Raw genomic sequence first — 70276 nt, 5'->3', positions numbered from 1 at the left:
ATCTTCAAGCTGGGATCACACTCCCCCCCGCTTTCAAATTTTACAATGATTGAGTTACCTTCCCTTAAGTAATGGTCATAATCTCTTAGTACCTTTGTTCTTTTTTTCTCCTCACCTGAGGACATTTCTTCATTGGTTTTAGAGAGAGAGGAAGGAGGGGAGGGAGAAAGAGAAACACTGATGTCATTGCCTTCTTGAACACATGCCCCAACTGGGGATCTAACCGCTATCTGGGTATGTGCCCTGTCCAGGAATTGAACCTGCAGTCCTTTGGTCTACAGGATAATGCTCCAACTAGCTGAGCTACACTGGCCAGGGCTGCCTCTGTTCTTTTTCTGAGATATAAAACCCCCCTCATAGATTTGCCTGGAGGGCCACCTGCAGAATTCCGTGTGGAATCTGAGATAGGAGCAGAGTATCTGATGAAATAGAAAAGGCCCAGTAAAACTGGACAGAGAGTATCCAGAACGCTTCCCGTGGCTAGTTCCTCCCCGGGTTTGCAGTTAGAGATAACTATGTCACTTCCCTGTCAAGAAGCTTTATGGACAGGTGAGCTTTAGCTACATTTTCTTTTCTCTGTACTGACTTGATACAGATCAGTAGAAGGCTCTTGAAAGTTACATTTTTAAGAAGGCAGATGAGAAAAACAGCAATAACTCCTCAGTCTCTAAATTATTCCTTGGAGAGGTGATTCCCACCAACCAGGAGCACCCACTTAGGACTTTACAGGAACAAGAAATAAACTTCTACCATGAGCTATTATGAAGTTTAGGGCTTGCTTGTTATAGCTGCTAGTGTTACTAATACACTCTGCTGGGGTATGGAGGACACAGGGACTGTTCGGTTTGAGTGGGACCTACCTGAAACCTAGAAACTTTAGCCGCTATTCCAGGGCTCCTCCCATTATGAGGATGTTGCAGGGTAGGGAGGAAAAGAAAACACTGTATAATACAAAACATGGCTGCCCCAGTCCTTGCTTCTGTAGCTGGTCATGAGGTCTAAATTAATAGTCACTGTGACCTCCTGTTACCAAAACCCAGGTTCATGTGCCCGATGCTTTGAAAGGCCAAAACTCAAAACATCAGTTTGGAATAAGGGAAAGTTTATTGATTGAGAAAGCGCCAACTGAGAAGATGGGAGAGTTAATGGTGCTGCAGATCCGTCTTGCTCTCTGGATTAGGTTGAGGGTTTTTGAGGGGCTAGTGGAACAGGCATTCGGAAGTGCCGGTAAGGTGAGTTTTATTTAATTGGAGAACCTTGGAACTTGGCTATTTATAATAAAGGTGCATCAGTACTGCCTCTTCCAGAACAAGACCCTTGGCTTCTGAAAGGGTTCCTGTGTTAAAGTTCGAGTTATGTCCTGGTTCTTTGGTTCCTTGGGGGAGCAGGAAACTTTTGTTCTAGTGCAAGTGGAGGTCAAAGTTCTCTCCTCTGCACCCACTTTGGCTCATGACTCTAGGTTTTTTCTGTAGTCTCTGAAAAGCAACTCAGTGTCTCCTTAGGCGGGACCATTTGGAGTCGGTTCTGCAGGTACATTTCTTCCTCATGCCGTTCCACTTGCCCTCTGCCTTGTTCCCGCACCTTAGCACAACGGAGTTGTTTTGTGGTGGGATGAGCAACACCTTTGTTTCCAGAGCATCTGAGTCTGCGGGGTTCTGGCTTCCCTGGACTGCTATTGTTTTCATTATGTGGGAATATTAGACAGAGGAACACTCAGGGGTGCCCCAGGGAATGCTCTGGGCTCCAGGCAGAGCTCTGCCTGTCGCCACTATGCAAATTTCCCTTTGGTCACGGAGGTCATTCACTTAAGCCGGTACAGTGACCACTTTATAAAAATAGGTTAAAAATACCTACCCCTTTAGTGCTTACCTTTCTCCTCATGTTTCCCATCTTTGTGTGTGCGTGCGTATGTTTGGGGTCTATATGGATTCTTCTGAAATTTTCACTTAAGCAATCATTTTTAACTTCCATGAACTTTTCTTATTATTTGTTTTTAAAATTTGTTTTTACTTTACCCTTTCCTCAGTTAATGAATACAATATATCCTCCAACTTTTTGGGGAAAAAAAAAAAAAAAAAGAGAGACTTAGAATTCAATTAAGAGCCTTGCCTTTTTCACTCAATTATCTCTGTTTCCTCTGAAGTCAGTACTCTTACTACATAAGAGTAATTCGTGATACCTGTTGTAACAAACAACCCTCCAATTCTTAGTGGCTTAACCCAGCAGGACTTGTGTTCTTTTGTTTTCTCTTTACAAAAAGGCCAGTGCATAGCTTCCTGGTCAGGAGGCTCACGTGGGCAGCTCTCCTGTGAGAGAAACAGGCTTCCCATTGCAACCCTTGGGGGGTATGCACCCCCTCCCTACAGGGATATCCCCCCAGGCTTATCAGGTGTGAACTCTTGTGGGTATGCACCCTCTTGCTGGATACCATTTTCTCCAAGAACCTCCAAAGGGATGACCTATCTCTTGGGTAACTGCTTACACCTGGAAGCCTGGGCCTCCAACTAAGCCCCTGCCATCTGGTCGGCCCTGGCTCCTGGGCAATTGTCACGACGCCAGCTGGAGACTGTCACTAGAGGGACAGTGGTCACTGCGATGTTTTCCAGGGACCCACCCTCTTTGGGTCCACCCCCGCTCACTTTATGTGGGTCCCCTCATGTCTTGCAGGGGACGATACTTGGGAGATCTCCACCTCCATGCAGGGGACCTTCTACTCCAAGAATACCAATGGGGTGCCTTCCCAGCTAGATAAGTGCTTACACAGGGAGCCCTGAACTCTGACACAATTTCCCTACCAGCTGGGTAACCTGTTTCCTAGGCAACCATCACCATGCCCATTAGAGATCCTCAACAAACCTACAGGGGGACTGCAGTCCTGCAAAGGCTTGCTGGGGGCCAATTCTCACAGGGCACACACACACACACACACACACACACACACACAGGGGCAAAAGAGGAGAGCCACGTGTTGGAGATTTGGTGTTTGGGCCAAGCCTGGACGTCTTCTATGTTTCTGCTCACATCCCGCTGCTCAGAACTAGCAGTCCTCTGGCTCCATCTAGATGGAAGGGAACTGGGAAAGGTCATTTTCTTGTACTCTCCAGAGGATACTGAAATGGTTTGATAAATCTATGGCACTGCCTTTGCCACAGCTGTTTTCTTCAAACACATCCACAGTCAGCAGGCAACAACAAATGTCTGCTGGTAACTCGGTCGTCTAATCATGTTTACGAATAAAAAATGTTGACTATTACCTGTAACCGGCCAGCATTTCCTCTGCCAGAAGTGGCCGCTTCCCTGGTGGGAACCGACTGAGGCTCTCTGTCTGTGGGTGTGTGTGGGGACTAGCAGGCCTGGCTCCAAGATAAGCTGGTTGGCAAGGCCTCCTCTGAAAGCCATGGCTCCTGTTCCATTAACAGTTTCATTCCTCTGAAAGGTGTTTCTCCCGCTTCCTATCGGAGACTTTCCCCTCAAACACGTTCATACACGCGGAGGTCAGAAAGCACGCTCTGACTCGGCAGCCAGTGAGCACACAGTTCCTCAATCAACTGCCTTGTGCTAAGTCCTTTCTAAGATTCTGACCACATCCCTTCGGCCCCGAGGTACTCTGCAAAATGGAGCAGCCTCACCTGCTGCATCAGCCCCTACCTGTACTGAGCTCTGTCCCTCTCCACTCTGATTTCTATTCCATTTGAGCCGTAACCGTCTGTGATCCTTCAGAAATGTGTACACGCTTGTGTTGCTGATATCTTCCTTCCAGCGTTTAGCAATCATGTTAATTTCTTCTCTTTGACGTTTCTTTGCCAATATTTAGATCCCAATAGTTTGCTGCTTCTTTATGGAGTGAGAGGAGGTAAGTGAATTTCTTCAATCTGTCATCTAAATGTGATACATTTTCCTCTTAGTAATAAGTGATTTTTCATGCCAATATAGCTATTTTCTGTATTTTAAAATAATCTAAAACCAATTTTAAAATATGCAAAATATTCCATTTTGTAGACTGCTGTAATTTACCAGCTAACCCTCTGGTTGAACATGTGGCTGTTTTGCTATTTTTAAAAAATAATTGTTTATTTTTCAGTTGCCATTGACACACAATATATTAGTTTCAGATGTACAACATAGTGTTTAGACATTTATATAATTTACCAAGGGATCACCCTGAAAAATCTAGTGCCCATCTGACACCATACGTAGTTATTACAATGTTATTGATTATATTGCTTATGCTATATTTTCCGTCCTCATGGCTGTTTTGAGAGCACCAGTGGGTACTTCCTGATCCCTTTCCCTTTTCGCCCACACTCCCAACCCCATTCCCTTCTGGCAGCCATCAAAATGTTCTCTGTGTTTCTGAGTTTTTGTTTTTCCTTTATTTTGGTTCTTCGATTTCACGTGTAAGTGAAATCACACGGTCCTTGTCCTTCTCTGTCAGGTTTCACTCAGCCCAACACCCTCTAGATTCGTCCAAGTTGTAGCCGATGGAAAGATCTCATCTTGCTACGGCCGCGTAATATTCCTTTGTATACGCACCACTTCTTCATCCGTCCATCTGTTGGTGGACACTTAGGTTGCTTCCATGTCTTAGCTATGGTAAATAATGCTGCAATGAACATATGGATGCCTATGTCTTTTCAAATTAGTGTTTGGGGTCTCTTCAGATAAATACCCGTAATAATTTATTATTTTTAAAACAAAATGTACTCCATGTTTAATCTTTACAAGACTTCAACACCTAGACCATATTTTATAGTTGCTAGGTCCTTTTTGTCTCTTGTTATAGCCTTTGTTTTAAAATCTATTTTGTCTGGGTTAAGTACCTCAGCTTTTAAAAAACATTTCCATTTTCATGAAATATCTTTTTCCATCTCTTTACTTTCAGTCTGTGTGTGGCTTTCAATCGGAAGTGAGTCTCTTGTAGACAGCATATATATGGGCCATGTCTTCTTATCCATGCAGCTACACTATACCTTTTGATTGGAGCGTTTAACCCATTTATATTGAAACTAATTATTGATAGATGCGTAATTATTACCATTTTATTGTTCATATTTTTTATCTTTTTCTTTCTTCTTAACGAACTTGCTTTAGACTCATGGACCTGGACAACAGTGTGGTGATTGCTGGGGGGCGGAGGAGGTAAAGGGGACTAAATGGTAATGGGAAAAAATGAAGAATAAATTTTAAAAAAAGAACTCCCTTTAACATTTCTTGTAATACTGGCTTTGCAGTAATGACCTCCTTTAGCTTTTTCTTGTCTGAGATCACTATTGTTTTTGACAATTATAAACAAGTTAAATGCACATTCTTGTACCTGGGATGTTAAATGTCTGATGATTTTCTTAGATCAAATTCCTTGAAGTGGAATTGCTGACTCAAAGAGTGTGTGCTTTTCTTTAGGACTTAATATATGTCTAGCAAATTGCCCTCTAGAAATATCATACTGTCTTATAAACCCATCAGCAGTAAGCATTATTAGTTTTAAAAATCTTCATCAATTTATTTGTGCCGGGAGCACTTACTAACTAGCTAACTTGGTTTTCTCAACTGTAAAACATGATCTAGGTGTTGAAGTCTTGTAAAGATTAAACATGTACCTCATACATGTCTATCACAAACCAAAATAGGAGTACCTTTTGTTTTAAAAATGATAAATTATTTAAAAGATAGAAGAACCAGCTGGCTGTCTCTCAGGGTCATTATGAATATTAAATGAGATTATATGTATTAAAATACATAGAAGTTGTATATATATAATATGATAGTATTAAGTATTACTGTTCTCTCTCTTTCTAACCCAGGTCTCTTAAATGCAAGACTATTTGAAAACCAAGGCCGTAGCTAGGATATAGGGAAAGCAACTAATCATGCGGATAACATCTGAGCTTGGAGGCAGGTGGTAGGAAGGACCAATTACCAATGAAGATCAAAGAGACCAGCAAAGGGTTGGTCTTGGGGAATTTACTTCCCTTTGGCCAGGGATTCAGAGTTGCATTTGATTACAGATTTATCTGAGCATCTGTATGCACGCAATTTCTCTGCAAGACCACTGTCCTCTCCTCCCTGTACCCCATCCCTGTGATTGAGTGATTTTCTGCTCATCCCCACACCCACCGAGTGTTTATAGGAACAGGACCTAGGTACAGAGAGGACACTTTTCTGGTTCACTCAAGAGCAACGGAGATTTTGATAACAAGTTGGCAGGAAGGAAGGAACAGAGTTTTAAAAAGGGTTAAGAGAAAAGAACTAGCATAATATACATTATGAATATTTAAAGGGATGATCTTGGATACAGAAAGGTGAATATAAAATAATGGAAAGTTAGGTCCAGAAATTATAAAGAGAAGTTGGGTTGAACAGGCAGAATAATTGTCCAGCTGTGTCTCTGCCTTGATCTTCTCTGTATATGGAGGATCTTTGGGATGAAATATTCGCTACATGAAGCATTTTCCATTAAGAGCCTTTTTTTCTTCTTTCTCTTTTCTTCCTTTCCCCTCTGCTATTCTTGTCCGGAAGTACACCCTAGTCAGTGAAACGAAGCCATTATTTTACATCACATTCGGGTCTAAAATACATTTGATTAGGAAGAAGTGTTAGCAGACGCACTCACGCAGTGCCTGCGTCCTGCTTTGTTTCCTCCGTCTGTGCCCTGAAATCAGCTCTGGGCGTCTTCCACATGCCGCCGAGGAAGCAGCTGAGCCAGACACGTGTCCTAGCACGGCTGTCCTTTCTGAGCTTACATCCATTAGGTTATGCGTTCTTCTGGGGGGAAGAGATGTTCAATAACCAGGGCTTAAAAAAAACACACACAGATAAAAGGGTTTTGTTTTGTTTTGTTTTCATTTACATAAAAGAATCCCAGAGTGAGGCAGTCTAGAGCAGGATGGTTTTTGACAAGATAGAAGTTTATCTTTTTTAAAAATAAAAGCCTAAATGTAGGTTGTTCAAGGCATTTGCAGAATCTGCATAATGACCAGGACTCAGAACAACTAACTTCCTCCCTCCCTCCCTCCCTCCCTCCCTCTTTCCCTCCCTCCCTCCCTCCCTTCCTCTCTTCCTTCCTTTCCCTTTGCCCCCATCCATTTCTGTCTATGGCTGGCACACTCAGGCTGTGTTTGACCTAGCTGTATGTGTCTCCGAGATCACTAACTTATTTATCTGTGTTTAGCATATCTTATGAATGCTGCCAATGTCTCAGAAGCTACTTGCCTCTACACTTAGTTCCTTTACCCTCTTTCTTTTCTTTCTTGTTCTCAATAACAGATTTTAACTTTCTCATAGTGTTAGCTATGTAACAGATATAAATGCCAGATATGCACCGTATGTAAATAATATGGCATATGCACGTGACAATGTCTTTTAATTCCTTCTCTCTTGGTTTTTCATTACATTGAAATGTTTGAGGTCTAGACCCATGGTCCTGTGCGAGCGTCTTTCTTTAATCTTTATCTTCTTAATCTTTACTTTCCTCAGACCTGGGACACTTTGAGGAAGAAATAATGGAATTCATCTGACTTAGACAAGCCTTTGCTATTAGTGAAAATACCATAATAGGGGCTTCTTCTTAATTATTTTAATTATTTTCTTTCATAATTATAGCTTCATTAAGCCTAGAGGTAGTGGCTTTTATGAGACAGGCAGGAGCCAACTCCTGGGTATGTAATTGCTTGCCCTGTTTTATTATTTCGTTGTAACAGCTCTCCAAGCAATTTGTTTCTCTGACTATGTTCTTGGAATCTTGTTTTATTTCTAGAATCACTGAACCTAGAATCATTCAAAGAATACGGCTTTATTCACTGAATCAGATTTTTAAATGAATTGCATTTAAAGAGATATGCTTGCTCCTTTAATTCAATCTTCTATTCACACATTCTGGAGGAGGTTCTGCCTATACTGCTGATCATTCTAGCGCAGGGGAGCATGTTGTCTACAACAATGCCTGGTAATGATAAATAATAAATGCTTATTACTATTGTTGTTGTTGTTATTATTATAATACTTTCATTCAACTTGCCTTGGATTTTTTTCTTCTCTTTCTCTGTTTTCCTGACTCCTTCACAACTTTTCCTTTGACCATATTTAAACTTGCTTACAAACTCTAGGTTCTGAGAGTCATTTGGGAAGCCTGAAATTCTCAATTTCTGTGAAATTCCCATTGTCTTTCAAATACTCGAATTTTTTGAGACTGCAAATGTACATGCTAACAGAAACCCTCATTTGTTGTTCTTTTGTCTGCTCAACACTCCTGTGAAGAGGGAAATTTTGAAAGAGTTCTTCTCTTTCCTCCAATCCTAGTTTTTTAGTGTTTCTCTACCCAACTGTTTTCCCCGATACAACCGAACAGCGTCGTTAAGAGCTCTGGAGCCAGACTGCCTGGGTTGGTCTCTTGGCTCATCTAATTTCTTACTGATCCTGTGACCTTGGGCAGAACTCTCTAACCCATCTGCGCGTTCTTATCTGCGGAATGGAGGCTATAATAAGAGCATCCGCAGCCCAGGGTCTTTGTCAGGATGCAGTTGTTAAACATTTCGATGCTCAGCACAGCGTCTGAGAAACAGTCTCTCTGATAGGCGTTAGCGGGACACACCATGGTCTGCCCAGCAGCTGTGTGAATCCCTGCTGCTCCCGCTCCGTGATGAGAAGTAATGGAGTGGAGCCCATTAAACACATGAGCTTTTCAGTCGGTCCATGTTAGATGGAACCCAGATGGTGCCTGTGTTGTGCAACCTTGGGCAAGTGATTTGGCCTCGCCAAGCCTCAGCACCCTAATTTGTTAAATGAGATGAATATCAACTACCTATGAGGATTATGCAGCTTTACTTCAGGGGCGATAATATATAAAAACACCCAGATTGCGTCTGCACACAACAAGGACTCATAACATGTTACCTGTTAGAAAAAACGAGGTCGCCCATTCCTTGCATCTCTTTAGGCCGTTCATGTTTAAGCTTCTTTTGGGAATTTCTTCAATTTGCGTATGAAGCCTCTTGTTTTATTTTCATGAGATGCTTTCTTTCACGACTGTTGACTTTCCCGAAACCTTTCCTCACGGCTTCGGTCTGAACTTTTCCTTTAGTAAGAGAGAACTCAGTTATAATCCAGCACACAGCTTTGCGCACGGCCCAGAAAGATTTTAAATGAAGGTGTAAGTGAGGCTTTCTCAGATCCTCACTGCTCTTAGTAACATAGTCAAGAATAAACATACCCGACAGGTCAAATAATGGGACTCATTACCAGCCTCACGTTTGGGATCTCAGGGCGTGTCTGTGAGAGAAAGTGTGTGTGTGTGTGTGTGTGCACATGCGTGCGCGAGCACATGCGTGCGCATGTTCATTGGCCTCTCCCCTTTCGAACTTCATTTTCCCACTTGGAGGCACCTTGATCTGGGAGTGACAGCAACCAGACACCCCGGTTCTCCCTCTGACCTTCCCCTGAATGGCTCCCCTTTGGCCGCCTGCCCCAAATGTCTCCATTGTCCCAGTTAACCACACCCAGAGCCCAGGGCCCCACTACTGCACCCCAGCCATCCTGTTGGCCACACACCCAATGTCACCCACATAATGTTGTTAACGTTACACAGTCAGTGTGCATTCCGTTTTCTTCTTTTCCTCAACTTTTTTTTTTTTTTTTTAGCTTTGCATCCTTGCCCTGTCTAGCCCTCCTCTTTAGAAACTTCTCATTCTTGGCTTCCACTGAGATTTCTTCAAAACCAACACCAGAGAAGGGGCCGTGGTGGCTGGGGGTGGGACAAGCTGTCCTTTGGGCCATTTCTACCGCTCTTCCTCTGCTTGTCATTATTTGAAGTCTTTGCCTTATACGTCCACTGCCCTCTTGAAATCTATAGCTTAAAACCCTACGTTCACATCTTAAGGTGATTCAACAAGCTATTCACGGGCTTTTCTCTGGTTCCGCTCCCCTGGCATTTATTTCTGAGCTCAGGCTGTCTGTTGAGGAGCCTGCAAGAGTCCAGCTCTTACACCACTTGGGCCGAGCACTGAACGCCTTTGATTTACAAGACGGTTCTTTCTCAGCCCCTTTTCTGTCCGCATTTCCAAGCCGCATGGTCTCTCTTCCTCTCTTGGATCATTTCTTGTTTCTTTCACTTACTCATCCTTCGCTGGACACCCTGACTTTTGTCCGTCTGCACCTTTTTCTGTTGCTGTTCTCAGTAGACATTTACTACGGATGGGAGGAAGGAAGATGGAGTCTGAGCTTAATGATCGTAATTCACTTAGTTTCCTGCTCAAGTTAGTGAAGGAGAGTGAGACCAAGGCCCAGCTGATGGCACTCGACACACATTACACGACTATGTCAACCTAAAAAAGTACAAACACTGCAGATCCAACAAAGCCTCTCTTGTTACTTCCCTCTCCTGCTTTATGTCTCAGAAATAACCATTATTATCAATCTGATACGCATTTTTCCAGTCCTTTCTCTCTCTATATGTCTGCATCTCTTACTAAAATAAGCTACATGGGAATGGATAGCAGGTACCCAATTACTACTGGTTGCATAAGTGAATGTGTATATGTGTGTGTGTACATATTCACATATGTTTTTATATAAATCACATGCTTTGCACGTTATTACTTGGCAGCCTTCTTGTTTTGCCTAACAGCCTATCTTGGAAATATTTTTATAGCACCACAAAATTGCTCTATTTCATTCAATAGTACTCCTGCATAATATGTATGTTTGGGGTATTTATTTGTTTATTCTTTTACTAATGGATATTTACATATTTCATATATTTTCCATCTACAAATAATGCTATAACATAAACTTTAGCAAAATTTTCTACCTACTTGTATATTAATTTTTCTGGAATTGTTTCTTTGAAGGGAATTGTTGAGCAAAACGTTCTGTGCATTTTTAATAATTGTGACCAAATTGCCCTCAGCAAAGACTATTGCAGTTCATATTGTAGCAATGGATGAGAAGCTATATTTCCCCACACGTGTACCCAATGTCTGATATTACTGATTCCTTTAATTTTGCCGATCTGATGGATGAAGTGGTGTTTGTTTATTGAAATATTCACATTTCACTGATCATTAGTTAGATTAAGCATCTTTCAATATATTTATTGGCCTTCTCCACCATCTGTCCTTTATACATTTTTTCATTCTTTTTAAAAAAAATTTATTTATTTAGTTTTAAAGAGAGGGGAGGGAGGGAAAAAGATAAGAAGAGTAATATCAATGTGTGAGAGAAACATCCCCAGGTTGCCTCTTGCATGCCCCCAACTGGGGACCTGGCCTGCAACCCAAGCATGTGCCCTGACGTGGAATTGAACCGGTCACCTTTCAGTTCATAGGCCGACACTCAATCCACTGAGCCACACCAGCCAGGGCACATTCTCTTATTCCTTTTCTCCTATTTCAGAGAAAGAAATTCCCCTCATGATGCCCAAGAATTAATTCCTTATCCTTCCTTGTTTCTTAATCTCTAGCACCTTCAATGTCCCTAATTTCACAGATTTCTTCCAAACATAACCAGATTGCAATTATCTTGGGACAGAAGACTTGACTCAACCCCACCATTCCCTCAAACTCCTCCCTTGTTCTCACTACTCAAATGAGGGCGCCCATCTGCTCCTCTGACCGCCTCTGATCACTGACACCAGCGAATTTACTCAGTCCTAACTTCACTGAGTCCCCTTAAGTCCTAGTGCCATCTCTTCTTAGGTGCTGACTTCCTTTAGCTCCTGGATGCCATCCCATATCTCTTCTTACCTCTAGGACTACCTTCTTTCTTCCTCAAGGTTGGTTTTTTTTTTTTTTTTTCCCTTTGCCAAAAAAGTGTGGATTTTCGGCGATTCCTGTTTTTGGAACTTTGTTCTTTTCCTTCCTTGTAACTCTGGGAATCTCATCCATTCCAAATGTTTCAGTGATTTTCTTTATGGAAGAGACTCCCAAATCAGCATCACTAGTGCTGATGTTGCATTAAAAATCCATCTTTCATCAGTGGCACTTCTCCCACTGAATCAGCCCACTGTGACATTGTGCTCCTGGATGCCAAACTGATCCTTATAATTTTACTAATTTTTGTGGGTAACAAAAGGGAGAAAATCTTATTTTCTAAGTAGCAGAATTCTCCTTAGATAGAGAGTTATTCTGTCTACCGAACACTTTGATGAGTTACTTTTGGTGACGAGGGAAACATCAGAAAGGATTGAGCTCATATACAAAGAGGTGGTCATGGAATTGCTTTCCAAGTGAGGCTGATCGCTATGACACATTTGTTTTGCTGGATATACTTTTCAAGAGCTGGGCTGTCTGGGACAATAATGAGGATGGGAGTGGCTGCGGAAAGGAAGCAGAGGGAAAATGTAGCAGTATGGCAGGTGGCGATGGAGAAGGGGGAGGTATGTTTCAAAGGCATCAGCCATATGGAAGGAGCTCCAAGCGACTGAGCTGCGACAGTGATCAGAGTCAGGAGCCAGCTGTCTGCTCTGATGTGACGGATATGCCTCTTCACCCTCCAATCTGCTGCGCCATCTCCAGAGAGGAAGATTGCATTGGGCCTTCTCCCTGGTGATGACGACCCTGAGCCAATGCAGCTGATGAGTGACATCAGCGCTCCTGGGCTATGCAAGACCCACTTGGCCCCTGCAGGTGGGAAAGTCTGCCAGCCCGATGGAAGCATGACAGGGTCCCATCAGGAGCAAGAGCCTTTCCCTCCTTCTTGTATCTGCTGCCATCTCCTGTCCACCCTCCCTCCACCCACATCCCTGCTCGGGGCTAACTCAACAGAAACCTCAGGAGCGGAGACAAAGGAGAACAGAAAGGGAAAGAAAAAGAGAAAAGAGTTTGTGTGTGCATGTGGGCACACACCTATCTTGGGCTGACTCCCTCCAATCCTGACATGCGCAGGTATTATATGGAGTCCTATTAGCAGATTTACAAAAGTTGAGGTTGAACAATGGTAGGACACCGTTGGCTTCTTAGTTGCCTATAGCTACTTTTTATCATATGTTCTAAATATTCACAGAGTACACACTGTGCTTACCACTCGCTTTGTCATCTTTTAAGTAAATATTATAAGAGGGTTTGTTAAATTTGGAAAGAATAAAAAAACACTCTCCCACAAATATAGTGCATTCAAATGCACACAGAAAATGTGCGACAGCTGAAAGTCTGCTAGGCTCCAGAACCCCGACATTAACTTTGAATTGTGTTCTTGTAGCCTCAACATGAACAATAAGCCAGGCAGGAAAAGACAGATACCATATGATCTCACCTATAAGGGGAACCTAATGAACAAAACGAACAAATGAGCAACACAGAACCAGAGACATGGAAATAAGGAACAAACTGACAGTGACCAGAGGGGAGAGGGGAGGGGGGTAATGGGGGAAAGAAGGGGAGGGGTCTCGTCAAGGAACAAGTATAAAGAACCCACGGATGTGGACAACAGGGTGGGGATTGACTGTGGAAGTGGGGGTGATGGACGCGGCAGGGGAGAGCAACGGGGGAAAATTTGGTACAACTGTAATTGAACAACAGTAAAATAAAATAAATGAAAAAAACAAAACAAAACATCACTAGACCCTGATAACATGGGAACCTGTCACAAATGCCTGATTTGCTTCAGGCTCTTTCTCTGTCATAGGCCACTTCTGTGGCTCTCTTTCCCAGGTACCCAGCTTCCTCCTCTCCACCACATCCCACCCAGACTGAGTCATTGTTTTGAAAAGGAATCTCAGCGGACACAGCATGGCAAAGGCAGAGAGAAAGGGCAGTTCCCAGGGACACGTTGGGTTCCTCTGTCTCATTTCCACAGAATGAGGTCATCCCAGCTGCCTAGCAGATTCTCACCCTTAGCTATTATGAATCAATGGCCCGACAATGCTTCTGATGTCTCTGTGCCTCGGTTCCTCCCTCCACTGCATCTCATTGTCAACCTTCCACTCTCTGCTGGAGGCACAGGCTTTCGCTGGAGTCTAAAAAATCAGAAACAACAGCAGCAAAACCACCAGCGCACCAAGCAAAATGTATTTTCAACCATTCGTAGGCATTATAATCCTTATTTTAATGTCACAGATGGGAACGAAGGATCAGAGTTTGCCAAAGGTTTTTAACCAGCAAGAAGCAGGGGTGTGATTAGAACCCAGATCTGTTTGATTCCAAGGCCCCATGATGGCCTCTACCTCACTCTGCACGAAGAGGATGAATCAGATCCAGCAAGGTCATTAGAGGCACAAGAAAGAGTCCAACTTTGATCAGTGCAGTAGCTGACCTGGCTGTCCGGGTCTCAGATCCTGTCTGCCAGGGGAAAGGGCACACAGATCCCTTGGCTGGCTGTCACACCAGCTCCCCACCTTCCCTCAGAGCCGAGCCTTCTGCTCTGAAAACCCTGAACACCTAGATCTCTTGAGCCTTGATCTGCTCTTTTTCCCAGCTACCCAGTTGACGTGTCCGTAGCTGGTTTCCAACTTCAGAGGCACCAAAATCCCTTTTCGTCACCCTGCCAGTATCACAGTGTCTGTGATGGCTACATGGTCTTGATGGGCTCCTGGGGGAGCCAGAGAGCCATCTCTTGTTTACAGGTACCCAATGAATCATTAAACCCGCTTACATACTGGGACTGCAGCAGGATTTTCATACAGATAACCAGTGCAGAGTATGTAAAGCTGCTTCCCAGGGAGGGTGGGGGCCGTTCATCACACACTTAAGAGGTGACTGTTCTCATTTCCTCCCCAGCTTGAGGGGAAATGATCCCTCTACCCTGTGGCCACAGATCTCCAGGAGGGAGGGGCTTGGCCACCTGTCTGGGCCTGTCTACCAGGCTTGCTCAGCTGAAGGCTGCCGGGAACCATGCCCTGCTCTTCCCCTGCCCTTCTCCTGGGCACTCTTCTAGTGGGTGCTCTCCTCCCTGGTAAGCCTCCCCGAAGTCCCCACCCTCACCCGACCCTGTGAATCCAGAGCCTCGGCTATCGGTTTGCTGCCTTCAGTGCCTTCCTTCAACTGGGGGGTGTGAATTCATGGCCAGTGTGCTGGGTCTTGGTTTTCCTGTCCCCTGGGAGGGAGATTGCTCTCTGGGTGTCTCCTCGCCCAGTGATGCCCTACACCCTTGGTTCCCCCAAAGTACTCCCCATGACTGATCCCAGTTGCCTGAGCCATGGAAGGGCGTGAGCCTCCCTCTGTCTGGACAGAAGGCAAGCTGGGCTGGACTTTTCCCTCTACCTGGCCTTTACTCTCCCCACAGGCGTCAGAGCTCAGATCATCCATCAGCAGCCACCTACCAAGGTGCAGCCTGTGGGGAGCCCGGTCACCCTGGAGTGCACAGTGAAGGCGACAACAAACCCCAGTCTTTACTGGTACCGGCAGGCTGAAGGAGGGGCCCTCCAGTTGCTCTTCTATTCCTTCAGTGTTGGCCAGGTAGAGTCTCAGGCGCCCCAGAACTTCGCAGCCTCCAGGCCCCAGGAAGACCACTTCATCCTGCATTCCGAGAAGCTCGTCCTCAGCAACACTGGCCTCTATCTCTGTGCCTCCAGCAGGATCACACTGCACTGAGCGGGGCAGGCCATTGTGCAAAAACCGCACCCTCCCCTGGGTCCTCACCACCTCCCCAGGAGCCCTCCTGCAGGGAGAGGGGGAGGGTGTTTGTCCCTGGGTTTCTCCCTGTCACTGTGAGAGCCACTGAGTCAAGCCAGATTCCCCCAAAGAACCTGACTAAGCTCCCAGGGAGGACCAAAAAGATGTACGTCTACAGAACCTGTGAACTGTGTCCACAGTCACCTTCCCAGCGTGGGGTGTCCAGCCTAGGCTACTGCCCCGCAGCCCTCCAAGGGTGCTCTTCTCCCTTGTTCCTGCTGCTCTGCCCTGGGGGGTGGGCTTGTGCATCCGCAGGTGAGAGAGGGAGCGCACACCTGTTACCGGATGTGGTGTGGTGGTGGACTGGGGGCCATCTGTGAGGATGCCATTTCCCGTGACTTAATTTTCATCGCCTGGAGAGTCTCCTTTGATTGACCTAGACATCTCATGGGGGCTGGGATGAGGCTCTGAGCCAGGGAAGGGCAAAGCGTTTGTGGACTGTCCTCGTGCAGGCTATAAGTGGGGTCCTGTTAGCCTCAGAAACGTGCCCTTTGGGATTTTGATTATTATTTTGCATTTTAGGCTTTTCTAAAAAGTCCCATTCCAGTGTCCCCATTCTAGTGTAGCAAAAAAGGGAGCGGAGAAGCAGCTGGGGACCAAGGAGACATGAGAGGAGACCGAAGAGGCTGGCTGGTGTGAAGGCAAAGCCCTAAGAAAGAGAAATTACTTGGATGGGACCAAAGGAGAGAAAAGGCTTATGGGGAATGGCTGGAATGCGATGCCATGGTTACCTTGGCAACCAAGCTTCCTTCCTCATTGCTCAGTCACTGTCCTTCTTCTGCTCCACAAGGGGGCACAAAAGGCCTTAAAATACTCTGTCTCTGACATGGCTTTACTAGGACAATTCAGATGTGTTTATTTTCAGTACCATTCACTCTGCAGAGGAAAATCTGAGACAGAGACACCAAGTGATCAAGACAGTGCTTAATAATGCCCACGGGTTGCTATCGGACCTTCAGGACCAACTATGAATTAAGCAACTATTCTGTGCTGGGCACTCCCAGCCATTGCAGGATTACATATCAAAATGAATTACGTTCATTTGGTGCCGGGCATGGGCGCAGCCTGGTTTAACAAGGCTCTTCGTTTGCTTTATTGTTTTCCTGTGTCACAATTTTTATTTCCTAAGTCAGTCAGGCGTGCCCTGACCACAGAAGTAAAGGTGCCTTTGCAACTCAATGGTGAGTGAGCAGCGCTCAAGCTCGTGTTTGGATATTGGCTGAGTTTTGAACATCAGCGCAACTAGATCCCTCCTAGAAACAGTGCTGTCTGATTGTGTCCAGTTTATAGACTTCGGTATGTCGGTCGGTTGTACATTAACCTATAAACTGAGCAGGCAATAGAGAGAGTTCTCACGTGTCCCTTTCCTTGCTTGGCCTCTCCTTCACATCTGACACAGTCAGGCTACGTTTGTTACTGTTAAGGAAGCAATATTGGTACATTATTAGGAACTAAAGTCCATGGTTTACATAAGGTCTACTCTGTGTTGTACACTTTGATGGTTTTGACACATTAGCACATCTTGTCTGAGCATCATGGAGAATAGTCCCACTGCCCCAAATCCCTTAAGCTTCATCTACCTCCTCTTCCCCGGAATCCCTGGCACCTGCTGATCTTTCCATTGTCTCTGTAATTTTAAGGCACTGGGTTTCCAAGTCTAAATATACTCCTTGTTATGACCTTGGACTAATTATCTAAATTTCCCTCATTGGATTGTTAAGTATATTAAATGAGATGGCATTTACCTTATAAAGGCCTATTACAGGGTCTAATTTTCAACAGCTAGAGATTCCTTTCCTCTTGAAGTTTACAAGATATTTGAATTCCAACTTACCCCAAAGAAATACTTATATCTTTCAAAATTAAAATTTAGACTGTGGAGTAAATATTTTAAAGGGCTAAAGAAACGTGGGTGGCAAATCCACACAACTTGTCCCTTCTGTTGGGTCCATTCAGATATCAATCGTTGGTCTTTTCCGTGGGGGCTTCGTGTGGCCTCCAAGTCCTCCTCAGCAGCGAGCCGACCCAGGGAATCCCTGCTGCACAAGTGCGGTCGATAGGAGAGGAAATCAGAGTTTCCCTTCCTGTGAGAAATTCAGAAAAGTTCTGGAGAACTTCATGAACGAGAGAGAATTTTAGCAAGGTTTAGTCTGGCGGGGTGCGAGGCGGCTAGTTTTAGACAGGCAAGAGGACAGTCTTAGCAGGAGAGTCGGGGTGAGTGGAAATGTGGGGGTCTCAGTGAATACTGTAAGCTCCAGAAAAGCAGTGAGGAAACTGTCCCAGTCCCGAGACAGGGTGACAGAGAGACAGGAAGGCAATCCGAGGCAAGGAGAGGCTCAGCAAGGAAAGGCTTAAAGCATCTAAATTCATCAGAACAGGTTAATATTCTCAATGTCGTTGGCCTATTCCCGAGACCTGTTTCCTTACAGCAGCGAGGGTCAACCTTTTTCATCTCAGGACACATATAAACTGACGACTAAAATTCTGTGGCATGCCAAAAATAAATATTTTTTGCTGATCTGACAAAAAATAGGTATAATTTTGATTCATTCACACCGAGCGGCTATTGTTGTGTTGACCCTTGTCATTTTTTTAATTTGACAATTGAAGGGAAATGAGGTCAGGGCCCCTGACTGAAGAGTCAGGTACTGCAGGTTTAAAAAATTCTTGCGGCACACCGGTTGAAAATCGCTGCCTTATGGGTTTCCATGGTGTTGATGACCCAGAAAAATCTATGATCCTCATCATCTCAGGAGATGAAGGAGAAAGGAGCTCAGGATGGCCCAGTGACATATACTCCCTCTGACCAGGAATTCGTCGGGGGCAAAGGAGGCCGTCTCTTTTCTAGGAGAGCTACAGGACCCGGATCCTGGCCTTGGAGCTGTGCCCAGGTGAGTCCCACACATGGGACTCCTTTCAAGTCATCTCGCCTGGATCCCAGCCACTCATGGGATGTACAGGAAGAAACCCTCTGCACAGCTTGAGGAAGATGGGAAATGCCAGGGCTGGGGAGCTGGGCTCCTTCATACTTTTGGCTGGGATTCTAGGCTTCGGGTTGAGTATGAGGCAGACTCTGAGCCGCAGCAGAGCAGGCTTGGCCTGTTTGTTACAGGTCCCATTATTCCTGGCTCCCTCCATGGGGGCGTTCCCACTCTGTGGTTTTCCATCCCCTCCTGCATTGTGTCTTCCTCCTCCCCGCATCCCGGTGGCAGAGAACTCCATCATCCAGACCTCACAGGCCTGGCACTGGGGGTGATGCTTAAAGAAACCCCGTCAGTGCAGAACACAAACAACCCAGACTGTTTCAGTGTGTTCATTAGGTAGCGTCCCCATGTCCCCGTCCAGTGACTCATCAGCAGCTCTCATTACATGAGTGACAGGAGGTGGGAGGGTGAGTGTGGAGGGAGGGGTAGAGGCATGTAGGGGGCAGATGGGAGAAGGGACTTGGACCCCAATTGGGTCAGAGCAGTTACTGCATCTATTTTCCATTCCTTGTTATCCCCGAGATGCTGCTGCCGCAGCCTCAGATCTGGGGTGTGACCTCCAGCAGGTGTAGAAGTTACGTTGGGGGTAGGGCAGCTGGCACGTGGAGTTGAGGTGCCCAGATGCCTCTTCAGAGACCTCCCCCTCTCCTTCTGGCCCTGCGGGGGTGCTCACCAGGGTGCAGGTAGAGAGAGAAGCACAGGAAGGGGGGTGCAGGATGTGGGACTGTGGCTACCCTGGTACTCAGAAGGTGGGTGGGGGAGGGACTTTCACAGGCAGCCCAGAGGCAGGACCTGGTAAATGTCAAACCACATCCTGTTGTGAGTCCCCGAGATGGCGCTAGGGGCAGGTGGGTGGCTGTTACTCCCTGGGCTGATGTTACTCAGAGATAAACAGCTGTCCCGCCCCCTGCCCACCCCCTAACCCCCCCCCCCCCCAGCGCTGGCTCAGACACCCCATCCCTTCTTCCCCAGTTGTCTCCTGAAAGGCCCCAACCATACCTCCTTACTTCCTGGCCTTTGATTCAAGGTCTTTCTCTTTTAAACATGATTTTCGTCTCCTTATTCATGGCCCTGGACCTCTTTCCTGGAGGAGGGTCAGGGCACAGGTGTCAGGGCACCAGGTAGATGCCTTTGGACACCATTGCCACGCTCTGAGGCTGGGTCACAGGTGTGACTGATTTGCCTCTGGGAAGAGCTTGATCTCCCAGTTGAGTTGCCTTCCTGATGGGGATTTGAGGCCTGCAGACCTCCTTAGACTACTTTCCCCATCTCCTCACTCCACAGAGGAGGCCATAGGAGTCCAGAGAAGAAACATGAGTTGTCCAGAGCCACGCAGCTGTGGACAGAGGCGGGCGAAAGCTCTTCTCTGTGTTTCCGCAGCTCCTGGGGCTCAGAGGACGCCAAGGGAAAGCGGGCTTTATGTTGAGCCGAGACCACCCTATGCGTTTCATGAACTGCTTATATGAGAATAAATAAGTCATGGCCGTGATATCTGAGGAGGCCTGAGGCTGGAGGGGTGAAGACGATGAAACGCAGAATTAGAATCCTGCAGAGACGAGATAGGCGGAGAGATGAGCTGAAGAATTACGATAAAATGAAACCAGCACTCCCACCCCCAGCCGCCCTCCAGAAAAGGCAGATAACCAACCGTCTGAGTGCTGGAAGGGGACCACGGAGCTCGCACAGGTGACGAGCTTGCAGCGCGTGTGAAGAAGGCCCCGGCTGGAGCGAACAGTGGCCCCTGTGCATCAGTGGGATGAGAAGCTGCCCTGGCGGGCCCAGGGGAGGAGATACTGAGAAGGAGCCCCCCTTCTCTCTTGGCCTCTGCAGGCCGAGCCTCCTGTTCTGGACCCCACACTTGCAGAGAATGTTTTCAGAACAGAGTGGCTGGGCTGCGGAGAGCAGGGGATGCTCAAAACTGTGCCCTGGGGGGGCAAAAAGTGAGGCAACTGGACACGTGTGGCCTGAAAAAAATATCTTTAGGCTAGTAATACTCATTATTCTATAGCAGCTGACATTTATTGATGCCGTGGTAACAGCTTCACGTGTTGTCTGGATGAAATGAAATGAAATCGCCTCGGGCAAAGTTGGAGTTGTCGCTGACCCCATTTTATAGGAAGGAAGGCTGAGTCTCAGAGGGGGTCCCTTGCCCCGGGCCACAAGAGCTAAGGCTTGAACCTGGGTCTCTTTGGCTTCAAAGTCCACGCATATATGGTTTTCTTCTTTGTTTTGTTTTTCACTTTTGAAAACTACTGCTCCATTTATGTATTGTAAATATCATTGAAATTCACATTTAATTAAATTCTGACTTACTTAGAAAATAATGCAGTAGGATCCATTTGATGTCCTTTGCATAGTTTCAACACTAAAGACACTATTACAGATAAAAGACCAGCATAGACTCCGAACAGACCACCGTGCCAGCTCTGTAACCCTACTTACATCCCCTTTTCTCTCCTTTTATAGGATTAAAGGAAGCTATGTGATTTTATTTTGATTGACAGTAATGCTAACATGCATTTTGACAGGTTTCTGTAAGATTCACAGTTTTGCTTTGTACAATATAATTATCCATAACATTATCATAAACGTATCTTAAATGATATCTGGCATCATTTCAGGGTATTATTTCGAAATCTAATGGTCTACTCTAATTTTACTCAGGCGTCAATTGTTCTCATTCTCAGAAATGAATCTTAATGAAGTCCATATTTTTATGTCATCTCCTGCACACCTTTTCCATTCTGCAAACTCAAGCTTCTCAAGCTTCTGCTTATTCTGTCTCTCCTAGATCTGTGGACTCTTGGCTCAGGGTGTCTTAGGAAGGGCTCTCATAGGACTATAATTATGACCACTGACGGCCACTACACAGAGTCTGATGGATGCCCAGTGAGGACAAAGTTCTTCAGAGCTGTCCAGTGAGGAAATGGGCTAACTGGAGAAGTCAAGAGTTTTCTGGGGCGGGATTCAGGACTCTGCAATGTATGCTTTTTTACCAACCAGAGTGTCGATGCGTCCAAGATCCAGTTACGATCAAGTCCCACCTCGGGAGTGAGGGTGCAGAGGGCGGAGGTGTAATTGCTGGAATGGCCTAGTCCTGGTCAGAGGGGTCATACCCAGGATCACTATGAAGTCACTATTTTAAACCTCACTTATGTCAGCAAGACTGGCCAGGATGCGGTAGGGGGCCGGGTCCGCAAGAAGCCCTGGAATACATTATTCCCGTGAAAGCTGCTCCTCAGACTCGCAGAGGAGTAGGCTGATGAAACTGCCGTGTGAATAGTCACAGGTGGGGCTCATTTTCACGCCCTTCTTGCTGATCAGTTGACTCATCTCTGGGACCCCATCCTCCTCAAGGAGCCCTCAACGGGTCCAAGTGCAAGAGAGGTTGCATTGGAGATGGAGGGGAAAGACATGTAGTTGGGACCGTGGGCACAGGGGCTGTGGTGAGCAGAGACTATGTTGTCTGTGGGAAGGAAGTGGTTCAGGACACAACCAAATATTGTCACAATAACTTTTTTTTTAATGTATTGTTTTTCTATTACAGCTGTCCCATTATTTCCCCCATTGCTCCCTGCCCCTACCCTGCCCACCCCCTCTCCCAGAGTCAATCCCCACCATGTTGTCCACGTCCGTGGGTCATTTATACTCGTTTCTTGACTAGACCCTTCCCCTTCTTTGTCCCCTTTCCCCCCTCTCTCCCCTCCCCCTCCCCCCTGGTCATTGTCAGTCTGTTCCTTGTTTACATGCCTTTGGTTCTATTTGGCCCGTTTGTTTGTTTTGTTCATTATTTCCTGTATTAGGTGATACACAATAACTCTTCAGGAGAGGCAGTGGGGTGTTGAGAACCCAGGGACTTCAGATCCACAAGCACAGTGCGAGAGAAGGAAGTCCTCCAGGTGGGAGGGGAGGACATCCAAGCCTAGACTGAGGCAGGGAAAGCTTTGTGTTCTGGGCCCAGACGGGCTGGATAATGCCTTCCGTGACGGGGTGTCAGGACCCAGAAATAACTTTTCTGAAAACAATGGGAGTCTTGCCACAAGTAATGGAATGAATTGTAATTACAATTTTTGCCCAGGCTTGGTGGCCTTCTATCCTGGGAGTCACTTATGGCCCAGGGTAATTTCCACCGGAACACAGTCAAAGCGGATGTGGTGGTGAAGGAGCGGTCAGTGGCAACGCTGAGAACTGACCTCAGGTTTTGAGCAATTCCCGAGGTCTCCACCAACATCTTTTAACACCCCTGAATGTAATACATCTAGGGAAGAGCGTGTTTTGGTTGTACACATATAGCTTTAAAAGTACCTTCTCAGCCCCGGCTGGGGTGGCTCAGTGGATTGAGTGCCGGCCTGCGAACCAAAGGGACACCAGTTCGATTCCCAGTCAGGGCACATGCCTGGGTTGCTCGCCAGGCCCCCAGTTGGGAGCACACAAGAGGCAACTACACATTGATGTCTCTTTCCCTCTCTTCCTCCATTTCCCTCTCTCTAAAAATAAATAAATAAAATCTTTTAAAAAAGTAAATAAGGGCTCCATCCTGTAAAAAAATAAATAAATAACAGAGTACCAGTTTTCAAGTACCAGTTGTCCATTCCTGCATCCATCCTTAAGAAGACAGACCTCACAAATTTTCTCCTCTATGGGACATTTGGAGCTGTGTGTCATACCAATGGCTTGGGGCTGAGGTCACTCAGACTGCCACTCTCAGGGGGCACATGGAAGGAGAAAAATGGGTAGATGACTCAGGGCAGGAAATGGAGATATTAGTAGCTATCAGGATCCCTTGCTCCTACCCTAACCTCTCTTGTTCCAAAATTCTTTTTTTCAATTTAATTTTTCAATTACAGTTGATATACATTATTATATTCATTTCACAGTGCTTAAGCATTTATATAACTCACAAAGTGATGACCCTAAGAAGTCTGGTACCCATCTGACACCACACATAGTTATCAGAATATTACTGGACTATGTCCCCTCTGCTGTACTTTACATCCCCGTGACTATTTTTGTAACTGGCAGTTTGTCTTTTACCCAGATCTCCAATGTCCCTCCCATATGGCAATCATCAATTTGCTCTCTGTATGTATGAGTTTGATTTGGTTTGTTCTTTTTTTTTTTTTTTTTAGATTTCACCTACAAGTGAAATCCTATGGCATTTGTCTTTCTCTGACTTATTCCGCTGAGCATCATCCCCTCTAGTTCCATCCACGCTGTTGCAAATGGTAAGGTTTCATTCTTTTTATTTTTTATGTTTGAGTCATAGTCCATTGTATACATCTACCACTTCTTTATACAGCCGTCAAAATCCTCCTTTTCTCTCTTTCACTCACTCTTCCCTAATCACTTACTCAAGAGAGAAAAAGTCTTTGTCTCTAGGTGGTCCCAGCCTCTTCTCTCCCCCTTTGCCACTGCCCAGGCTTGTGCAGCCATGAGCTGTGCCGTAGGCAGGGTTACAGGTCTCTAGGGGATGCTGATGCTGGTAGGAAAGTTCTCCTGAGCAAATGACAGTAACTTGACTGTCCTCTCCCCACAGAAATTCCATTCCCCCACCAGGACGTTCCCTTTATTACATGACCCGTTGGATGCCGCCTTCCCCCTCTGAATTTCTAAATAAATCTCTCCTCTCCCACCTGCACCTTGAGCTTTGCCCTACTTCTGCCCAGTTCCTTCCTTGCAGCTCTGCTGGAACAAACTCCTGTCTCCCAGCAGCCCAGCCCCCACCCCCTGTCCCATGTCCCAGACCAGTCCCCCTGGCCCTCTGGCATTGACTATCCCTTCAGTTGTTCATTGCCACAGGTTGAGGTTTTTTTTCTTGGGGTGTTACCATGGTGGGTCCAGCTGTGCCCCTGTGGGATGGTGAGAACTTGGGGGACCCTGGGCGTTTCTCTAGAGATGCTTGACTTCTAAGTCTCTTCAATCGGTAAGGATGCTCCACCTCCACGCAGAGCGTCACTCGTGAAGTTTGCCGCTGGACTACATTCTGCCCACAGATTTTTCTTTAATTGGATGAAGTTTAGATCAGCCTGAGATTGAAACAGCTTGACAGGCCCAGGTAGATGAGGAATTGCTTCAATGCCTTCCATTCCAGGAATACCTCTGGACCCAGAAACCGCCTCGGCGCCCCTTTAACTGAAGTATGCATGTGTCCTGGCCATTTATGAGGACAGTCCTGACTTACTCCATTGCCCTCTCAGTAGAACCCCCATTTGTACAATAAACGATGTGATCGCCCTACATCTAGCCCATCTGTGCTCAGTTTCGCCTGAGGAAGAGGGGTCAGCTGCCCAGAATCTGTCCAGAATGGTCCACTCAGGTTCTAGAGAAAGAGGCAGGGGCAGAGGAGACTAACGTCCCAGGGCTCGGGAGCTGAATGCTGCGGGCAGTGCTGTCTGTCTGAGAGACATCCTGCTTGTACCCAGAGAGCGCCAACAGAGGTCTCGAGGACCAGTTCTCCACGGCTGTGAAGACTGGAGAGAAGGGGCCTTCCCTGGGTCAAGGGTGGTGCTGGGTGGGGGACCAGGTGGAGCTTGGAACTTTATCCATCTCTGCTATGTCCCCTGCATCCAGTCCTTCATCCTGCAGAGGACACTCCTTCCTTCCTTCCTTCCTTCCTTCCTTCCTTCCTTCCTCACCTGGGCGAACCCCCGGTGCCAACCAGCAACTTCTCCCACATCCTCGCACCTGCTGGTGCCTCTGCTTTTAGCACCCCCAAGATGACAGCCCGCAGACCCCATTTCTCTTCAGTGAGGGTAACCCTCCTCTCCCACCTGCAGCTTGAGGTTTGCCCTACTTCTGCCCAGTTCCTTCCTCACAGCTCTGCTGGAACAAACCCCTGTCCCCCAGCAGCCCGGTCCCCGCCCCCCTGTCCCATGTCCCAGTCCAGTCCCTCCGGCCCATGCAATCCCTTGTTCCCTCTGAGGCACTGACTATCCCTTCAGTTGCTCATCTCTCTGTCCCACCCTTGTGAGGGACAGACCACCACACATAGCTAAAGAATGGAAGGCTCTGCTTTTGTGGGTACGGGTCTAGGGCCTCAACTCGGCCTCTTTTGTTTTGGGACTTTTTTAGTCATTACAGAAATAAGCAGACAACAACACATTTTATAAAAAACTGTACTGCAGTTGGAGAAATCTAGAGATAACAGTGACTGATGGGATGATACAGGCATGTGATGGTTTTTCTAGGCCACCCCTGCCCTGGGCCACATCCTTTCCTGGCCTGTGTGAGCTGATGCACACGTCGCTCTCACTTCCAGTTCCTGGAGACTCAGTCTAGTGGGATAAATACTGCCCCCCCCAAATTCATACCCAGCGATGTGACCTAATAGGGAAATAAGTTTTTTGCAGATATAAACGTTAAGGATCTCAGGATAAAATCCTTCTACATTTAGTGTGTGTCCTAAACCCAACGAGTCCTGCGTTGGTAAGAAAAAGGAGCAGGGCACTTAGACACAGACACTCAGGGAAGAAAGTGACACAAGGACAGATGGGAAGGTCGGGGGCCAACAGAAGCAGGAGAAGCAAGAAGGAATCCTCCCCTAGACCTTCTGAAGGGCACGCAGCCTGCTGACCCCTTGACTTTGTAGACTTCTGCCTCCAGGACGGTGGGAGAATGCATTTCGTTTTAAACCAGCCAAGGCTGTGGCTCTTTGTTACAGCAGCGCTGGGAAACAGATACACACAGGACTCAAGGTCTCTCTGTGCTCTTCCTGCAGGTCCTGCACTAGAGTTAGGGAGCCCCTGCTCCAGGGTCACCCTGTGACAATCACACTGTGCTTTCAGGACTCAGAAACACTTCCTGAATGGCCATCTTCAGAAGACCGGGCCAGTTTCACAGCTTATTACTCCATTGATCTAGGAACTGTGGCTTCTTCACGTACGAAGTAGGGAGACTGATCTCTGCTTTTAAGGCTGTTATGGGGATTAACTGGGACTAGTCCCCAGTCTGGGAAAAGCAGGCCATCCAGAAGAACTCTGTCGTTTCTGCCCATTCTCAGCTCTCAGACTTCCTTCTCACCCCTGACATTCGGGTGACTTACAGGTGTCCATCCTCACCCCAGCTCTGCCTTCTTTCCTCTCATTGCGCCCCCTCCTCTAGTGCTGTGAATGCAGCCTGCAGGCAGAGGTCACTGAGGAAGGCGGCCATCTGGCCAAGCGGGGGCGCTCAGCTTGCTGCATCTGGGGTGGCCGCTCTCCATTCCTTTCCGTGAAGAAGGCCATTGGAAGGGCCACGCAGGGGTAGCACCTTGTCCCCCACTGAGCTCTGCTTCCTGTCCCCATTCCCCGCCCAGGGCCTGACCCCATGCATCCTGCCTCTGGGAAATCATCAGGCTTCACATTTCAGTATTTTTGACTCTGTGCTTTCTTTAGGATTCTAGACATGCAGAAGAGAACTAAATCTTGTGCTGAACTACTGAAATAAGATAAGATGGAAGTGTTAACAGACACAGATAAAACCTAAACACATAATAAATGAAAGGTGAATCTGGAATTGAGAAATGACTGGGCATGGTAACCCACTGGTATACCCTGTCCTCTGTCTTACACTGACGTGGGGCTGATGGTTCACCTGGGCTCATCCTTCTTCAAGAGCCCAGAACCTTGCCCTGTAGACTAACCCTATATAGGGTCCCAGAATGCCTGGGTATGGACCATACGGCCACCCTCCACCAGGATGAGCAGGAGGGAGCAGCATCTGTCAGAGAGGAGGGTCGGTCAGTCCATATGCCCGACAGGTGGTGCTTTCCCCAAGCAAGAAGGTGGGTCTTCGTAGGGCAGAAACTACATAGACACTCCTGAAACACAACCGGGTCCAGCATGACATTTTTATTGATTTAGTCTATTTCAGATCCAGGGTTGAGGAGCTCAGTCTTCAGGGCCCTGCAGAGAAGGGACAGGTATCTATCTATGTAGGAAGGAGAGAAGAGGTGTAAAGAGGACAGCTCCTCAGGAACACAGGCTGGAAGCATATAAGGGCGAATCTCGGCAGGAAAGTAGGAACGACAAAGGATGTGATTTTGGAACTGGTGTCAGGAATCCTTTTTCTTGACCTGCAGGAAAGGGGACACTGTCAGGGTCCCATAAGCCATGAAGAGGAGGAGTGGGTCAGAGGAGGCCAACTCTGGTCCTGATTTTGGGTAGACACCCCCCGTCCTCTGATGCATAGTCTCCCCAGACTGGCTGTCCTGTATCGTTCCCCGGAGGCGGAAGTCTATATCAGGGCTGAGGTCAGGCTGTGAGACCCCGTTCTACCCTACGTATGAAGATTCACCCTCTCCCTGCAGCCTGCCCGCCCACCCCGCCCTCGCGCTCACCATGGCCACCAGCACCAGGGCGCTGACCAGCGCCGCGTACACGGTGGCCTTCCCCAGCAGGATCTCATACAGGATGGTGGCGGACCGCACCCCTTGCTGATAGGACGCTGTTGGCAGGAACGGAGAGCGGGCAGGGCCCTGTGAGCCGGTGTCTCTGCCCCACCCTCCCCCACCGTTCTCTGGTTCCAGGGCAAAGACCACGGGGGACGGAGAGCCAGAAGCAGAAGGTCACTTACCCGAGGTGAAGCCGCACTCTGAAAGAAAGACGGGGAGGGAAATGGATGAGCAGGGGGAACGCTCAGTCAGCCGCGTGGTCAGCACAGACTTCAGGCCCAGACCAGGGAGGCCAGCGCTGTCTGCCTTCCTTTGCGCCAGGGTAGCCACACTGTCCTTGACATTCATGGGACCCACGAGGCAGCTCTGAGGGGGATGGGGCCACCCCACGCGGGCACTGAGCTGCCCAGGCCGGAAGTAAGGGGTCCGACTGCAAGGCTGGGCTGTCTGGGGATCTGGGGGAGATCTAGCCCCAGGCGCCCTGTTCTCCTTCATGGTGGCCTTTTGCCTTCCCACCCCACCCCTTTTTCCTGGCCTGGTCTTCGCTGTTTTACATGGACCCCCTGTCTCTCTGGCCTGCCCCACTCCTGGCCTGGCCCTCCCAGGCCCCGCTCACCTGCTCTGCCCCGGGCCTCAGCACTGAAATTCTGGGAGGCTTCGTCGTTGTCCACCTTCACGGTGTCCTCGTCCTCCAGCCCGTAGAACTGGACTTGGCAGCGGAAGTGGTTGCGGGGGTTGTGCCAGAAGGAGGCGGAGACCCTCAGCCGGCTGCTCAGGCAGTAGTTGGAGTCTGTGATGTTGGGGTGCTCCTTGTAGGGCTGAGGGTCTGTGCTGACCCCGCTGCGGACCTCCTTCCCGTTGACCCACCAGCTCAGCTCCACGTGGTCGGGGTAGAAGCCTGTGGCCAGGCACACGAGCGTGGCCTTCTGGGTCCGGCTGATCTCGGCTTCCGATGGTTCAAACACAGTGACCTTGGGTGGTTTCACCTTGTTCAAGTCATCTGGAAGGGAGGAGGGGTGGGCACCAGGGCTGGTCTGAGAGCTGTCTGGGCTTGTGTGTATGTGTGTGCGTGTGTGTGCATGCATGCACATGGGTGCTGAGTGTGTGTGAGGTTGTGTGCGCGTGCGTGTGTGTGCGCACATGGGTGCTGAGTGTATGTGAGGTTGTGTGTGCGTGCGTGTGTGTGTGCACATGGGTGCTGAATGTGTATGAGGTTGTGTGCGCGTGCGTGTGTGTGCGCACATGGGTGCTGAGTGTGTGTGAGGTTGTGTGTGCATGTGTGTGTGTGCACATGGGTGCTGAGTGTGTGTGAGGTTGTGTGTGCATGTGTGTGTGTGCACATGGGTGCTGAGTGTGTGTGAGGTTGTGTGTGTGTGCACATGGGCGCTGAGTGTGTGTGAAGCTGTGCATGTGTGTGTGCGTGCACATGGCTGCTGAGAAGGTCATCATAAAGTAAAATTATGTAGTAGGTCCTGTTTCTTTGGGCTCACTGCCTCTGTCTCTCCACCCCCTACGGTGGCATATGAATGCCACTGCCTAATATTCTGAGTGTGTCATTTGATTTCTTCTCCATCAATAAAATCCACCTGCCTCCTTCTCACTGTATTAAGTAGTAGTGATTTAAATGGAGTGCTGGACTGGAATCCCAGTAAGGGGATCCGAGTCTCAGCACTGACCTCGCCCACCCTCTCCGCAGCATTCTCTGGCTCTGCAGGGAGACTCACCACGCCGGCTGTGCAGAGTGGGCGTGGAGACCCACTGGTGTGAGGGTTCAGAACCCCCATCCTCAGGTGCTCGTTTGTATCTGAATCTAAGCAGCTGAGGAGGAGAGGGACGCTGGGGACCAGGGTGTCACTTGGGGCCTGGCTTGTCTTCAGATGACAGTGTACAATGGCATTTTTTGTGCACTGAGGTAAAGACACCCTTTTATACGGTGTGCTCATGATAATTGGGGATTCCTGTCCTTTTTAATGTTTCGTGAACTCATCCTAGTCATTCCTTTGCCTCCACGTGCCCCCAGAGTTCAGCTCAGACAGGGAGCAATGTCCCTTTGTGTCCAGCTCAGATGTCCCCACCCTCCCCGCCCCTCTGCTTCCAGTGTTGCCCCTCTCCCCTGGCAAGCTTCCCACCTAAGCTTTGGAGAGCCTCAGAGCAACTTGCTGCTCCCCGCTGTCATGAGACAGGGTCTCCAGGGCCATGGGTGAAGGGCGTTCCCGTGAACCCACCCAGCCTTCCGACTGGCTGGCTCATTTCCTCTGGGCTGTTCTCCATTCATTTTATCCTGATCTCTGCCTTCCACGCACCTTGTTTCTAAGCAATTCTGTTAAAAACGAAGACACCTCATTCTTACGAGACTCTAGTTCAGCCTGAAAGGTACAGGAAATGCTCTTCTGGCTGGTACTTCCTATTTCTGTGGAAATGGGGTCACATTCACTGGTCACACAGGGTCCCACTCTTAGCAGGGCCACACACTTGGATTAAGGGCTTCTGCCACCACTCTCAAATTCTAAATAATTTGCTAACAAGAGCGGGTCCTGCATCCCAGCGCATCAGCTCCCCTGCCCTGGAGTTCCTTCCTGCTCACTGCTCCTCTGTCCCCAGGTCTTTACCGGCTGGCCTGGCGTCACATGGTCACACCCTAACTGACACCTGCAGTACCGTTTTCATCAACCCTTCTGCTCGCAGCCTGGGTAATTTGCTCTTGTCTCCTAGACCCTGCCTCTGGGGTGCCCCCAGCCCTCCCAGGGCACCACACACGCACTGCTCTGACCCTGCCCCTGGCGAACATTCAGACCCCAACGTAGAAGTTATTAAAGATGTCCTCCTAACCATGGGTGACGCTCCCTACAGTGTTTACTGGTGTGATGGGTAGGACAAGCAGAAGCAGGTCTTAGGTGACACTCCAAAGCACTGTCTACACAGCCCTGCAGTGAGGGAGGCCAGTTACCACTCCGTGTTTGAGTCCTTGTGGGGTGTGTACTGGTGTGCATGCGCATGTGTGTGTGTGTGTGCACGCACGCACGCGCTGCTTGTGAATTGTGAAGTTTATCGTCCCTGTTCCTGACCCACCTCTCACACACCGCCAGCCCTCACTCCATCATCCACAGACCAAATCCTGCCCCCACTGCAGGCCATGGGCTCACCCCATCCCTACCCTCCCCAGTGATGGGGGTGGGGAAAGGAAGCACTAAAATCCAACCCGCCACCCTGCTGGGTACTTTACAAACGCCTTCCTCTGCAATGCTCACAACAATATTAAGTGGTAGCTTGGCTGATGCCCAAGGTCACTCATCATTAGGGAGCCAGGGGTTGAGGCCTGGGCTTACCTGGTCCTCAAGGCAAGGTCTGCTCCCCGCCCTGGCTGACCATAGGAAGCCTGCATTCCCTTGGGCAGCTGCAGCTGAGCCCCATTGGCTCCAGCTGAATGAACCTAACTATATCCAGTGCTTTGGTTATCAAATAATCCAGGCGAAGGGATTCTCTCCTCTCTGGCCTCGACATTCTCATCACCAGGTGACACCGAAGGTCCCTTTCCAGCTCTAAGAGCCTAAGACCTTCCTGGGACTCTTTCTCACCTCGCAACAAAATATCTGCGTTTAATGTATTTGTGACAAGTGACCTTCCCGCACCATCTCACTGTTTAAGTGAGAATACTTAGGGGAGGATTTCATGCTTGGGGAGGGCACATCCATCTGGGGGTGACTGTGCCCCAGTGGCCGAGGTGATCGTGCCCCTCCAGGACCAGCCACGCACAGGACTGGGCACTGCACATACTCCCCTGGCCCCCAGGGGTCTGAGGCTTAGGGGAGATAGACAGGGTTTTAAATCTCCTTTCAAATCCATGCTTTCTAATTTCAAATCTAGTCAAAAGCCCGGCTTTTTCTCAGGGAATCGTATTTCTCTCTCTTTCTGGCCTCTGTCTTCCCCTGTTTGTCATCCTTTCTCCCTCCATCTTCAGCTCACAGGGGCCAGGTCCGCAGGGTGCCTGTCCTCTGAGCTCATCCCTGCGTTCTCCTGCCTCCCAGCGCTGCCCTCCATCCCCACCCCCGCCGTGTAGCAGTGAAACCCCCTCCTTCCCGTTCCCCAGCCCAGGTTTTCCTGTCTCAGCCTTTTCCCCCAATCTAGCAGCTCTGAGTGCTAATGATTCCCCTTCTCACCGCTTACCCTGTCCCTAACTACCCCAGGAAAAAAAAAAGACTGAAAGCCCCCCCTTACCCTCCGCCCATGTTCTCGGACCTTCAGCACCCATCCCTATACCCTCTTTGCAGAGCCTCCCCTTTCGGTGTGTGTGTGGGTGGGGGGGATTCGCAGCGCCCCAGCTCCGGCCACCCACCCTTCTCCGGAGACCCGGGGGCTGGGGCCGGCGGGCCCGAAGACGTCCGATCCTTACCTACGACGGTGAGCCTGGTGCCGGGGCCGAAGTACTGCTCATAGGAGCACAGAGAGCCAGCCCCGCACGCAAACCCCACGGCGCCACGGCCGCTTCCCGCTCCCGGGTCCCAGCTCGGCTCCGGCGCAGCGCAGGGGCCCAGGCGCCCAGACGCGGGAAGACTCTGCGCCGCCGTCTTCCATCCCGACCCGCCACCGCGCCCCGCGGCCGCTCACCCAGCACGGTCAGCCGGCTGCCGGCCCAGAAAGTCAGGGTGGCGCCCGCAGAGCACGGCCCCAGCGCTCCCCAGCAAAACCCGGCCCGCGCCGCTCACCTAGCACCAGGAGCCGCGTGCCGCGCCCGAAGTACTGGGTCTCGCCGTCACGGCCCCCGAGCCCCGCACAAAAACCCGCGTGCGTCCCGCGCGTCCCCGGCGGGCCTCCCCGCTTACCTAGCACGGTCAGACGTGTGCCGGGGCCGAAGTACTGAGTGTTTTGGCCCACAGCACCAGCGCACGGCACAAAAACAGGGCCGCCACCCCTGGCGTCCCGCAGCGTCCCCACTGCCCCTCCTGGTCCCCATGGCGCCCCCGCTTACCTAGCACGGTCAGCCGGGTGCCCTGGCCGAAATACAGAGTATCTGCGCTCACAGCACCGAGACCCAGGACAAAAACCTGGCGCTGTCCTCTCCTGCTGCCCTGCACTCGGCCAGGTCGCGCTTCATAGATCACCCAGCACCCAGAACCCAGAGTCCCCCGCCCAGGGGCCTCCCTGTCCCTGAATAGCTGCCCCCTCTCTCCATCCCGCCCCGCGGAGCGCTCTGGACCCGCAGCTGCCTTCCTTACCAAGCACGGTCAGCTTGGAACCTGTCCCAAAATACAGCTGTCCGGTGTTCACACAGCTCTGGGGACCCAGGCGCAAACCCCACCTTCCCGGCCTTGGGCCCCTTGGAGGGTCCAGCGCCCCGTGCCTGGGGGCTGGGGTTCAGGGGCTCTTCCGGGCTGGACAGCGCGCCCTCCCTCACACCTGGAGCGGCTCTGAGGCTCTTACCTAACACGGTGAGCCGGGTCCCTGGCCCGAAGTACTGCTCAGCATAGGAGCACAGTGGGCAGGGGCTGCCAAGAATTCCTCCCCCTTCTCCACCGCCCTGGGCGCAACCTGAGGGCTTCCCTCCTTCCCCTTCCTGGCTGCTCTCTCCCCACCTCCAGAATGAGCCGAACAGGGTAACCTGGACACTGCAGGAGGTCACCACCGATTTGCATAGGAAGTTAGCTTGGCTTGGGGACCACAGGGTGGCTGTGACATCTGAAGGGGTATTCGTCAGGTGGGTGGGCTGGAACTGGGAAGTGTTCCAGGGCAGACCCCGGCTCGTGATACTCATAACCTGTGTGGCCTTTGTTTCTTCCCTTGGAAAGTGCTGTAATGCGTTTCCCACGGGGGTGCGGTGAGTGCTTGGTGAATAGCACACGTGTAAGTACTTCGTCGCAGGGCTGGTTTTAGGAGGGGTGCTGATGAAGATCCCACCTGGCTGCCTTGACCCTTGACATTCAGGGAAGTTGAGTCTGGAGCAGGGAGATGCAGAGGTGTTCCCTGAGTCAGGGTCCCTGCAAGACCTCATCAGGGGGCAGCCCCAGAGACCTCTCCCGGCTGCTCTGGCAGGGACCCTGCACTCATCGGGGGTATTTTCTGAGGCAGGGCTTTTTGTAAAAGCATCTCCTGTACCTGAATCACCGTGCCCCCCCCAGTTGCCACAATGCTATACCATAATACAAAAAGGTTTCCGCCCCTCCGGTTCCCTCCCCCCAACCCCTGGGCAGAGGCAGGAAGCGCAGGTGGTAGAGGTTGGTTTGACTGAGTGGGGGCTGGGGAAAGACCAACTCAGAACACGGCCTAGAGTGGGGAGGTGCTTGGGGGAGGTCATGGTGCTAGTGGGGGTGGGGGCAGAGAGGGCTCTCTCTGGCACAAACACCGCCCTGCGCCCTTCTGTGTCATCGGGTCTCCGCTCTGGGACTCACCGTGCCCACCTGCACATTTATAGTCAGGCGCGGTGGGAGGGGCGAGGGGCGCGGCCCATAGAGCAGGTGATGGCGACATAAGGCACCAGGACAGGCTGCCCGGAAACCTGCATAATTCCCCACTGCTTCCTGAACCAAGCCCAAGCTCCCTCGCCTTCATTTATTCCACAGAAATTTAATGAGCGGCGGCTGAGGGCGGGCCCGTCCTCAGAGTGATGCGCCCCGACCTGCCCTTCAGACTCCCGTTTTATGACTCCTGTCTCTGAACCTTGTGCCCAGAAGTACCCGGCCCTGTTGCTTCGGCTTTTGTTTGTGCCTCTAACTGTCATGACCACTGCTCCCTGAGATCAATTCTTCCTTTGAAGAGTTTCCCAGCTTCCCAGACGCTTTCCTGAGGATCCCGATCAGAAGTTCGAGCACTAGCCTCTGACTGCACTGTAGTGGGCCGCTTGCCCTGCTATTTCAAAGCATCACTTCGTATTTCAGCTGTTTCTATTCATGTGTTATCTCCTTTAGGAACAGGTATGCGTGGGGACTGTGACTTGGAGATCTTTATTTTCTTGAAAGTTCACAGCAAAGCATTGCAATTTATGCGCTCTATGAGCGTGTTTATACGTGTGTGCATATAAATGTGTATATGTATGCACATATGTGTGTGTGTGCATGTGTTGCCCTAGAGAGGCCAGGCTGTGTTCTGTGGTCCTGCAGGTAGCAGAGTACATAGCTATTTCAGGTGGGCCTTACAGCGATATCTGCTCCCGAACTGGGTCCCTTTGGGTTCGCTCATTTATTCATTCATTTACTCACAGAGAATTTAGTGGGTTCCTACACTGAACCAGGCTCCTACGCCATATCCCAGGGTTACTGTGATAAAACGCAGCCTTGTCACCTAGGAGCTGATGGTCAAATGGGGGTGTCAGGTAAGTGAAGAGGTCATTTCCGTCAAGGGTGGTGCCATGAAGGATGTGGGCACAGGGTGCTGTGACAGCAAACTACAGGCTGCATTTCCCGCCACCTCAAGGGAGTAAGGGCCAAGGAGGCTCCAGAGAAAACCTCTTGCAGGGGAGATGCCAGAGCTAAACCTCTAAGGCTAAGTGGGAGTCAGAGGCCTCGGCCGTCCCAGGGAGAGGGGTGCAGGGTGGACTGAAGCAGGGTGCTCGGGGTGTTCGGGGATGAGGGCAGTGGGACGAGGGTGGGATAAGGAGGTGCAGGGCGACCGTGGCTCCCACATCCGTCCTAAGAACTCGGGGCCACATCGTCATGGTGAGGGAGACAACGAAGAACTTTTGAAAGATTCCTAGAAACAGGGACAGGGTTGATCCTAGGTTTTAGGGAAACGATTTTCTATCCTTCCAGTCATGACCAAGGCACATCTTCACACCCATTAATTCACTAGAGAGACATTTATAAACAGATTTGTGACTTCAGATGGAAGACACTGGCCCCACGTCAGCGCATCCTCTTCTCAGCTGGGACACCTGGGTGGTGGTGGGGGGAGGGGAGCAGTGTACCCAGTGAGACAGCTGGCAGAAGCAGGGGTGATGTGTGTGACACCAGGCATTGTTCACCAGGGGACATGGCCCGGTAGCCGGTGGACACACTGGTGTAGGTCAGCTCTTCCTCAGAGCGCCTTTGTCTGGGTAGGTCACAAGATTCCTATGGTCCACATTACCATTTCCCCAGGCTGCCCTAGAGTAAGCGTCCTCACGTCCCATCACTATCTGTCACATTTTTAAAGTCCCCGACAAGGAGAAATAGTGCCAGCCACAGGCTGGGTCCCTGGGGACCTGAGGGGACTGCTTGTTCCCTGAATACCTCTCATCTCCACCCTAACTGGACTCCGGGAGAGTTTAGAGATGGGCAAAAGAGCTAGGTAGACACTCCAGACAGAATCAAGCGAGAACAGGCCGTTTTTATTGGTTCAGTCAGTTCAGTCCCACCAGGGCACCCTGGGGTTTAGGGAGGTTCCGGTCACTAGTGTCCGGCTGGGCAGGTGCGTCGTGGGTAGATATTGGGGTGAGCTGAGGGAGGAGAACAGCTCTTCAGAAGCCCTGGCCAGGAATGGAAAGAGGCGAAGCCACGATGGGGCAATAACAGGCTGCAAGTTCCTGGCTCCTGCTCTGAGCTGGCGTCAGGAATCCTTTTTCTTGACCTGAAGAGGAGACAGTTTTGGAGTTACCGGGGGTAGTGGGGACTGAGAGGAAGCAGAGCGGGCCGCTGGCTGGAGGCCCAGGGCTCCTCATAACCTCCACTGGACTTCAGGTGACCGCAGCTTCTCCTTCCCCGTCGCTCTTCCACTGCGATCCCGGAGGTACAAGGCGTCTTCTAAGGCATGCAGGCAACCCTCCTCTTCCCCTCCGCCCGCCTCTGATCCCGGCAGGGTCCCTGTGCTCCCGGCTCTGAGTTGCTATGTTTCAAGCGTCACCTGCAGCCTGCCCGCCCACCCCGCCCTCGCGCTCACCATGGCCACCAGCACCAGGGCGCTGACCAGCACCGCGTACACGGTGGCCTTCCCCAGCAGGATCTCATAGAGGATGGTGGCGGACCGCACCCCTTGCTGATAGGACGCTGTTGGCAGGAACGGAGAGCAGGCAGGGTCCTGTGAGCGGGTGTCTCTGCCCCACCCTCCCCCACCGTTCTCTGGTTCCAGGGCAAAGACCACGGGGGACGGAGAGCCAGAAGCAGAAGGTCACTTACCCGAGGTGAAGCCGCACTCTGAAAGAAAGACGGGGAGGGAAATGGATGAGCAGGGGGAACGCTCAGTCAGCCGCGTAGTCAGCACAGACTTCAGGCCCAGACCAGGGAGGCCAGCGCTGTCTGCCTTCCTTTGCGCCAGGGTAGCCACACTGTCCTTGACATTCATGGGACCCACGAGGCAGCTCTGAGGGGAATGGGGCCACCCCACGCAGGCACTGAGCTGCCCAGGCCGGAAGTAAGGGGTCCGACTGCAAGGCTGGGCTGTCTGGGGATCTGGGGGAGATCTAGCCCCAGGCGCCCTGTTCTCCTTCATGGTGGCCTTTTGCCTTCCCACCCCACCCCTTTTCCCTGGCCTGGTCTTCGCTGTTTTACATGGACCCCCTGTCTCTCTGGCCTGCCCCACTCCTGGCCTGGCCCTCCCAGGCCCCGCTCACCCGCTCTGCCCCGGGCCTCAGCACTGAAATTCTGGGAGGCTTCGTCGTTGTCCACCTTCACGGTGTCCTCGTCCTCCAGCCCGTAGAACTGGACTTGGCAGCGGAAGTGGTTGCGGGGGTTGTGCCAGAAGGAGGCGGAGACCCTCAGCCGGCTGCTCAGGCAGTAGCTGGAGTCTGTGATGTTGGGGTGCTCCTTGTAGGGCTGAGGGTCTGTGCTGACCCCGCTGCGGACCTCCTTCCCGTTGACCCACCAGCTCAGCTCCACGTGGTCGGGGTAGAAGCCCGTGGCCAGGCACACGAGCGTGGCCTTCTGGGTCCGGCTGATCTCGGCTTCCGATGGTTCAAACACAGTGACCTTGGGTGGTTTCACCTTGTTCAAGTCCTCTGGAAGGGAGGAGGGGTGGGCACCAGGGCTGGTCTGAGAGCTGTCTGGGCTTGTGTGTGTGTGTGCGTGTGTGTGCACGCATGCACATGGGTGCTGAGTGTGTGTGAGGTTGTGTGCGCGTGCGTGTGTGCGCGCACATGGGTGCTGAGTGTATGTGAGGTTGTGTGTGCGTGCGTGTATGTGTGCACGCATGCACATGGGTGCTGAGTGTGTGTGAGGTTGTGTGTGGGTGTGTGCACATGGGTGCTGAGTGTGTGTGAGGTTGTGTGTGCATGTGTGTGTGTGCACATGGGTGCTGAGTGTGTATGAGGTTGTGTGTGTGTGCATGTGTGTGTGCACACATGCACATGGGTGCTGAGTGTGTGTGAGGTTGTGTGCGCGTACGTGTGTGTGTGCACATGGGTGCTGAATGTGTATGAGGTTGTGTGTGCATGCGTGTGTGTGTGTACGCACATGGGTGCCGAGTGTGTGTGAGGTTGTGTGTGCATGTGTGTGTGCACGCATGCACATGGGTGCTGAGTGTGTGTGAGGTTTGTGTGCGTGTGTGTGCGCATATGGGTGCTGAGTGTGTGAGGTTGTGTGTGTGTGCGTCTGCACGTGTGTGCATGCCCATGAGAAGAAAGTCATCATAATGCCGAATTACGTACTAGGCCCTGTTTGTTTGGGCATCACAGTCCTATTCTCTGTTGTCATTCTCCCTCCTTCTCAGTCACCCCATGTCTTCTCTATCCCCCTAAGGGGACATCATGTCTCAGTTTTCTTGAGTCTCTTTGCAAAGTCTCACCCTCAGGGCCTTGTTCGATTATCTATCAGAAGCGAATATCTGTCTACCTTTTATCCGTGTTCAAAGCCCTCTCGTGCACAATGCAACCTTTGAGACTTAGAAGTGGTTCCAGCGGAGCTCCTTGAGCCTGGATTTTGAGGCAGGAGATTCTCACTAGCAACATGATCCTGGGAACTGATGGACTCTCTCTGGTTACCATTGCCCTGTTTTCTAAGGTGCATGTGTTTGTCTGGGCGATAGCACGTGTGAGAATCAGCCTTTCTGGCCTAGAAGAAGACACTTTTCCCATCGCATCTGTCTGTGTTTTCTCTATATATTATACCCAGCTTCCTTCCTTCTTTCCTTCCTTCCTTCCTTCCTTCCTTCCTTCCTTCCTTCCTTCCTTCCTTCCTTCCTTCCTTTCCTCCCTCCCTTCCTCCCTTCTTTCTTTCCTTTCTCTCTCTCTCTCTCTCTCTCTCTCTCTCTCTCTCTCTCTCTCTCAATGTGTAACCTGCTTTGAGGAGCCAAGGTGCCTCTGGCTATTCGCAGATGTTCAAATTTCCTACTACCCTGGGGTACACGGGGTACATGGCAGCTTGCCCTTTCTCCCTTCCAGGGCCCAACAAGCCTCCCTGCCAGGTTTGGGATCCTAGTTCACAGCCGAGCTCTGCCTTCTTAAAAGCAGTAAGAGCTTGGTTGCTGGATAGAAAGAAATCCCAAAGTCCAAAGGCCATTTCATCAGAGGGGGCCTTTTCATAGACTGGCAGATGGGGGAGAAAGGAGGTCTTGAGTTGGCTGAAGGCATGTCCCCATGTGAAGACCCAGAGATGGAAGAAACCACATCCATCTTACAAGCGATTTCCTTCTTGCCAGAACGTGTCTTGCCCTGTATTTGGCTGCTTTGACCACGGGAGGACGGTTTGGAAGCGTCAGGGTGGCAAACCCAGAGAGCTCTACTTTATCCAAATTTGGGGCATGTTTCTGACAGGAAACTTGAGACGTGGGTTTGGAAGAAGGTAAACTCTGTGACCCACTGGGGATAAACATAGCAATGAAAAGGGAGGCCACTCCAGGGGAGCCCTTCACCAAGAATTTTCACACTGACGTGAGCCCCTTCCAGTCTGAGGGCCCCGAGCGGCTTTGCTAGCTCCATGTATTCACCTCGCTTTCTAACTGCGGGAGCCCCCGCTCCCCGGAACCCAGGCGTTTTGAATCCCCATGCTCTGAACTTTTCAATTTCCATGACAGTCCCTGGCCTGTGGCCCCATCTGTGGACACAGCGTGACCCAGGCAACCAGTCTGGGACCTCCTTGTCCCCTTCCTCCAGCCTTGTCTGTATCTCCGGCCTAGACCCATCCGTCCTTGCCCTGCTCCCCCCGACCCCTGATCCTCCCCAACACGGTAATGGTGTGCTCGTGTTTTGCAATGGGCCCCTTACCCTGTCATCTCAGCCTAGACGCTGAGGTTTGAGAAAATGGAGCCTCTCGCCTGTTTCTCTTCTTCATACCTTGACGGACTTACCTCCTCTAACGCCCACCAAGCACAGAGCCCCCCGCATACTCCCTCCCTTGCAGTTCGCGCAAAGCCTTGGCCGGGACCTCTGCCCTCTGGGCTCAGGACCACCCTTCACACTGCCCCAGCCTCACCAGTCTGGACCCCCACTGCTCCTGTGCCCTTGAACCACACAGGGGTCTCTGGAGACCAGTGACGACAGAGGAGCAGGGGGCTGAGGGCAGAGACACAGAGCTATCATCGCCGCAGAGTGAAGAACGCAGGGCCGGAGTTAAAATGGGAGGGAAAAATCCGAGAGGATCAGATATGAAAGGGAAAGTAATACAACACAGCCATTAAAAACGTAGGGATGAGAGCCGCAGCCAGAGGAGAGAGAAAGCACGGAGCCTGAAGACCAAGCCCAGCACCCAGCGCCCAGAGGCGGCACCCACACACCGGAGCGAGGGAGGCCGAGGCCCGGGCAGGGTGGAGAGGGCCCCCGCGCTCCAGCAGGAGAGGGTGGTTCTGGCCCTGCCTTGACACCCCGCTGCCCTCCCTGGGACCGATCCCCATGATCAAACACAGGCAACCCCCCAGTCTGGAGTGGGACCCCATACCTGTCACAGTGAGCCTGGTGCCCATCCCAAAGTGGAGGGGCGAATTATAGGAACACAGCGGCAGGTGGCTGTGGTAAAACCCACCGAGGTCCCCCTGCAGAGGGCAGGCGCTGGCTGCCTGGCGGCAGAGACGGCCACCTTTCCCTGTCTGGAGTTCTGACTCTGGGCCCGAGAGATGCCGTGGGGGGGAGACCAAAGCCGCAGGGGGTTGGGGGGAGAAAAGAAAAACAACGTGGCCCAGGTGGGGCACACGCACCTATGTAAGAAGGAGGATGAACCCAGAAAAGGGTCGGGAGGCCAACTACGAACTGAAGACTGAGTTAACCCAGCCGCACCCACGGGAGGCAGGTGCCGCTCCTTGGGAGCCCCCCAGGGATAACAGAGTGGACTCAACCCCTTTCCACCAGGCCTGGGAGGGAACACAGAACCCGGGTCCCAGGGACAGGGCTCCTCCGCCTCGGTCCTGCGCCTTACCTAGGACAGAGAGTCGAGTCCCACCTCCAAAATACTGTGCCTGGTTGTTGCACAGTACAGCAGGAGTGTGCGAAACCCCAGGACCGCGGGCGCGGGGGGATCCCCCAGAACTGCTGGGGGCTCTGCTCCGCTCACCCGCGTCCTCTGAGCCCTTTCCTTGCAGCGTTCTCAGCCTCTGCCCTCCCTGAGGGGTCCTTCTGAAACTCCGGCCTTACCACGCGCTCTCCCCAGGGAAGCCTTTTACGTACCCAAGACGGAGAGCTTGCTTCCACTGCCGAAAAACAGCTTTTCGTTACTCACACAGCACTAAAGCCTGACAGGAAAACAGCCCGTTCCTCCTCCCCAAGTTCACCTGCCGGCTCTCTTTCTTTTTTCTCAGCTGAATTTTAGCTCCGGGAGGTGGAGGCGGGAGGGGGGCGACTGTGCCCCCTGAAATGCTATAGTAAGAGGACCTATTCAGCCCCGTGAGACCCCCCACCTTCTCCTGTGTCCACCCCCTTCTGTGTTAGGGAGAAACACCGCAGGACTGTGGCACCTCTACATCCATCTGCCACGGCCGTGACGGGGCACCTCCAAGGTCACAGGATGCGGACAAGGTGACCCCTTCTTAGCTGAGACTACTTGCCTCCAGGGAGGGGAGCCCAGACTTGGCACAGCCAGCGCACAGAACTACTGGAGATGGAGCCTGTTCCCCCGTGCCTGCAGCACAACAAGAGTTCAGATCTTTTCGGTAAAAAACATGCTTTCACCTAAGCCCCCAAGATGGAGGCTGGAGGCTCGGTCTGGGTCCCTGCCCCTCTTTGTCGGCTCCCAGCCCCCCAGCCCCGACTCGCTTACCTACAACAGTGAGCCGGCTGCCCTCCCCAAAGTAGAGGAGGTTTCCAGAACACAGCCTCCTGGATCCATTTCAGAACGCCCCGCTGTCTGCTGAGCACATCCGGGATCCCCTCACAGAGGCTCGGCTCTGAGTTTGCAGGGGACCTCGGGTGGCTGGGTGGACGTGCCCTACAGGGACCCTCCTCTGAATCGTTCGCAGGTGCAGAGATGGTGTCTCCTCAGCCAGGACCCCAGATCTGGGCCGTCTCTTCCCACCCCTGTTTCCTGGGGTCGAGTCCTCCCTCCTGGGTCTCTGCCCTTGCACCACGTGGAGACCCCAGCCTTACCTACGACCGTCAGCCTGGTCCCTGGGCCGAAGGTAATGTCATAGTTAGCACATCAGAACAGGACCACTCTAAAATGCACACTTTGGACACATTGTCCCCAACCAGGGGCCCCGGGAAGACCTGGAGCACATCTTACCTACAACTGTGAGCCTGGTGCCAGCTCCAAAGTAAGCCTGGGTGTTCGCACGGCGACATGGGGCCAGGAGGAAAACAGATGCGGCGTGGGGAGGAGGGGCCCTGGCTGGTCTGGGGGACTTGGGGATGAGAGCTGATGAAGTCCCCCCCACCCCCACGCTTTACAGAAATTGCACAGAACCTGTTCGACTTTGACTCCTGGGGCCGCAGAGCAAGGCTGGAGTCCATCCAGAGGGTCCTGCACCCCTGCATTGATGGTCTCTGAGGGTCTCTCCAAGGGATGTGGCCTGGAGAGAAGGACAGGGTCCCAGAACCCAGGATACCTCTGTCTTCTTGCTCTATAGAATGGGTCCCCACGGACTTTGTCCCGAGGTGAGGGAGTCTCCCTGAGTCCTTCCCCTTGTGCCCACTGAGGAATCCTTCTTACATGTGGGCTCTCTGCCTGGAAGTTTCAGTTCCAGTCCAGGCCTGCCCTTGCCCTTGGCCTTGGCTGGATGGGTAGACAAGGGTGAGCTGGCAGCGTTCTGAACCCAGCCACCCTCGGGCCTGTGACCGCAGAGGAAAGTAGAGGGCCTGTGGGCACAGGCGTGGCAGAGAGGTTTTTGTAAAGGGTCCCCGTAGAGTTGAATCACCGTGGCCCCCTGTCCCCACAATGTTTCAGCTTTGTACAAAAACGCCCCTCCCCTCGGCCGGCCCCTCAGCACGTGGAAGAAACCACCAGAGCAGCTGGCCTCTGAGGGTGCTGGATTTCAGGGTTGGTGACATCAGTTCCCGCCCCATGGTGCGAAGTGGGGGTGGCAGGGTCGGGACCAGGCCAAGGGTGTCTCTCCTCACCTCATACCATTTCAGGATAGTCTTAGCTCCTCAGAGATGAGCTGGTTTTCTCCCCAAGCTGGTACCCTCCCCTTGAGAGCTGTCGTCATAGGGGGGAGCCGCCTCGTCATGCAGTGGGAGCCCTTTTCTACCCTGGGCCTGCCCCTGAGGGTGCATCACGGGGAGGTCACAGCTCTCATCCGAGAATGAGACCCCTAACACTTAGGCTCTGTCCCTTGGCCCCACTCCGAACTGCTAAGGTGGTCTGGAGGAGAATTGACCGCAAGCTGCCCAGGGGTGGGCTTTCCTGCCTGCAGACAGAGGGGGAGCTGAAGGCCCAGTGCATGTCTGGGGGCTGTGGGTGGGAAGACCGGGGTCACTGTGGACTTCAGATGTCAGAGGGAGGTCACAGGCGTGGGGGACGTGTGTGGGGAGAGCTGAGGAAATAAAGCCTCAGGCCCATACACTCCTGTGGCCAGAGAGTCACATGTCCCCTGGAGGGGTAGATATTTTAATGTCCCTGTGTGAGATGCCTTTGCTTACGCTCCAGCTGAGGGGCCTACGTCTTGTTTCACTAAATGGTGCTTCTTTTTATCACCTTACAAACTCTGGCTTAAAATCTGGGGGCGGGGGAAAGAAGGCAAACTTGCCACATGATGACAAAGTTACATGGAAAAATATACACAGAATCAAGAGACAAATGACAATATGGGACAACATTTTCAGTTCTCATCATACAGGCTGAACTCCTAGAAAACAGTAAGAAAATAATCCAGCAGCCCAGCAAAACTGGGCAAAGAACAGGTTGTTCAGACAAAAGATCCAAATGGTGTGTAACCACAGGAAAACAATCTTGCGCCAAGAAGGCAAACAAAAATTACATTGGAACGTTGCTTTTCACCAATTTGACGACAGTGAGTCGCGAAAGAACATTCTATTGGCCAATGTGTGGTGAAATAGGCACTTTTGCAGAGACTCATCCCTTCCTTATCCACAGAGTTGCGTTCCAAAGTCAACCGAGGTCTGCAAATGTGAATTGGAACATTCGAGAAAGAAGCAATGTATACATTTTAAATTGCATGTTGCTCTGAGCAGGAGGGTGAAATCTCGTGCCCTCCTGCCCCGTCCTGCCCAGGCCGTGGTGATGCATCCCTTTGCCCAGCGTCTTCATGCTGTTGACATGCCTCAGCCATTAGTCACTTAGTAGCCACCTATGTGACCAGACTGACCCTCACAATACCTCAGGGCTGGTTTTCAAACAACCCTTATTTTACCAAATAATGGCCCCAAAGCAAAAGAGTAGTGTTGCTGGCAATTCGGACGTGCCAAAGAGAAGCCATAAAGTAGTTCCTTTACGTGAAAAGGTGAGATATTTAGAGAGAGAGAGACAATACTCCCATAACTTTTATTACGGTACATTCTTAAGATTGGTCTATCTTATTATTAGTTATTGTTGTCACTATTATACTAATTTATAAATCAAACTTTATCAGAGGTACTTATGTACAGTATTGGGGAAAAAACAGTACATATAGGATTTGATACCATCTGCGGTCTCAGGCACCCTCTGGAGGTTTTGGAACGTACCCCCCGCAGGTAAAATGGGGACCACTGTGTTGACTGCTGATAGGACTGCAAAATGATGCAACCATTATGGGGAACAATTTGGAAATATCTACAAAAACTACAAAATGTGTTTACTTTTTCAACCAGAAATTCTACCGATGGGAATTTATCCCACAGATATTCTTAAATGCAACCAAAAATGTGTGTAGCCTATTGGCATTATTTGGAAATAGCAAAATGGTTGAGAAAACACGTGCCCATGGTGGGGGGAGAGGGAGGCTGGATAAATAAACTGTGATGTATTCACAAACTGGAACATTCTTCAAGGCTAATAAAGAAGATGTCTCACATGGCTGTGCAAAGTTCTCTAAGCTACATTGTAACTGGAAAAAGCGAGCTGCCAAAGAGCGTTCCTGTGTGCTACCTTTTCTCTTACAAGGGGACAAAATAAGAACTATACCTTTGTTTGTTTGATTCTGTATAAAGGGAACAAAAATAGATAAAATTGATTACCTCTTAGGAATGAGTGGAGGAGACAGAAAGTGAAAATAAAAGTAACATTTTCAGTGTCACCTTGTTTTGATTTTTGAGCCCTATAGCTTTATTATCTGTTTAAAATAAAACAATTCAATTATAAAGAAAAGAAAAACAACAGAATTCTGCTTTAAGTAATATTTTGAAATCTGCTACTTAAAAAAAAAAAAAACCTCCCTGTTTAATTTACAAAGTTATTCTTTTTTCCAAAGGAGTTTATGTAAGAAGCCGTTTCATGACCGTGAATTTGCTGAATGAGCCTCTAATTACTTAGGAAGCCTGTGGAAAATACATAGTTCTGAGTCATCCCAGGAGCTCTTCAATTAAAAATTCTAGGATTGAGTTGACTAATTTGTGTTGAAATAAACAGTCAAGCCCCAAGTCACCCTGGGCTTCGGACCTGCTGCTTGTTCCCTGCTTGTCAGCATGGAGAAACCAGAGTGCTGTCTGGTGGTGTCACAAGCGATGGCGCACAGTGTCTCTTAGCGTCGACCGGAACAAGGGAAAGGGCAGACAGTCCGTGTATTTCGCTCAGGGGCGGTGACGGATCTCACAACACTCAACCATAAGTCCACATAAAAGGTCACGGGTGGCAAGACCGTGTCTTTATCCCCTTTGCACAGCGAGAAACAATTGCATTAATGTAATGATTTATTTTGATTTATCTCTGTGTATTTTCCTGTCTTATTCACTCCTTGGTTCTACCAATAATGGACCCTTTCAGTAAATTGCCTTTAGAACATCTAGCTGGGCACCCTCACCCCAACTGGCCTTAAAAAGAATAATCCCACTCTGTCTTGGTATCGCAGCTACTTTTAATCCTGATGGCATTTGTCCCAGTTTTGCCATTACGTCACAAGGTCACATGCCCAGTGCACAGGCAGCTTTTTTTAAAAAAGCAGCTTGGTGCTGACTGGGGTCATTCATCATTTTGGGCGGCAGGGGACAGCCTTTCCCCATTTTTTAGACCTAAGTAACTGAACATCTCAGTGTGGCCACTTGAGGGGGTGAGAGCAACGTGGATGGTGTTCACGGGGCCTGGAGGAGAACCCCGGGTTACCTGTGAAGGCGTGTGTTGGCATGTGGGGAGAAGATACACGGATAACGTCTTATATAAGCGTAATTCTTGGAACCTTTCAAGCACACGAATACACTCATGTTAACCTGAAATGTGTCTCCTGGTTTCCTCACAGGTAACTGAGACCTGGAGGCTAAATGGGTTCCGAGTCCTGCACGATGCAGAAACAGAGCTGCAATCAGCACCCAGCACCCCCATAAATAAGGTCTGGGGCTCTGATAGGTGCCCTTGTCCCTGAGGCTGCCGAGGGCCCTGCCCCTTGGGGAAACCCACCGCCCGGGGCCAGCCTGCCTGGGCCCTCTCCCACTTCAGTCTACGAGACCTTGTACAAGCTGCCAAACCTCTTCAAGCCCCAGTCTCTTTATCCGTAAAATGAGAATAATAATAATGACCGAGTCCTCATGGTGCCTGAAACAGTAAAAATGTTAGTCACTGCTGCTGGCGCCGGAAGTACAGCCTTGGAATCTCTCTGCTGCACGGTTTTCAAGCTTTAGCTTGTATCCGCATGACTTGGAGGACTTGTCAAAATGCAAGTCGCTGGGTCTCACCCCGGAATTTCTGCCTCTGGAGGTCTGGGGTGGGACCCAAGAATTTGCGCGTCTTCTAAATTCCCAGGTGATTCTGGGGCTTCTGGTCCAGAACATTGTTTAACCACTAGGTATGGCAGGACGCACAAGACAAGATTTCGTCCTGTTGGGCACCAAGGCAGACGCCTGCGTATCTACTAAGCGGCACGAACAATGACAATGGCCGCGAGGATCAGAAACGGGACGCCTCACTCAGGCTGGACCCGTGGCTCCAGCGCAGGGGTGAGGGGAAGAGAATCAGGAATGGTTGGAGTCAGAAAAGACTCTTTTGAAGAGGGTGAAGGGATGGGTGGGAGGGCCATCAAGCGAGAGGGGCCGTCGGGTCTGGAGCTAGAGGTCAGGGGCACGTGGCTTGTTGGAGGACCCACCAGGACTTCTGAGCACCGGAGCATTGCAGGGAGGGGGAGGAGCGGGGAAACACAGGCCAGGGCAGAGCAAGAATAGCCCTACATGCCTGGGATAAGGAGCTTGGGTCCTATTTTGCAAGGTGTGGGAGGTCAGGAAAGGTATTGATCAGGACTTGACGTAGCACGCAGGACCTCCTGGATTGCAGTGTTAGAGGCAGACGGGAGACCGTGAGGTGGGCCAGGGAGAGCGTAGGCCTTGGGGCCAGGCGAATGGGGAGTCCACCCCCAGATCCACCATTTGCTGGACGAGCCACATGGGTAAACTAACCTCTACTTTCTTGTCTGGACCACTGGGACAGTATCCACTCCAGAGGGGAGGGCAAACCAACCCTGAAAGTGTCTGCAAAGCGCTCAGTGCTGTGTGTACATATCGGTGTCATTAGGTGAGGTGAGCGAAAGGCAGATTTCTCTGGAGCTGGAGGAATGGAGACCAGGGAGGTCTCCTGTTGCACTCACACACGTGGGCAGGCTGTCAAGAAATAGGGTCCAGTGGGGCTTTGGGCTGCCAGCAGGGAGCACAGGCTGGGTCAGAGCACGTGACAAAGGGACTCGAAAGAGGTCAAGGTGTTGGCAGAGGTGATGCCCTAGATGTGCCGCACTGGGAACCATGTCCGCCCTGCATTACATGGACCCGCCCTAGCACTGCACTCAGGGGCAGCCAAGGTCAAGGAACCTCTAACGTGGCCTTTTTGAAACGTACTCACTCTCCTCTAGAAAACAGCCTCCCCTTGCCTCCCGCTTATAATTATTTTGGATTCTATCTCTTCACATGTGGTAAATTGGGTGCTCTGCTCATCTGTAAGGGCCAGGGCCCCGTCTGACCCCAGGTGGGAGGATGGTCCCCAGAGCCAGGCTGGCAGGAGCAGACACAGACACGGAGAGTTGGATCAGGGTCGCTTTATTAGCACGGTGGCAGCAGAGGGACGGGGTGGGAGCTTTAGCTGTTCTTAGCGATGGTCTCCTGAATCCAGTCCACGAAGTTGCAGACCCTGGTGTAGACGCCAGGCCTGTTCTTCTGGGCGCAGCCGTAGCCCCAGGAGACGACTCCCTGAAGCTCTCCGTTGCAGACCACGGGGCCACCAGAGTCACCCTGGGGACAAAGAAGGCAGGACACATTTTATAAAGAGCGAGAAAAGGTTGGAGTCCAGCCCCACAGCCTTGGGGGGTTCCAATCCAACTCCCAGGGAAGTCAGGGGAATGAGCAGAGGGGTCTCAGCGCGCAAGGGGGCCAGTCACCTGGCAGGAGTCCTTGCCCCCCTCGATGAAGCCGGCGCAGACCATGTTGTCGGTGATCTGTCCGGGGTACGAGGCTTCACACTGGGCCTGGCTCAGGAGTGGGGCGTTCAGGCACTGCAGCAGCTCGGGGTAGTTGACTTCGAGGAGCAGGGAGAGATAAAGGAAAGGAGAAATGGGAGTTAGGCCGGGATGGGGGGATGGTAATCTGGGGCCGACCACAGCGGGCAGCCGGGAGAGGACCCCCAAGCACGTAAGCCCCAGCAAGAAACAACGCATTTTAGTTCCCAGAAAGACCACTGCTGGGCTCCTCCCCGAGTGAGTAATGGCCAGGGCCACATCGGTCCTATTCTGGGGTCAACTCCTTGAGACTCTGCACCCCTCTGGTCCCCAGCACGGAGCCCCGTGTGTCATGGGCATTGACATTATGGGCAGACTGGACGCAGAGAGAGCTGAGCTCAGGAGCGCTCCGTTCTGGGAAGCGTTTGGAAGTCAGAGGGCGAGAAAACGAGGACCCCACTCACTGCCGTTGCTCAGGGTGTTGCCCCAGCCGGAGATGAGGCACTGGGTGCCCGCGGGCGCACAGGAGGTGGGCAGGGAGATCGCAGACACCCGGCTGCTGATGACAGCGGGCGAGGAGAGCTTGATCAGCATGATGTCATTGTCCAGGGTCCAGCTGTTAAAGCCGGGGTGGCGGATGACCTTGGCGGAGTCGATGAACTGCTCATTGCCCTCCAGGACTTCGATGTTGTGCTCTCCCAGCCTCACCTGGATGCGACTGTGGGGAGGGAAGCACCTGAGGACCGTTTCTCACACGCCCCCTCTTTCCCCAGGATCCTAAGCTCCCTGCCCACGGTGGGGCTGTGGCCGTGTCACGGGGAAGTATGGGCAGCGCAGGTGTGACTCCAAGAAGCTTTCAGAGGCAGGTGTTAGTGAAGAGGGGGTGGGGTGAAGGGGTCTAGTTTCCATGGCTCTTTAATCTGCTTTTCAAGCTGCCTTTCCCCGCCCCCTCCCCTGCCCCATGTCTCCAATGTCAAGGGCACAAATGAGCTACTTGAAGTCCCCCACACCTGTCACCCTCTGTAACCTGGCTAAGTATGGCAGTGACTTTGACTCCCTCCCGTCCTGGTCTGGCAAACACCATCATTCTGGATGATCTAATCCAGTGGGTCTCAAAGTTAGGCATACAGAGACTCGGTCCCTGCCCCAGACCTGCTGAATCAGAATCCCTGGCTGGGGGGTGGCCAGCCACGGAGGTCCCGCAGGCCCTCCAGGGGATTCTGACTCACACCCAGCCTTGAGAATCCTTGGTCTAGGCAGATTCCCAGCTCTGCTACAGAACAGAATCACCACAGATAGAAAGCGTTCAAATCTCACCAACATTCAGATGCTTTTCCTGAAAGTTTGAATTAATTACCTTGGGATAGAAGCCAGGCATCGGTAGTTTTTGAACACATCTTAGGTGTTTTTAATGTGTGGCCAACTGGCAAAGGTTACTTGTACAAAGTCCTTGCCTGTTTCCCTGTCGGGCCTTACATGTCACATAGCCCCCTCCAGAATGTTCTCAGGACTGTAGCCCTTGCTGTTTTATCTGTTTGGGGTGTGAGAGTCTTCCTACATGCCCCTCCCCACCGTCACCCCCACTCCTGGCCGTCAGCTGTCATTGACAACTCCCTTCATGTTCCCATCCATCTTACCCATCCCCCGCCTTCCCCAGGACTGACCCAAGCTCTCCTCCCCGAGGGGGCCCGGGGGTGTCTTTGCCAGCACTTACGACTTGTAGCAGTGAGCCGCGGACACCACCCACTGGTCACTGATGAGGGAGCCACCGCAGAAGTGGTAGCCGGCGTTCAGGGACACCTGGTAGGGGATGGAGTTCTCCTCGCAGGTGTAGCCCCCGACGATCTTGTCATCGTCGTCCGTGGGGAAAGCGACTTGAGAGAGATGGGGGAGGGAGAAGCTGATTTAGCAGGAGGTTCGAGGGGAGCCCAGCCCTGCGGCTGGGTCATGCTAAATCGGGTTCCTCGCAAGCATAGGGTGACAGGCAGTCAGGGCGCCTTGCCACCCCGGTCGGTTCCATGGACCTGGTTCTCCCGAGTCTCCGTGTGTCTGCAGGACACCGAGCTGGGTACGGGACAGGGCTCCGGCCCAGGCTGGCGGCATCAGGAGGGCAAGGACCAGGAAAGGCCCTCGTAGCGCCCTCCCTGTGATACGGCTCAGAGCATGGTTTTCCCACCCCCTGAATACTTCTCTCCCGTGTAATCACCTCCCGTCTACTCCCCACGGCTACTGGAGGCCCTGGTCGCCAGGATGGGTTGGCCCAACGAGGAAAATCTCCTGGCTCAGCAGCTCTGGCTGAGTAGCCAGCCTCTCCCAAAGCTCAGATCTGCACAGCGAGGCCCGGGAGGGCAGCCTCCGGGCCCAATAGATGGGACAAAGGGAGGTGCCATGACTGGCCAACAGAACAGTGCTTCTCAACCGTGGCTGCACACCCGGGGACCTTAAACTCACACGGAAAGCTTGAAAATTCCACGTGCAGGCCACACTTCAGAGCAAAGAAGTCAGAATTTCTAGGGCTAGGGCTCTGGCACCGGCGTTCGTTCTTCCAGCCCCCCTCGGGGTATCTGGGGTTCAGAGCAGCCACAGTGGCGCTCGCCCAGAGCCGTCGGAACTAAGCCTCAAGACCACTGGTGTATTTCACGGACCACCGTCACCTGGTCCCCTCCCCAGCCTCTCTAACAAAAGCCCGAGATGGATGAATGATGATGGAGTGGAGTCGGGCAGGAGGTGAGAGAGGCAAGGCTTACAGGGAGCCCAGGAGTGGGACCAAGGGGTGCCTGACAGGGGATACAGAGCACCAGCGATGGAGGGGCTGGTACCCCTACCCGGAGACAGGGCTAGAGGACCCTGGGCGATGCATGAAACTCACCAGCAGCTCCCAAAAGGGCGAGGATCAGGAATGGACTCATGGTGCCAGAGCTGAAATGGGGTGCATGGTGGCTGGTGGAGAGCCTTTATATTTCCCCGTGGGGAGCGCGGGGGTGCACGTGAGGGGGGAGGGCCACCGCCCCTCCCCGCACACGCACACCTGCAGCTTTCCCTTTCCCGGGGCCTTGCGTCACCTCTGCTATGTTTGGCCACTCTGTGGGCTTGTGACCACAGCTGATTAGGAAATGTCCCTTCCGAGGGCAGCGAGGAAAAACAGCTGACCCCCAGAAGTGCTCCAGCATGGGGCAGTAGGGAAAGCTAAGTCCCCACGTATCACAGCTGGGCTTTCTCAAGCGGAGGGGACGCGGGTTAGTCAGGAAGGGGAGAGTATCCTGGGCCCTGAGCAATTCTCTGGCCTCGTGGGGATTGGCTTAACTTACTGTGAGGAAGGGCTGATATTGATAGCAAATGAGGCTGCTCTGTATCCGGGGGGGGGGTCCCCTGAGAGGAAAGGAGTCTCTTGTGGGTCTCTGTCTGTGAGCCTGCTCTCAACGCTAACCAAGGGGGCAGGAAGGTCAAACCCAAGGCTCTGGGGAAGCAGGGTGTGCACAGGGCAAGGGTTAACAGAGGCATCTGCTAACACATTTGGGAGATGGAAGACCAGTACCACACTCCTCCTCTTCCCCACCATCAGGACCTTGGTCTTTCTCATCACTCACGCTATTACAGGGTCTCTTTTAAACAGTCTCCTGGTTGCCATGGCAATCTGCACTAACGGTGATGAAAATTGCCCCACCTGCTAAGAGCTGACAGCCTGAGCTAGAATTCCGTGCCACAGAATCAGATATCAGAACGGGGTTGGAAGAGAGTAGATCTGGGCTCTGGCTGGAGGCTCAGCAGTAGGTAGAGGGATCAGCACATGGTAAGGGGTCAGCCGTCGGGCAATCAAAAACAAAGACACAGTGTGTGTGTAGGGGCGGGAGCAGGATTCTGAAATTTTCTGGTTCAGATGCACTGGGGCTGTTGGTCTGGGCTCCTTATAGTGTGACTCACTCCCCAAACTGATCTCGGCTTGGAAGCTGCCGTGGCCACCAGAACGGCAGCCCTGTAAGTTTTTGAGGCACACCCTGGCCAGCGGTGTAGAGATGGAACTAGTCTGTAGGAGCCAGTGGGTGGAGGAGCCCTCTGATGAAGAGACTTCTCAGCTCCTCTGAGCTCAGGGTTAGCGAGGGGCAAGGGTGGGCAAAGTTCATTGACTTCTCTGCAAGGCAGGAATGGGTAAACGTGCTGGAGCTGAAGGATCGAGGGAGAAAATCTCAGATGTGTGGTGGTGAGATGGAAAGTAGGCTGGAGGGAAGGAATAGCTGCAACCAGGGTACATTCAGGGGGTGCTAATGTGGGACCCATGGGGCTGAGAGGGACCCCTGGGGTGTCTTCTGGTCCAGTGCCTGGCATGGCTTCGCTGTGCACCCTCTAACCGCGGATGGGCTCACTTCCAGGTGGGAATCCTGCTGGGTTTGCACAGTGCCAGGCAGGCTTTAAAGCGCTTCCACACACACATGAGGCTGATTTTCATTTGTGTTGAGTGTCAAGTTTAACACTTCCCGAATGTTTTCACGGTGAGGTATGTAGAAGAAAAAGTATTTCCGTTGATAGAGGATGAGGCTGAGACTCAGGAAGATTCTGCCTTGCCCAAGAATACAGATCTAAAAATAGCTTCAAGGCTACAGGAAGCCCAGAAAGTTCGGAGAAGCCTGGGAGTCTCAGCAGGTGGCGTCTAACGAAGGTTTATCTGGCTTCACGTCAGAGGACAAACTACATTCTGGTCCCTCCTGATACTTGCCTCCCTGGCAGAAATAGAAGATTGAATTAACCTTCTATCTGGCACCTGGTCTCAGAGCCTTATCTTGCCTTGGTCTGAACCCCCCCAGGACACATCTAGGCAAAGATGACACACCTCTCTCTGCTCACAGGTAGCTCACTCCGATGATGGAGCCTCAGTAATAGGGGCTTGTCCTGTAATGTCACCAAATACGCTATTTTGTCCTATCCCCTTGTTGTGGGGTCTTCATAGGAAACCCCTCTTCAGAGGATAAGGGGAGACCCTTATTGTAGACACCAGCATGCCTGGGCAGGGACAGGGAGGCAATCCCTGGTAGAATATAGGAAATTATTTTAAGACCAGGGAGAAACGTTTTGTATCAGTGCTTGTGGCTCTGACACCATCTAAAAGGGACACCTGAGAGCTTGGGGATTTTCTGTGTAAAAAGCACAGACTTTGTGCTCCATCTTAGAATAAGCTATCACACCACAACAGACTACGAGGTTAGTTTTCTTCGAAGTAGCAGGGACCACCTTACAGGCAGAGAAGATCACTACAGGCGGAGATCCTTACATCACGCTCTAGGCTCGGGTGTGCAGCCGGGATCCAGGAGCGGAGGATGGATTCAGGCCCACCTTTGCCCCAGTTCAGTTTGGATAAGTCTCTGCAGCTCTTGGTGCTCTTCGATCTGAACTATGGATGCCTTTGTCTATTTCTCTAAGACATTCTCCTACTTCATATTTAGTGCTTAACATATCAAACCACTGTCTTTTTTTCTTTTTCTTTATTGATTCTAGAGAGAGGGTAAGGGAGAGATATGGAGGGAAACCTCGATGTGAGAGAGAAGCACTGATTGGCTGCCTCTTGCATGGCCCTGACTGGGGTCCGAACTCACAACCCAGGCCTGTACCCTTGATACAGAGAGATCTGATCAGACCCCTGGGGAGGAGCAAGAAGGGGTAATAGGAGGAGGTGGCCCCAGGCAACGGTAAACAGCCCAGCACAGGATTGGCTGAGAAGCTGAAGACCTCCAGGGCACGTGGAATTATGGGTGAGAAGATCTCAAATAAAAGAAGGGCTCTTGGGTTTTTCTTTCTGGAGGATGCCTGGATAATTGTGCTGCAGCTGCTTGCATTTACCAACAGTAATTTGGATGGATTTTGCATGGAATTTGCATGGATTTTGAGTGGGAAAGAACCCTGGGCGAAGCCTTGGATTGGGCTGACCTGGCAGAGGATGGCAGGGTTATTCCGCTTTGGGTGTTCTAGAGGGGACGAGCTCTGAGGCAGAAGTCTGCCATTCTTCCAAAATTGTGTAGCTTTTGTATCTTACGTTGTTTTAGTTTGTAAACTAACCCTATAGAAATAAGGTAATTAAAACTACAGGGGGAATGCTAGGAGAACTCAGGTGTTGAAGAGTTTAGCCTTAATTGATAGGCTTACGTGATTAAAGCTGTAACTAAAGAGTTAAAGAGTTTGAGCCTTAAGTGACTCATGCATGTGGACAGCTGTTACTCCAAAATCATGTTGTTTTTTGAATTAAAAACACCTTTTCTTTATTACCAAGCCTTTGCCTCTGGAACTTTGCCTGGAGGGTGGCAGCGGGCAGTAGGACCCCACTTGCTGTTTGGAAACACCCTGACTAGAAAGTGAACCGGAGACCTTCTGGTTTGCAGGACAACGCCCCACCAACTGAGCCACACCGGCCAGGGCTCAAACCACTGTCTTTTAATTATGATACTATTGAACAGTTTCTCTGTGCTTATGATACCAAACATTGTGTAAGTCTTTTAGGGACCCTTTAAAAAAAAAAAATTATCCCAGCCACCTTTGGGGTTGCCCATTTTATAGATGACAAAAATGAGCTTTATAGAGTGAAGCAGCTTGCTCAGGGTCACACAGCCAGGCAGTGGTAGAGATGGGATGTAACATGGCCGCCTGACTCTAGAACCTGTGCGTGGCCACAGGACCTTCGGCTCCCCTTCCCCTTACTCGGCACTCAGCACAGCCTCACAAGGTGGCAGGGGGTACCATGTTCTTCTTTGGACCAATGAGGATTCTAAAGCTCAGAGGTGAAGTGACTTCTCCAGGGCCACGTCAAGCTAAGTTCATATCCCATCGTGTTGCTATGTGTTAGACAGTCTTTCAGACCTCCCAGGGGTCTGAAAAGTAGATTTTGGTCAGACTGCAAATCACTAATTTCTATTTTTAAAAATGCATTCCTTCCCAAGTCCCCCCCAGCTCAGGTCTTCCTCCTCGGCTCTTAGTTGATTCCTCCTTGGGCCCCAGTGAACCTTACCACTATCCAACCAGGTTACCACACTCTAGGTTGTCTTTCCTCCAAAGCCCTAGCTTCTTTCCTCGTCCCTTAATTTCCTAAACGATGTGTTCCCCCCACTCCCCCCGGCACAATTTCTCTTTATCCAATAGGAGCTATTTTCTTGACTATCTTAGCCTGGGGATCCCTGAATCTGGATAGTGAAGGGGCACTCAGTGGGATCCAGACAAATCGAAGAGCGAGAGAGAGAGGTGTGGAGGCATAGGCTGGGCACGGCTGACCGGCCACCTGGAGTGACCTCTGCTCCTCCGGGAGCCCCGTGCTATTTCCCACCTTGAAGCCAGAGAACGCAGGTGTGTTTCACGTCCAGAGGGAAAATTTGCATATTGTATCTATTCTCCAGGCTTCTATGGAGGTGTGCATGGGGAAGTCTTTAGCAATTGAGGCTTTAAAAAAAAAAAGATAGATTGGTTCCTATAATAGAATAGCTCACTGTTCACATTTCAGTCACTCTGTCCCATCCCTGGACCTGCTAGAACTGCTTAAGTGACTCCCGGGTCTATTGGAGAATAAGCAGAAGAAAGCCAGGAGAGAGTCCGGGAGGACTGCCCATGTGGCCTGTTATTATTGTAACAGCCATGACTTCTCCAGGACACTCCGAGTTGAATGAATGACATGTGTATTTATTTTCCTAAACCATATTATATCCAGATTGAGCTCCACCAGCTCAGTTTGGCGATAAGCCAACTGGGCTTCTTCCTTTCACTTGGCTCATCAAACTCTAGACTACTCTGTTCATTTGGAAGGCAGCCACCTGCTCCATCTACTTCCTGTAGACCAACCTGTCCAGCAGCATCTGCAAAAGACTCTCCAGGTTCAAAAGTGAGTGCTCAGTCTGCGCAGGCGCCAACCAACACAGTTCCGATGGAGAACCACCCGATTCAGGGCCACTGTGTTCGAACACGTGCTGGGCTTACGTATCTAGAACCCGTAACAGCTGCCCTCTTCCCAGCCTTGGGGGAGGCAGCAGAGGGCCGGGCACGTGTTGTTGAGCCTCTTCTCTATCTACATATAAACTTTGAAGCATCTGTTCCCTCCCTGTTAGAACAATCTAGTTCACCTCCTTGTGGGTTGACGTTGTCTAAATTCAAATACTTTTCTAGAGTTTTTCTCCGAGTCAGTCCATACTGCTCGGTCAATTTCCCTCTGTTTCTGAATCCTATTTCTCTACTCAGTGTATTAGTTTGCTAGGGCTGCCATAACAAAATATCACAGACGGGGTGCCTGAAACAACAGGAGTCTATTTTCTCACAGGTCTGGGCGCTGGAAGTCCAAGATCAAGGTGTCGGCAGGCTTGGTTTCTCCAGAGGCCTCCCTCCTTGGCTTGCAGGTGACCTCTTCCTCCCTGTGTCTTCACATGGCCTTTCCTCTCTGGGCACAACCCTGGTGTCTCCTTATGTATATCCTAATCTCTTCTGACAGGGGCACCAGCCAGATTAAATTAGGGCTCACCCCAAGGGCCTCCTTTTGATTTAATTAGCTTTTTAAAGACTCTGTATCTAAATGCAGCCACATTCTACAGTAGTGGGGGCCAGGACTGCAACATAGGGATTTCGAAGGAACACGACTCAGTCCATAACATTCAGTAAATGTTCACTACATTCCTGTGGTTGTCCTAAGCTGTAAGGAAACAGTGATGCAGGAGCTAATAAAGGTCCTTGCCTTTGTGGCATTTGTGTGTATCCGTGTGTACATCAATGGGTGACAGACAATAAATATGAATATATATTGTTATGCATATCTAGTATATATGTTCATGTCAGACATTGGTGCCTAGGTGTAATTAAAATGAGATAAAGTGATAACCAATGCGAGGGACTTGTGGCTGGGTCAACAAGTGCTATATTAGTGGGGTGGCCTGGAAAGATCTCTCTGGGGAGATGGTATTTGAGTTGAAATTTGAATAAGAAGGGGACAGCCATGTGAAGGGGGCTTAAGGGGCTCTCGTTATTGCCCGCTGAGTCTAGAACAGAAATAAACCGACACACACAACCACTGCCTCTTAAATTAAATAACCCTGTCATCTAGCATATGGATTTTTTTTACCTTGCCATTGGTTTTAACTATAAAAACAGAGATATAAAGGGTGATCATTAATACATTAAAATACTCATATAGAAGTAAATAGAAAGTATGTTTTTTGACATAAAATGGTATTTATGAAATATTGTTGGGTTAAGAGAATAAATTATAAAACAGTATTATTGTGTGAGCTAACTATTTAAATTCTCATTTTAATAATCTGTGTATATTATGATAACATGCATTTATTTTGGAATTAAAACAATTGTAATAATAAATAGCATTTTCCCAGAGATGGCAATCGCTAACCTCAAAGAAGGAATTGCTAATGGTAAAATTTCATGTATTGCAGTGAGAAACAAATTTAGGTAATAACTAAGTCACTCGCATGGTTTATCTTTACCAGGCTCCATATCATGTGGTTTATGTGGATAATTTCTTCTCATCCTTATAGCAAACCCTCCTGCCTCATTTTATGGGCATCGTTATTGTCTTTATTTTATGTATGTGGAAATAGATAAAGAACTTGCTCGACTTTTTCAAGGTTAGGGCCAGTGGTAAAGGAGTAGAACCAAGTTTTAAACTCAGGTCTGTCTGGTGACAGAATCCAAGCTTCTAACCACAGGGTTTTACTGCTTCTTATAGGAGAGACTTGGGCTCATACGGGGAGGTGCTCACAACCCAAGGCTTATCAGTAGGTGAAGGTGCCCGCTCCCGAGGGAAATGGGAATGTGAGGCAGGAAGGGAAGCTGGCAGGGGACCCACTAGCATGTATGGAAACCGGGCAAGACCCACTGGACCCTGTCCTGAATGAGCACGGAGAGAGAAATCGTATGAAGCTGGGGTATGGGAAGAGCTACTCACTTAATGGAAGGGCAAACAAACAAATTAATCCCACAGGCAGTTAGTGACAAATACTATTTTTCTTGGCCTTGGCTTTGGGGGGAGGATTTTAAAAGTTTCCTCTAAATATTTGTGGCACTGAGTTGTCAGTCCTTCAGGGTTTGGGACAGATATTGCATGACCAAGAAGATACATGCTGAGAATTATAAAATTAAATGACATCAGGTCTGTTTCATCCCAATTGCTTGGCAGAGGCAAAAATAAATAGTTTCTGGAAAACCCATCTTATTCCAGGATTTAAAATATTCCCAAAGATGAATTCATCCTATCAAGCTACACGATACACAAGAAACGAAGCCACCCTGAGTGAGAATCGGTGGAACCTACAAATGAGAAAACCACATGCAAAAGTCATCAGAAGTTGGCATTAGCAGATGAAGTTCTGAAGAGATGCTTAATAGCCTTCAAGAAATAAAGTCATTTAAAAGTACAGAAGGAGCAAGACACTTGCAAAACTGACCACTCCTATTGAAAAAAAAGACCCAAATAGATTTCCTGGAAATGAAAATTAATATAATTTAAATTAAAAAGTCAATTGAAAGGTTAAAATGGCTTATTGGAGCTGAGGTGGGAACTAATAAACTAAAGAGTGGGTCTAAAGAAATTACCCATAGTGCAGCACAGAGAAGCAAAAAGAAAGAAAATGGGAATGCATAGTGGGGTCTAGAAGACAGTGAGAGAGAGTTGAACACAGGATAGCGCCATACCCGAGGCTGTCTCTCCTATAAAATGTGGACAGCCACGTTTACGGACTGGAGTTCCGCCCTTCCAAGGATTACCTTTCCCCCTACCTGTCAGAAACACACTGTATTAAACATTAGTGAGCATTCCAGACTACCCAGTAACCACACCCATGCGTTGGGTATGGATGGAAGGTGAAGGTAGGGGGTGAAACAGAAGTGGGTACCATATTACTGAGCCTAGCTCTGGGAATGAAAGTGTCCCTTCTTCCAGCCATGCTGGAGTCTGGTCTTGATGATACATTTTCCACTGACCACAGAAAACTCTGTGCTTGTCCAACACACCAATGTTGGGGATCAGGTAACACCCAGTTCTGAATGCCATGCCCAGGCACTCGGTCAAGCACCAGGAGAAGCCTTTCAAAGGAAGAAGGGTTGTTGGCAGGTAGAGCTTTACACCAAAACTCTTTACAGCTGCCTTGAGAGTCTCTTTGTTGCTTCACAGAGCGTCCCACTGGCCACAGGTGCGGCAAGAATAGCTGAGCCTGCTTGGTCTCTGGCCTGGGTGGCAGGCAGCTTGTTCTACTACAGAACCCCCTTGTGCCCAGCCAGAGCCCGGCCTTACAGATGCCACAGTAAGGGACCAGAGCAGCACACCCAACGGCGGATTATGTTAACTCCCAAGTCCAGAGAGGCCCAAGAAGCCTCGCACCTCTTTCTGCACGGCAGGTGGCAGGAAGTGGCCGCAGCTGGCGTCTCCCTTTACAGGGGCTGTTCCCACATGTCCCACACCTCTGGATTACGCAGAAGCTCACCTGTGTGGCAGGTGCCTGCACTTTTGCAGGTTCTACATTGGTCTGGCACGCACATGCCATATACTGAGGCATCTAGGGTGCTTTATAATTTCTGTTCACCAGGAGCAATCAGCATAATGCCATTAGTGTGATGGGCCAGTAGGCTATCAAGATGACTAGGAGCCTTCCGAACCACACTGATCAAGAGCAGACTAAATGGAGCACCAAGATAAAATAGTTGAAGGGTATTTCTGAACCTGGCTCTTGAAGGCAAACTTTACTTGATTGTCTTCACTGAGCATTTCTCAACCCTCTTCTGGAAGAAATTTTAGCCTCGGGCTCCCAGTAGCCACTCTTTCTGTCTGTGGACGGAGCCCTCCAGCTAGTCCTATAAGCTCTCTCTCCCTTCCAGTTCCCCGTTCATGCTCACACCCACCCACCAACACACCAGCAGCTGTCCCTGCCCCAAAGCTGTGGTTTCCTTCCTCCACCCTGCCTCCACCGGCTGTTCAGGGTGTTGGGCTCATCTGGAAGGGAGCGGGGAGGAGGGAGCTGGGAAGGAGGAAGCTGGGAGGAGGGAGCTGAGGTTCTTGCTCAGATCTCTGATCTGGGCCCAGCGCTGTGTCTCCAGCGCTGCAGAAGTAAGAGCTGCTGTCTTCGGGGCTGACGCGGTTCACAGTCAGAATGGAGAACGTGAGGTTTGGGCGGCTGATGGGGAACTTGTCCTTGGTAAATCCATTTTCATAAGTGGCGTCAGAGCCCTGATTTGCAGTCGCAATGAGTGTCAAGCTCTGCCCTGGAAGCTGACGGTACCAGAACATGAGGGCCTGCTGGCTGTCAACCTGACACTGGATCGTCACGGAGCTCCCACGTTGACAGATGTCCCTGCTTGGCTTTTGAGAGACGACAGCACCAAACGCGGAGCCTGGTTGCAAGGAGATGGAGAAACCATGAGGGCTGACCAGCTTGTCTCCAAGCAGGAAGGCCTTCCACTATTTGCTCCAATATCACCTGTGGCCCTGCCTCCATTTTGTTCTGCCAACTGTTATTCTGCCAAATCCTCTAACCCATCATCTCCCCCCGCCCCTGCCCCGCATCCTCTGACTGGTGGGCTCAGACCCTCTGCTCCTGTACTCAGCATTAGCATTGACCCCAGACTTCCCCACCCCATGAGGCTCATACCTCGTCCCAGGAGAAGTAGCAGGAAAGTCAGCATCTTTAAATGATACCCTCTCCTACCTGAGAAAAGGCACTAAGACGTCAAAATCAATTTCATGTTTCCTCACCACTGTGTGGTTCATTTCCTGCAGCTTCTCTGTACCCCTCCTGTAAGTAGGAAGCCGAGTTTCTGCAAAATAGGGAGAAAATTAGTCTGCTCCCCTAGTGGTGATTTCTGGCTCTGCTCTCACAAGGCGTCCCTTGTGTCCCAACAGCAGCTCTGGCTGGTGTGGCTCAGCGGACTGAGCGCCAGCCTGTGAACCAAAGGGTAGCCTGTTCGATTCCCAGTCAGGGCACATGCCTGGGTTGAGTGCCAGGTCCCCAGCTGGGAGTGTGTGAGAGGCAACCGAATGTTTCTTTCACAGGTCAATGTTCCTCTCCCTCTCTTTCTCCTTCCCTTCCCCTCTCTAAAAAATAAATACAATCTTAAAAAATAATAAAACAATAGTAAAGATACTCTTCTCCCTTTTCAGGTTCTTCAAACAGCAGCGGTGTCTCTAGATTTTTATTTCAGCGGTGTCATGGATACCAAATTATCATATAATTTTTATGTATTTATTTAATAAATTAATGCATGCACATGGTTAAAATTTCAAAAAATAGAAAACAGAGAGCAAAGAGTAAGTTACCATGTCCAGAAGTACCCTGTCAATAAGTTTACTGTATATATTACTAGAAGTACTCCTGACTTATTCAAGTTTACATGTATCTGATTGGTAATTTTTTTTAACACAGATGGTAGCAAACAGCTCAAATCATCCTGTACCTTGCTTATTATCTTATTAATAATGTATTCTTATTGATATATTTAAAAGTTTAGTTCACTATCAGTACATAGAAATCTGCCTCATTATTATTTCCCATGTTATGATGAGAATTTTCAAACATCTATAGAAGTTGAAAGTTTTATAATGGACATTTATGTGCCCACCACCTAGATTCTACCACCTAGATAAAGCTACTTATTGCTTTGTCATCAAACTATCCAAATTACACATCTAAATTTTTGGATACATTTAAAAGTTTGTTGAAGGCATACTCCACTTCTAAACACTTCAGCTTGCACATAGGAGTAATTAACTAGAGTCCAATATTTAGTTCTAGTTTTTTTTTAGGTAAAATTTGCACACAGTAAAATACACAACACTTAAGTCCCATTAGTTAAGTTTTAACAAATGCATACACCTGTGAAATCTACCAAGCTTTCTAACACTCTCTACATTTCTCTTGTATTTCCAAAGGGCTCAGTTAATACTTACTGACAGAATGGATGTTTCCGTCTTAAAGATAAACAGATAGTTTCCCAGATGACCGTGTGTACAGGTATGGCCTAATTTTTACCACCTCTGCATCATCATTTATTCCTTTCCTGTTCAGAAGTTTCCAATAAAACATTACTGACCATTAGAGAACCAGGAGAAAGATGGGTTTTTATCGGAGTTTTTCTGTTTTTAGATGGAAAGGACAGAATTCAAATCCCACAAGCTCTCTCTTGAATCAGTGCATGGACAATAAAATCTATCTAAAGGCAGAGTTTAGATTGTGTGAGTGCCCCCTAGCGAAAAATCTCTTAAAAGCCGAGACGTAGAACAGAGTGGCAAACGGTAGCCCCAGGGACAAGGATAGGAAGGGGATGGAAAACAGGTTTACAGAATGGTAGAACAGTGGTCATTCTGTGTAAACAGATGTGAGGACTTCTCCTCCTGGTTGGGGACAATGCAGAAGTCAGGGCAGGCTCACTTGGGAATGGCCCCTACCTGGGAAATGAGGGCAAGAGGGCATGAAAACTATCCTGTGCTCTCCGGACCAGGAGGTGTTTCCATGGGCTTGGTTCCCCTGAGGGGCCACCTTTTTTTTTTTTTTTTTTTTTTTATCTAAGTGGCACAGATGTGCCGTAAGAGCCAGTGGGACTCAGCCCCGAGTCTGGTCACTTCCCTCTGGCACCTGCCCTTTTTGTGCAGGGAGGTGGCAGCCGTGCAGCGCTGTGGATAAACTACTGGCACAGAAGTACACAGATGTCTGGTTGGGACTGGCAGACACCAGGGTCAGGGAGAAGCGCTCCTTCTTCTTCCTGGAGACACTGTACCCATCAGGGACCTCTCCTTTCTCATAACTGTCAACCCCATATGAGAAATGGAGCAGCTGCAGCCCCTGCCCTGGGTCTTGTCGATACCAGAACATTCTGTTGTGGTTCATATCCTGGGAACAATTCATCACTACTTTCTCTCCCATTCTCTTGACCAGATGTCTTGGGGTTTGGGTTACTTCGGCACCCATGAGACCTGTGAAAGGAAGGTAAAGGCGGTGAAAAACGAAGTCACCGAGTAGCCCGATGAAGGAAAGTCTTGTATCCGGGGTCTAGAAATAGTAGGGCAGGGTTTTGCCATTAACCGCTGGGACTCACCCACTCCCAGGCAACAGAAGGCCACACCACAGAGCAGCCAGAGTCCCATGGCAGGTTCAAGGCAAGAAAGGGTCTTCTCCCAGGCCCAGGCTACAGGCTGATGGTCTCTGATGTCATTGTCCCCGCCCACACGCATGATCCCTCAGCTGCATCAGTTGGCTAGCGCTGCCATCATGGGTGACCAGCAACAGATTCCTCCATGCTCTGCCCGCATCTTCTCCCCCCTGACCTGGCCGTGTATTCAGTCCTTTGTCATGCATCTCAGCCACCAGAACAACGGCATGCTGCGCGCATGACCAGAGAACCCCCCCCCCCGGGGGGACCTGGGAAGCAATTGTGAGGTCCGGAGGGTAAGAAGGAGTCTGCCAGGTGGGCCCGGCAGAGGCGGCACCACGTGCCTTCAGATGGGGTCTCCGCAGCTGAGGATGGCAGTCATCCCTGACGTGCAGAACCACGTAACTCCACGTAAGGTGCTGAGCCCGAGAAGGGAAATCAGGGCCAAGAGCTGAACTTACGAAGGTGGTTCGTACGGCGATAAAGCTGGACTGGGCAGTCGAAGGCTGTTGCTGGTGCGGATGGTGGGACGGGAAACACAACCAGCTGGACAGGCTGTGGGGCCCTGAGAGAGGCCCTGAGAACCCCCGGGTGTCTGGGGTCAAGAGAAGCGCCCTCCAGCAGGTGTGCTCGGGGAGGCTGGATGGTTACCAGGTGAATCCTGACGAAGGGTCTGGGCCGAGGAAGACTCAGCCACCTTCCCCTTGGCGCCGCCCCTTTCTGGGTAAAGAGGAAGAGGCCGTGCAGTGTTGCGGGTTAACTGCTGGCAGAAATGTCTAGATGTCGGCAGGTTAGGAAAAATTCTCAGTATTACCTTAAAGAATGCCATGTGTCTTAAAGACTTCCCATCTGCTGGTTCCCCTAACACCAACTGACTAACAGATTAATTGTGACCTCATTCCTGGCTCTTGTCTGAATCAGCACTTATAGGTCATAGTATATATGTTGGTCACCTCACAGAGACACCTCTTTTCAGACCCTGGAACCTAATTAACTGGGATTTTAGTGACATCAGCATCCATAGACACTGGGTGAAAAGAGATGGCACATGAAGAGAGAGCATAGGAGGGATGCCAATGTATAAGCACCTGAGAAAGTCTTAGTGTAGGTGTCTGACCCTCCAAGTTCAAGGACATCATCCCTGTTCCCATGAACCACTTATTCTAAAGACACAAGGGCTGCAGATCAGAGAGAAGCCCCAGGGCCATGGCAGGTGAGTTCAGGGGAGGCGGGGATCTGTGTTAGCTCTGGTGTTAGTAAAGTAAGATCTGGGTGTTGGGCAGCCAGCCTGTGACATCATCAGGTCTGCCAGGTGTCTGTGCTCAGAACCGCCGTCTACGGGCCAGAAATCATGCCCTTTGTCTCCGTTGCACCAGGTGGGGTCAGTAGCTGGGGCCTCTGTTTGCACGAGGCCTATAAGGGTATATTCTTATCTCTGTTGCCTTCTTAAACTTGTTTTTTAACTTTTACATTCTTATGTATTATTTTCCATTACAGTTGACATACAATATTGTATCAGTTTCAGGTGCTTAAACTTTTTATCTCTATGCACATTATTGTTTCAGCATTGCACCAATTTTGATTAATGTATAGTGATTCCATTTTCCAATTATTTCCATAACCCGGATTCTTAGAGCGAACCCTTATCGTTTCTAGTGTCTCTATAAACACCTCCTTAAAATTGCTTTTACAGATATACGTACCCAAATCCCCACATTTACATCCATTCCAGTGACTGTCTTGTGTTAAAGATTTCCATCTTCAATAATTCCCCTTTGTGGGGGCCATGCAAGACTGTGCCTTCTCCTGAGCCTACATTCATCTGCTCCGTCCCCTGCAGTTTGGTGACGGAGGCCAGCCTGTGGTTGGGGACTGTGATGTGGAGGGGAAATGACCATTACATGCATACCCCCATTCTCTGTAATTCTCTGTCCAGAGGCACACTTCCATTCTGCCCGCCCACTCTGCCCTGCCACCCTGAGCTCTCTTTTTACCGTCCTTGTTTTAATCCCAACACTGATGTGTTTTGTTTTCCTCGCCTAGCCTGGGTCTAGAATATGTTTTCTGTTCCATACTTTTATTTTATATTCTTAGACATTCCCTTTTACTTCCTTCTGCATTTATTCAACCATGAACATATTCCATATCTATTTTTCATGGTGAAGAAACTTGTAGGAAATTCCAAACAAAGAAGCTGGGAGAAAAAATGGTGGCTTCTGAAAGGAGAGGGGCCTAGGTTCCCGGGTGGCCAGGGAAAAGTCTAACGTTTCACGTGTACGTTTGCATGTGTTTGTGTCCATGCGGGTGTGTATCTTCCTCTCTTTATTCCATGTATGCAGTTGGTCGTGTTTGCCTGTGTCTGTTTTTTATTGTGGTGAAATACACACAACCCAAACTCAGCTATGCTCAGGAATCGGTGTTAAGGATTGGTGTTGAACCAGACTCCCTGCTTGCCCTCCAAGACTCCTCGCTTACTGACGTGGGAAACTGGACGAATTCCACGTGTTTTCCTCAAGACTGGGTGGGGGACTGAGGGTGTGGAATGTGGCGATGAGTCACGTTTGAGTACTGATGGCGATATTGAGCGGCATCGTCATGCAGGCAGTTGAGACTTTAGCTCGCTTAATGGAGGACCCTGATGGGTTTTAAGCTCAAGAGAGTAGTTTGGTGGTTGGGTCAGGTAGCAGACCAGAAAGAAGGGAGGGGGACTAACTTGAAAGGTTGTTAAGGAATCCAGGTGAGAGATGACATTTGCCAGACCATGGTGTTATCAGTGAGGTTAGAAAAATTAGTAAAGTTTGCAACGAATTTAATACTCAGAAATGCAGAGGGGGTGGCCACGGGCTGGGTGTGGAAGGAGAGTACATCTCTGCCTTGGGCGTTTGGCTGGACGGCAGGGTCCTTTGAGGAGATGATGAAAATGGGAGCTGTCAGCTTTAGCGACCAACTCAGAACGTGCTCTCCCCACAGCGACAACACATCCAGGAATAAGGTCTAGAGTATGGGACAGAATTGTGGGGAGTGATTGGGCTGGAATAGAGTGCTCCGTTTGGACAACAATGAAGGCCGGCGAGGAGAAAGGATGGCAGGCCATGTGAAATCCTTTTCCTAGGAAAGGAGTTCCTTCCCTCGGCACTAGACCTAATGGAGTTCGCTTGTCCTGCCTGACCTTTGACTGGTACCCCAAGTGAGAACAGGACACATTGCTGACGGTCTGCCCCGCTCAGGCGCCCAGAGGCTGGGGAGTCAGGGAGGAAATTCTGTGGGCACAGATGGTGGGCAAAGGTTTTCCTCCTGGTGGGAGGGGCGTGCGAGGGAGGAGCCTCCTTGCTCTGTGGCTACCCTTTTTGTGGGGAGAGCCCGCGGCTGTGCCATGCTGTGGATAGACTGCTGGCACATAGGTACAGAGAGGTCTGGCTAATGCTGGCCGACTCCAGGGTCAGTAGGAAATGTTTCTTCTCTATTCGAGACACTGCGTACCCATCAGGGACGTCTCCCTTTTCAGAATGGCCAACGTTGATTGAATAATAGATCAGCCTGGGCCCCAGCCCAGGATCTTGTCGATACCAGTACATAACCTCATGGTCCATATTCTGAGAACAAGTCACTGTCAAATTCCTTTTGGTCTCTGTGATGAAGTATCTCGGGGTCTGGGTTACTTCGGCTTCCAGCAGGCCTGTGAGGGAAGGAAACAGAGCTAGAGACGGCCAAGGAGGTCGCCTGGTGCTGCCGCCACTGGGAAGGGACTCCAGCTAAGACCGGCAGGCCACCGCCCAGGGCTGAGGATGTGTTCTGGGACACTCGCCTGCTCCCAGGAGACAAAGCATGACCCAGCCCAGGAGCCAGGGGCCCTTCGCCATGGTGCACAGGTGTCTGCCAGCTCTGGGGGCTCCATCTGGTTTCTGTAATGTCTCCCTGTGGCCCTCATTTCCTAGAGGCCACTCCCCTTTTCTCAGAGGGCTGAGGTTTAACACAGGCACCCAGCACCCGCCAGCACATGCTGTCCACATCATATGACTAATGGGTCAGCTGCAGTTCGATTCCTGGGTCTGTCTTGGCCCATGGTTTGTGAATGTTCCAGAATAACCATCTTCCCTGTCCCTGTAACACAGTGTCTTGAGGTCTAGGAGACATCAGCACCCATGGGACCCAAGAGAATGAGACAAAAATTGTCAACAGAGTCCAGGATGGCTTTGATGCTGGATCCAAGTGCAAACCCTAAACAAGGGGAGGTGTTCCTTTCCAGTTTTAGGGAAATCTGCATCTTGACTTACCTGCCTTCAGCAGGTAAAGGGCCACTTAGCAGAGGAGCCTGACAGTCACGGGCACACAGGGTGATAAGGGTGTCTCCCGGTTCTGGGGAAGACCCTGCAACTTTTCTGGGTGCCATAGCCATCCTGTTGTTATGGTAGTGCCCCGTCTGTCCATTCACTCAGCGAAGGACTAATATACCTGCTCACTTCTCACATCCAAAATAGGCCAGAGACTTCGCTTAGCTTACTGATCTTCGCTCCAGCCTCTGCTCTTTTTACAAAACATTACATTGCAACTATTGTACAAGCTATGAAGGTGAGGAGTGCAGAGCTTTGAGAGGCTATAACGAGAGGGTTTGACCTCAGGAGGAAGGCTGGGAGAGGAAGTGATGTTTGAGGGGCCTTCCGAAGGCTGAACTAGAAAAAGCTCTGCCAAGCTGAGAGAGAGCCTTCAAGAGAACGGCCCAGTGAAGAGTGGCTGACTCAGCCGGGGCCCAGGAGGGCACGCCGCGAGGATCAGGGAGGCCGCCCGTGCAGAGAGGATGTGTGAAGGGCCGGAAGCAGTAACTGGCATTCATCAAGTTCTCCGAAAATGTGGTGATGACGCCACTTTCTCAGCCTTAGTTCCCGCTGCCTTGGCGTTCAGATTTTACCCGCTTTTCTCATCTTGGGCCCCCATTCATCTCTCCTTTATGTCCATCCTCAATCACACCAGAACAGAACATTCAGATCAGCGGTTCTTCCCCATACATGGTTTGGTTATACAAGCTAAACGTTCCTGGGGTGCTTTTCCGTAAATAGCATCTAAACCAAGTACTACCCTCTCTCCTCTCTGTTCCTCATTTTTTCTCAACAGAAAGGTCTTCAGTTTTGATTCTGAGTCGCAAAGGTTAATCCCAGGAGTCCCGTCCCCAGTCATCTGCTCCCTTTGTCCCAGTTCATGAGGATCCACAGTTGACATTCAATAAAATCCTTGCTCACATCCTGCTGATCCGAGGTTTTGGATTTTGACTCTTATAGCTGCACTATTTGAGGATCACCTCTTCACTCTTTAGGTACTTTATGTGTAGCACCTGTACGCTCCTGCTCACCCTTGCTTTCTCATACGTCCTGAAGGAATGTAGCAATTATGGCCTTCCAAACCCTGAAGCAGTCTTGTCCCAACAGGGGCTCCTTTAAGACAAAGGTAATCATTAAAGTCATGAACGAAAGATGGTCTTCCCCTCACAGGAAGTGTTGAGGAGGAAACATGAATAAACAAAATGTTACCAACTCCTGCTGAAAAAAAAAAAGATGAAATGGGTGAATAGATACTTAAGAGATTTGGGAAGATTCTTTCTGATGAATTTTTAAGAAGCAGGAAGGAGGGAGGCTTGGTTGTTCTAAGTATAAGGAGACTGAATTTGAGCGAGGAGCTGAGGGAAGTCCTTACGTCGCCGTAGAAGTGACTGAAGGAAGAGGGAAGACAGAAGTGATAGATCTCGACTTGGGAGTAGATATGAGAGTCTCAGGTCCTGCTCAGATGAAGGGGTCCTTGAAGGCAGAGTAAACTGTCCACTTCTTGTCGCCTGGCACTGAAGTAACTCCTTTGTGGTCCACCTTCCAGGTAGAGCCAGGGGAGTCTCTGGACCGACTGTGGAGAATGTCTAAATATCAACCATTAAGGATACAGGAGTTATCAAAGATGATTGCTACCTATGCCTGTACGTATTTTTAGCCCAATAAAACATCCTCTCTCATTTTTCAGTCTTCTTAGTCTTCTTATGTAATTATGCTTACGCAAATATATTTTCTTTTCTTATTTTTAAAGAAAGGCATGGATTTTTATTTTTAATTTTTATTTATTTAGTTTTAGAGAGAGGGGAAGAGAGGGAGAAATAGAGGGAGAGAAACTTCAATGCGTGGTTGCTTCTCGTGCGCCCCCAACTGGGGATCTGGCCCGCAGCCCAGACATGTGCCCTGACTGGGAATTGAACCTGTAACCCTTTGGTTTGCAGGCTAGTGCTCAATCTATTGAGCTATAAGTTGGAGTGTGTGGAGGACTTCAGTAAACATGGACCAGAACTCAGAGAGCATGTCACTTGGAAGAAAATCCTGAAGAACTATTTGAAGACATATTTGAGTCTATTTTCCTTTCTTTCCTCCCTC

The 70276-nt window shown here is 50.2% G+C and overlaps 2 protein-coding genes and 1 gene segment (V, D, J or C); all 3 read right to left on the bottom strand.

Moving 5' to 3' along the window:
• Window positions 1–27614: 27614 nt before the first annotated feature.
• Window positions 27615–33702, bottom strand: LOC150002260 (M1-specific T cell receptor beta chain-like). Its single transcript, XM_090286910.1, has 6 exons — window positions 33250–33702; window positions 32657–32807; window positions 28570–28953; window positions 28136–28153; window positions 27900–28006; window positions 27615–27635 (listed from the first exon to the last, which is right to left on the bottom strand). Exons 1-6 carry the CDS (start codon window positions 33700–33702, stop codon window positions 27615–27617), a joined length of 1134 nt encoding a protein of 377 aa, XP_090143036.1.
• Window positions 33703–36228: 2526 nt separating this feature from the next.
• On the bottom strand, window positions 36229–61452 carry LOC150002258 (T cell receptor beta constant 1-like). The segment is given in 8 exon segments: window positions 36229–36488; window positions 36798–36904; window positions 37034–37051; window positions 37468–37851; window positions 41198–41237; window positions 46941–46958; window positions 60832–61124; window positions 61382–61452. Coding segments are annotated over 8 exon segments (915 nt in total).
• PRSS2 (serine protease 2) lies at window positions 48363–51724 on the bottom strand. Its single transcript, XM_090287603.1, has 5 exons — window positions 51643–51724; window positions 50488–50647; window positions 49238–49491; window positions 48717–48853; window positions 48363–48570 (listed from the first exon to the last, which is right to left on the bottom strand). The coding sequence occupies exons 1-5, from the start codon at window positions 51680–51682 to the stop codon at window positions 48418–48420; spliced, it is 744 nt and encodes a 247-aa protein (XP_090143729.1). The 5' UTR covers window positions 51683–51724; the 3' UTR covers window positions 48363–48417.
• Window positions 61453–70276: the final 8824 nt, after the last annotated feature.

The sequence above is a fragment of the Furipterus horrens genome, unplaced genomic scaffold (assembly GCF_987537825.1).
Source record: "Furipterus horrens unplaced genomic scaffold, mFurHor1.1.pri manual_scaffold_9, whole genome shotgun sequence".
Lineage (NCBI taxonomy): Eukaryota > Metazoa > Chordata > Mammalia > Chiroptera > Furipteridae > Furipterus > Furipterus horrens.
This window is presented reverse-complemented; position numbering and strand designations above follow the sequence as displayed.

What these genes read in the sequence shown, in the direction of transcription:
- PRSS2 (XM_090287603.1), bottom strand. Translation starts at nt 51,682, where the DNA reads ATGAGTCCATTCCTGATCCTCGCCCTTTTGGGAGCTGCTG. An exon ending in CAACACCCTGAGCAACGGCA is followed by an intron (nt 48,854 to 49,237) that starts GTGAGTGGGGTC and finishes TGCTCCTCGAAG; the next exon opens with TCAACTACCCCGAGCTGCTG. An exon ending in GGGGCAAGGACTCCTGCCAG is followed by an intron (nt 48,571 to 48,716) that starts GTGACTGGCCCC and finishes CTTTGTCCCCAG; the next exon opens with GGTGACTCTGGTGGCCCCGT.
- LOC150002260 (XM_090286910.1), bottom strand. Translation starts at nt 33,702, where the DNA reads ATGAGTATCACGAGCCGGGGTCTGCCCTGGAACACTTCCCAGTTCCAG. An exon ending in CACGCGGCTCCTGGTGCTAG is followed by an intron (nt 28,954 to 32,656) that starts GTGAGCGGCGCG and finishes CCTCCCTTCCAG; the next exon opens with ATGACTTGAACAAGGTGAAA. An exon ending in CCCTGGTGCTGGTGGCCATG is followed by an intron (nt 27,636 to 27,899) that starts GTGAGCGCGAGG and finishes CCTTTCCTGCAG; the next exon opens with GTCAAGAAAAAGGATTCCTG.